This window comes from Arachis hypogaea, chromosome 9 (genome assembly GCF_003086295.3).
Source record: "Arachis hypogaea cultivar Tifrunner chromosome 9, arahy.Tifrunner.gnm2.J5K5, whole genome shotgun sequence".
Classification (NCBI taxonomy): Eukaryota; Viridiplantae; Streptophyta; class Magnoliopsida; order Fabales; family Fabaceae; genus Arachis; species Arachis hypogaea.
Window position 1 is genome coordinate 30475314 of NC_092044.1, and position 72089 is coordinate 30547402.

General features: G+C 33.5%; 4 protein-coding genes across 39 annotated transcripts; 2 read left to right on the top strand and 2 right to left on the bottom strand.

The window, feature by feature from the left end:
• Nucleotides 1-5122: 5122 nt before the first annotated feature.
• LOC112710800 (uncharacterized) lies at nt 5123-7357 on the bottom strand. Its single transcript, XM_025763207.2, has 3 exons — nt 6892-7357; nt 6636-6726; nt 5123-5564 (listed from the first exon to the last, which is right to left on the bottom strand). Exons 1-3 carry the CDS (start codon nt 6959-6961, stop codon nt 5462-5464), a joined length of 264 nt encoding a protein of 87 aa, XP_025618992.1. The 5' UTR covers nt 6962-7357; the 3' UTR covers nt 5123-5461.
• Nucleotides 7358-7677: 320 nt separating this feature from the next.
• LOC112709060 (protein FAR1-RELATED SEQUENCE 5-like) lies at nt 7678-10491 on the top strand. Of its 2 annotated transcripts, XM_072201884.1 has the most exons (4): nt 7678-8976; nt 9718-10146; nt 10257-10319; nt 10424-10491. In XM_072201884.1, the coding sequence occupies exons 1-4, from the start codon at nt 8047-8049 to the stop codon at nt 10481-10483; spliced, it is 1482 nt and encodes a 493-aa protein (XP_072057985.1). In that variant the 5' UTR covers nt 7678-8046; the 3' UTR covers nt 10484-10491. The 2 variants fall into 2 exon arrangements, with proteins under 2 accessions (XP_072057985.1, XP_072057984.1); XM_072201883.1 differs by having other exon boundaries at nt 7678-10146.
• Nucleotides 10492-28866: 18375 nt separating this feature from the next.
• LOC112710801 (serine/arginine-rich splicing factor SR30) lies at nt 28867-36478 on the top strand. Of its 35 annotated transcripts, XR_011865627.1 has the most exons (18): nt 28931-28985; nt 29131-29181; nt 29337-29441; nt 29996-30061; nt 30159-30233; nt 30326-30434; nt 30607-30653; nt 30761-30818; nt 31490-31539; nt 31634-31690; nt 31967-32112; nt 32194-32241; nt 33505-34909; nt 34998-35147; nt 35282-35332; nt 35457-35490; nt 36029-36088; nt 36210-36478. XR_011865627.1 is itself a non-coding variant. In XM_072202863.1 (15 exons), the coding sequence occupies exons 3-14, from the start codon at nt 29355-29357 to the stop codon at nt 36068-36070; spliced, it is 819 nt and encodes a 272-aa protein (XP_072058964.1). In that variant the 5' UTR covers nt 28931-28985; nt 29131-29181; nt 29337-29354; the 3' UTR covers nt 36071-36088; nt 36210-36478. The 35 variants fall into 35 exon arrangements, 2 of the variants coding, with proteins under 2 accessions (XP_025618993.1, XP_072058964.1); XR_011865640.1 differs by lacking the exon at nt 29131-29181 and having other exon boundaries at nt 28867-28985; nt 34682-34909; nt 34992-35169; XR_011865641.1 differs by lacking the exon at nt 29131-29181 and having other exon boundaries at nt 28867-28985; nt 34682-34909; nt 34992-35147.
• A 1847-nt stretch (nt 36479-38325) lies between these two features.
• Nucleotides 38326-47771, bottom strand: LOC112710803 (E3 ubiquitin-protein ligase IPI1). Its single transcript, XM_025763213.3, has 6 exons — nt 47457-47771; nt 41104-41273; nt 40221-40279; nt 40104-40129; nt 39621-40011; nt 38326-39294 (listed from the first exon to the last, which is right to left on the bottom strand). Exons 1-6 carry the CDS (start codon nt 47632-47634, stop codon nt 38862-38864), a joined length of 1257 nt encoding a protein of 418 aa, XP_025618998.1. The 5' UTR covers nt 47635-47771; the 3' UTR covers nt 38326-38861.
• Nucleotides 47772-72089: the final 24318 nt, after the last annotated feature.

Genomic DNA, 72089 nt, shown 5'->3' on the forward strand with positions numbered 1-72089 from the left:
AGAGCGCGTTGAACATTTTCACTGAGAGGATGGGAGGTAGCCATTGACAACGGTGAAACCCTACATACAGCTTGCCATGGAAAGGAGTAAGAAGGATTGGATAAAGACAGTAGGAAAGTAGAAATGACGGAAGGGACAAAGCATCTCCATACACTTATCTGAAATTCTCACCAATGAATTACATAAGTATCTCTATCTTTATTTTATGCTTTATTCATAAATCATTCATAACCATTTGAATCTGCCTGACTGAGATTTACAAGATGACCATAGCTTGCTTCATACCAACAATCTCCGTGGGATCGACCCTTACTCGCGTAAGGTTTATTACTTGGACGACCCAGTGCACTTGCTGGTTAGTTGTGCGAAGTTGTGATAAAGAGTTGAGATTGCAATTGAGCGTACCATGTTGGTGGCGCCATTGATGATCACAATTTCGTGCACCACCTATGACGAATGAATCGTACTTCACATCATTGCGCAACACAGAAATTGGGATTCTGTAGAATAACTTCTCCACCCATTTCACGCCATGCAGCCCAATTCTGGAGAATAGTATTCTGAAATTCAGTAAAACTCGTCGAAGATTTGAGGAAAACACTCAGCGGGTCCTTATCAGTAAATTTAATTCCCGATCGCATTTTCTTCTTAATGGACTCTCTATAGTGCACCAGAACTAAAAAATCTCATCACTAGCTATTGTGAGTCCCACTATGGTGAAAAATTCATGTTCAACTCGTATTTATATAAGTTAGGACTCTACTAAATCGAATTAATCCCTTTCGAATTATACATATAGAATATTTTATAGTAAATCGAATTTAGAGGCTTCGATTTACCATAAGCCACTAATGACTGTAAATCGACTTTAATGGATTCGATTTAGCTGGTCCATATAAGTCGAAACTTATAGATTTGATTTAATAGAGGATAACATAATTCGAATTCTTTGAATTCGATTTGTTTTTGAATCACAATTTCAAGTAATTCAAATCATATAGATTCGATTTACTATTTACAACCCTAATTTGAATTCAATGAATTCGATTTATATAGAAATATACAAGAAGACATCCACGTAATGTTTTTGCATTTAGGAGATTCAGATAATTTTGAGATTGGTTTGGTTTATAAAGGCGAATTACCCTAATTTTGATGATTAGAGCATAGATCATATGTTAAGTAGGATAAAAGTGAAATATGATAATATTGGATAAATCTAAAATCTATAAATATGTTATTATTAATTGTCATAAATTAAATTATAAATTAATTAATGGGACATATGATTTATGCTCTAATCACCAAAATTATGAAAGAAAATAATATTAAATAATGATAATGAATAAAATTAGTGTCATTTATACAAGGACTCAAAACAAATAAATTAAATTGAAAGTATAATTATTGATTTAGTATCTAATTTTTTGTGTATACATAATATTTTTATTAAAAATATGAATACTAACAGTACAAGAATACCAAAAATCTCTAACATAAGGAGTACAAAAAAAACCAAAAATTTTATAATAATAAAATCTCAAAAATATTAAAAATATATATAAAAAAATAAAATCTAAGAGTAAATCGAATTGATAAGCATCGATTGAGTGTGTCTTTCAAGTAAATCGAATCTAACTGATTCAATTTACTATTCCAAACGCATGAAAATGTCATATTGGTGTATTTTTTTTTACGTTAAACTCTGACGATGAAAAATATACGAAGGATTATATTGGCGCATTTTTTTAATTTAAAGGCTAAATTGTAATAATTAAAAAAATTAATGACTAAATCAGTGTAACTTATCAATTTCAAAAATTAAAATATGACTTAATTCCTCTTCGGCCCATAGAATTTGCTCGTCGTTCTTTCATCTCAAAGAAAAACAGCACCATACACAAGGCCTTAGTTTTGTAATAATTTTTGTCTTTGCAACAAGTGCTTCAGGATTTGAAACTTGGCTAAGAGTAATAAATAATGAGCAATGCTAGGGGGACAGCAACTTTTGTAATTGTTAGCCATCAACTAACCATCAATGATGATTTGATGGTGTGAGATTGGTATGAGATTTCATCCAATAGCTCACCTTTATCTGCTGGTTACATGCTGGCCAAAATTCAATAGAATTGCTGGCCCCCTAGACTTTCTCATAAAGAATAATGGATGAAAATCATTAATATTAAGTGTGTGAATGTATAGTTTAAATAAGTGTTATGATATTGTAATGCCTAAAATTTAAAATTATTCAACCCACCACCGTAACTAAAAAAGGATAAAATTATTCAACCCACCACCTTGACCAAAAAAGGAAAGAGGAAGAGCACCCAGTCAACTAAAAAAAAGTATTAAAATATTTTAAAAATATTTCTTATGATAATAAATTTAAAAATATTTTTATCAACAATTTGATAATTAGACGATATTTTTGTGGTTTATTCTAATAGAAGTGATAGATCGATATGATTTGGTCGAGAGAGAATATGAGATTCTTGTTGACAAGGAAATCACCTTCCTCAAAGGTACAAGTAATCTTCATGATTGAATTTCCTGTGTGTTATTCCATAGGTTTGATAACATATAAATATTGTGGATTAGGAATGCTGAAGCCAAATATACAACACCTGTGTTAACGTCTGCCAAAGTGCAACGGTGCAAAATCTATTAGAGTATCACTTATAAAATTAGAAAGCATTAATAATGCAGCAATGATCAGTATCAACTTACATTTCTCTGGTTTTGATGGTCTCATAAAATTTGAACTATTAAATAATTTTAATAACGAAATATATTTGTAAAAATTTTTAGTAACAGTCAAATAATAATTTTTTTTATTTATTAATTAGTCTTTCATATATTATTTAATTTTAAAATTTATTTTATATTTTATAAATTATTATTTTATTAGTCATCATTTATTTTATTTTTGTAACTCTATCACTAACAATTTGATATTCTATCTTTAATCTCCTAATTTTATTTTGAATTTAAAACCCTAATTTTATCTTTTTCAATCTTAAGATTAATAATTTCATAACTTATCATCAATCTCTTTTCGAATTATCCAATTATATAATTGTAATTGTTTTATGTGTTTTTTGTAGTAAGAGAAATCACAATTTGTAAAAAAATAATCGATTTTTCTATTCAAATAATCGATTGATTAGTGAATAGAAAATTTTTTTTTTATAACTTGCAGAAAAATAATTTAGTTTTCCATTCAAATATCAATTAATTAGTGAATAAAATCATTTTCCTTTTACAACAATCCACTAGCAAAAGTTTAGTTTTTTTTTAGTCAATCAATTTTATTATATATTTAATTGATTGAAGAATCCAATTAATTAGTTGAATTATCTAATTGATTAGCTAAAGAAAATAATTAATTAGATATCTTTAGAATTTATTTTTTTAATATATAAAAACACTCATTTGAATTAGGGGTATTCGCGGTGCAGTTTAGATCGATTTTGAGTTAAAAACTCATCTAATCCGAATAATAATTTTACTTGTGGTGCGGTTTGGAATGGATTGGATTTGTGATTTGTAAATTAAAAAAATTATATATATATATATATATATATATATATATATATATATAACAAGTCTCGACATCAAATTTTAAATAACCAATAATGACAATAAATCTCAACAATATCTTAAAAACCAGCAATAATATAACAAAAAAATAAAATTATAAGTTAATTAAAATAAATAAATAAATCATATTTTGAACATAAAATATTTATTAAATAATAATAATACATGAATAGTATAAAAATATATAACAAATTGAACATATTATAAGTATAATTGTAAATATAATAATAACATTACAACATATTATGCGGGTTACATTGGATTTGATCGGTTATAAAAAGTAGATCCGAAATCCCATCTAATCTAGCGGTTTGCAAAAAATAGAATTTAATCAAATCCAATGGGAGAGGTGATAGGAGATTGTGGATTTTGGGATGGGTTTGAGTGGATATGAAATTTTCAGTGGCCACGAGAATTGTTCCAATGGGAGCCGGAACTTGTCAACCTTTCATGCAAGGCTACAGCCGGTGAAGTTGGCAGATGGCCAAGAGGATACTATAGTGTGAAAATTTGATTGTAAAGGGCATTTTCTACCAAATCGGTTGTGCATGTCCTACAATCGGAGATTCTGTCCGCTGAGATAACGAGCTACAGTTTTACAAGTTCAGTCTGGAGAGGAGCGGTACCTCCGAGAATTGAGCTTTTTGGATGGTTTGTACTTATTGGTAGAATTAATACTAAGGAGAGGTTGAGTAGATTAGGCGTTACTCTGCCAACTGATAATCTCTGTGTACTTTGCAACCAAGAGGTAGAATCGGTCAAGCATTTATTTTTTCTCTGTGATCTATCATGGCAGGTGTAGTGCAGATAGTTGCGATCTTTTGGTGAAGATTGGGTTATTCCTGGTACCATAAGGAAACTGTATGAGAGTTGGACTGGTTGGCATAAGCAAAAGAAAGAGTAGAAAAGGTGGCTGTAATAAGGAAGCATGTGTTGAGCCGAGCTACAATGAATGGACCAATAGTGATCCTTTTGGTTGTTGATGACAATGCCATAAATAACAAAAATGTTATGTATGTCCATGTAGTACTTGTTGTTTGGTTTATTTGCTCTACTTTACAGTGTTGAGCTTTCTTTACTTAAAAAAAAGAATTTAATCAAATCCAAATTTATGCGATTTTAGTTTGAATTGAATTGAAAAAGTGATTTAATTTAAATCTGCTTAATTTTCAACACCCTAATTCGAATGTATTCATAACAAACACGCTTCTCCGATTCATGATTCACGTTATTTCTTCCCGTAACAGTTCAATTCAAAAAGATAACAAAGATTGATTCTATTTACAAATAACAGTTAAATTTGAAAAATCAAATTAGTTAAAGTTGTTTCTACATCGGATTCATGTTCGTACTCATAAAACATTCTATTTCTTTTCTATTTCAAATTGTTAATAATAGAATTTTAAAGATAAAATACATAATGAATAGTAAAATAATTTATAAAATAAAAAATAAAATTTAAAATTATATAATATATAAAAAGCTAATTAATAAATAAAATTAAAAGATAACTATTTGACAATTATTTAAAAACTTAAAATATATTATTTTATTAGTAGAATCATTTAATAGTAGTCTAAACGATGAGGAACTATATAATCCTTTGCCAACTTAAAGGAAAAGCTAAACAAGTTCATCTAGAACACAACTGAACTGAATCATTCCGGCAACTTACATTCACTCTGTGTTTGTCTGCCACAGGCAACAAAGAATTTCAATGTTGTGTGTGTTTCATTTTATGAAAGAATATTCCACAAGATAATAAGATATGTTTATTCCCTGGTTTAAAATAATCCCCACACAGACCAGAGAAAAATGTGCTGGGGAGAGAGACAATTAAGGGGAAAATCTTGCTGTCCATTCATCGTCGTTGCTCTGCAGCCTTATCGCTCATCTTATGATCATAGTACTCCACTACTGCTGCACCGGCTAACGCAGCCAGCGTAAGAGCCTGTGCATGCAACCTGAAACACAGTTTGAGAAAGAAAATTAGCAAAAGAACATTAGTTGGAATGTTATGCAGGGTGTTCCATTAAAAAAAAAAAAAAAAACCAGAACAATAATCCTTCAAATATGCACACATTGTGCTGAAATAACAGGAGAAAAGTTATAACACAAAGGTATCACATAAAACCAACTTCTATTAAAATTACCAGTATGTAAATATATGAAGCCTAAGTAAAACAAAAATAAATAAGACAACAAAGAATATAATTAAGAAATTAACCAAACAATACAGCAGAATTCCCAACAATCAAGACCCTTTATCGACCAATAAAAACTCATTGCCACATGAGATTATATAGAAACAAGAATGGATTTTTAACACTAGTAGCTATTTTGATTATTAACTTCATGAAATATGTTAAAAGGGTTTATATGTCTAACTCTTAAGGGAAGTGGCAAATATAAAACAAGTTTCAAGAAGCATAGGCATGCTCAAGTGTATTGGTGAAACATGGGCATTAAGAATTTAACATATATCTAACTGTTAAGCCAAATTTAGTTACTTTCATTCATTCATATATATGTTAAAGAATTATTGCAGCTCATTGCTCCGTCCACAAAACAATTTCTTTTAGTTAAAGAAGTTTTAAGAGATTAAAAGGGACCAAGTTGCAAAGTGGGACAAGTTAAAAGTGAGAACACTCAGCAGAAAACCTCAATGAAACAAACCAAGGAGCAATGAAACCAATGATTAACCCAAACGCAGGATTCATTTATCATAATAAGGCTACTCATGGCCCAAAAAAAAAAAAAAAAAAAAAAACATGAACGCAGCTCCAATATGAACACATGATCAATCATAAAGCTCATATATTCAGCGCGTAGCTAACATACTCATCTTTCATAATGAAATCAAGAAACAGCTCCTCGGAGAATAAATATGAGAAACTGGATTGCATTAAATGCAAAAGAATAAAAGCAAGCTACTTGAAAGGGCAAACAAATTAAGATAATTTATCTCTATCTCATTTGAATTTTCTCAAAAAAAAAAAAATCGCAAACACAACATGAGATATTATATAACTTGCCTGGCGTGAATGATCTTAACACTGGTTTTCATGTTAGGTCGAGACCAATTGTACGCAATTGAACCCGAGATGCCGCTAAGCCACAAACACCCTGATTCCAATAACAATCGCAACAATTCAAATCAGAAATAAATTAGGTATCCTTCAAATCAAAATTTATCAACAAAATCACAATCCAAATATCACGCGCAAACAACAAAAAAGATGTTTCAGAAGAATCTAATCTAATCTGAAATTAAAAAGATGATAAACTGACCAACAGTACGGAGCTTGTGCTCGACGACCCACTTCCTTACAGATTCAAATTGGGTCTTAGCATCAGCCATTGCAGCGACTCAGAGAGAGAGAGAGAGAGAGAGAGAAAGAAAGAGAGAAATTTGGGGAAAATAGCAAGGATTTAGAGAAGGAAGAGGAATCAGGAGAGGGAACCGAACAAAAAAGGATTAGGCAATTTTATGGATTTAAGGGTTTCAAGAAAGTTTGATTTATATACGATTTTAGGGAGAGAATAGAAATAGAAAATAGAAAATAGAAAATATAAAGTACGTTGCAAAAACGAAGTCGTAATGGAATTTGAAAACCTGTGATGCCAAAATTGGTTGGCTGGGGCTGGGGTGGGCAGGCAGCCGCCAGTGGCATGTTATATTTCATGTTGGGTATATTAAGTATTAACATGTGGCAATATTAATTTTAATAATTTGTAACTCGCCCATTGTTTTCACGAACGAAAACCATCTTGATTTTAGAGTTTAGACACTTCACAGACCATCCAAGTTGGGGAGTGGATGGGAACGGATCCTCTCTGGTGGAAGAAAAAATTGACACTATCCAGTGGAAGATCCCAACCTTTAATAAAATCAACGGTCCTAATTATAATTATAATTATAATTTTATTTTATTTTTTTAGTACTCTCACGTTCCAGCTTCTTTTATTTTTATTATCTTTCCGCGCTTCTTTTCACCATCTTCTCTGAAAAATTAAACTTTTTAACTTCTATTATATTCTTCTTTTCAAGTAGTTTATTTTTAATAATATCTTGTGATGCTAATAGAAGGCCATTACAGACTCATTTTAAAGATAACAATTCTTCTCTTTTAACATTGAGGTTTTGTGCTTTTATTCTTATTCTCATTTTTTTTTATCTAATTCTCTTACTCAAGTCTTCTTTTCCAATTATGTGATAATACGTTTAGTTTGATATTAATTTTTTTTCAAGCTATAAATTTTCTGATTGAAAATTAACAAATTGTGCTATATGAGTACTTTTGTTTTTTAATGTTCATGTTCTTGTAATTGAATCTTTAAATTAGTTTTTCTGTTAACAATTAAAAAAACGTACTTTTTAAATATTTTTTCTTTTCATTCTTGTTTTTATTTTAGGATGTGCAACGATTTTTGAATGCCCAAAATATGGATGTAGAATTTGATTGGCTACCTAAATTGGGCAAAACTTTTAACACTGTGGAAGAGGCATGGCAATTTTGGATTGATTATGGTGGGAGGATGGGATTTGGTGTCCGCAAGCAATATTCTAACAAAAATGCAGATGGAAAAATTCTAAGTCTTAGATTCGTCTGTGCCAAAGAAGGTGTTCGTAAATCAGACAAAAGAGATTCTTTGACGGTCATTCCTAGACTTGAAACAAGGACTAATTGTGGTGTAAAATTAGGAATCAGATATATTAAAGGCATTGAAAAATATGAGATTCATGATTTTTTCAGTGAGCATAATCATCCTTTGCATCTTTCACATACAACTCACATGTTAACATGTCAACGGAAAATATCTCAGGTTCAAACTCAAGAAATTGAAATGGCAGATGACTCCGGAATCACACAACGGGCTTCATTTGAATTGATGAGCAGACAAGTTGGTGGAAGAGAAAATATTGGTTATACACGTTTAGACCAAAAAAATTATCTTCGTACCAAAAGAATGAAAAGCATGGCATACGGGGAGGCAGGCAGCTTGTTAGCATATTTTCAACAAGAATCTCTAGAAAATCCATCATTCAGTCATGCTATTCAATTAGATTTAGAAGAACAAATAACGAATATTTTTTGGGCTGATGCAAAAATGATCATGGATTATGAATATTTTGGTGATGTGGTTACTCTTGACACTACATATAGTACTAATAATGCTTGTAGGCCTTTGGCTGTATTTGCAGGATTTAATCACTTTAGAGGGGTAGTGATATTTGGAGCTGCACTTCTTTATGACGAGAGTTCAGATTCATTTGAATGGCTGTTTAGAGTGTTTTTGAAGACACACAAAAACAAGAAGCCTCGAACTATTTTCACAGATCAAGCTGCTGCAATGGCTAATGGTTTGGCTAAGGTAATGCCTAAAACATATCATGCTTTATGTTCTTGGCATTTGATGCAAAATGGCATAAAACATCTTGGTAATTTGATGAAGAATGGTTCTTATTTTCTGCAAGACTTTAAAGCATGTATGTATGAATATGTAGATGAAACTAATTTCAAAGAAGCATGGGATAAATTATTAGATGACTATGATCTTAAGGAAAATAAGTGGTTGATGAACTTGTATAAATTAAAGGAGAAGTGGGCAAGATGCTATATGAACAATGCATTTACTATTGGCATGCGGAGTACACAGCTTAGTGAAAGTTTGAATGCAGATCTCAAAAATTGTATGAAACCAAACCTAAACATCATTCAATTTTTCAATCACTTTGAAAGAGTTGTCAATGATAAGAGATACAATGAGCTACAAGGAGAATTTCAATCCAGACAGAAGTTACCCAGGTTGAAGATGGTAAGTTCACCACTATTGCAACAAGTTTCTGAAGTATATACCTTGCCATTGTTTAATCTTTTTCAAGAGGAGTATGACAAATATTCTGCAGCTTGCATAAGAGAAGTAAATGATAGAGGCTTTGTTTATGAATATGTGGTTGCATTGTGCAATGAGAATAAAGAGTTTAAAGTAACATTTGATCCTTCTTTGAGCTCAATTTCATGTAATTGTAGAAAGTTTGAGACTTTTGGCATTTTGTGTTGTCATGCAATCAAAGTTTTAGATGTTAAAGATATTAAATTACTGCCTGAACAGTATATTTTGAAGAGGTGGACAAGAGGAGCAATGAGGAGATTAGTAAAAGATATGCATGGAAGAATAGTTGAAGAAGATACTTGTCTTACTAGCACACAATGGTTTAAGCAAACCTGTCCTAAGTTAGTAAGAACAGTCACACAAGCCTCTGATTGTAAAGAAGCACGTGTCTTTGTGGAAAAAGCTGTGGAGGAGTTAAGTAAAAAGGTTGATGATATCTGCAAACTAAATTTGGGATTAGAAATCAACGATACTGATTCTTCCCTCCCAATTCAATGTACAAACCTTCAACTCTTGGAAGTCAGAGGTTTGAAAAGAAGAAATGGCGTGAGAAATTTTAGAAGGCGTCCAAAAAGTTGGGTTGAAAAACAACCCAAAAATAAGAAGAATCAATTTAGCAACACTTCACAACAACAAAAACAAGACAAGGTAGAATTATAAATTACGTAGTAAAATAGAGTAGGTGATATGAGTACAATGTTGAGTACTTTAAATTTCTATGTTTTTTTATAAATTGTTTTCTTTATCATGTTATACAGGTCATTAAGCTTAATGGTTCAATATCTCAATTAGATGAGCATGGTTTTAATAGGCTATTAATGGTAAGTTTTCTTAATTATTTGTAAAATGATATTTATATATTGTTTAACATGATGAATTTTTTTTATTGGTGTTTAACATTACTATGATTATCTATAACTAATAGGAACCGTTGGATGTATTTCTTCAACCAAATACATTTGTGAACCATCAAGAAAGTTTATAAAATTTAAGGTAATTTTTAGTTATAAAATATCTCAATAAATAATTACTTAGATTATTGTAAACAAATTAGCATAGTAATACTTTATTTACTTATTTCACTTAATAACGATTTTATATTTTTTTTTTTGTAGAATCTTGGATGCATACTAACAGAGCTTTTTAATGCCAAATATGCCAAATATGCTTGGATTACTATTGATTTTGGAAGATATTTGACTGAATTATTGAAATAGAGTTGTAATAGATCTCACAAAAACAGAATAGTGTAAAAGAGAAGAAGAACCTATCATTTATAATTTGTTTTTTGGGATATATTTCTTAACATTTCATATTGTAATTTTACTATTTTGATTGATTTGCCTGATTGGATTTTCGCTAACTCATTTGTTCTGGCAATAATCTACAAAATTGACAATTATATGCAGAATTTGAAAATTACAGAACTCAGATCCTGTCATACTAATTAAAAGCAGTGGATATTTTGCATAACAAAATAATATAATCAAAATGATTAAGGTCTAAATAATGAAAACAGGGTACTACTTGAATGGCCAACATTACAGATAAGTAAATCCTCAAATTTTTTATAAATTAAATTCTTAAATCATAAGATGATTGTAAGAATAATAAAATTGTTTATCTTCTGCAAAACTTACAACACATATCATTCAGAACTTCATTGCTCTTTTTTACTAACTTACAAAACATATCATTTAGAACTTCACTGCTCTCCTTTATTTATTTTAAAGTGACACCAAATGCCTAATTCAAAAAACAGAATATTAAAAATAATTTTGTTTGGAAAAAAAAGACAACATTTTTAGAAGCAAACACAAATAAGAAAAAAAATCAAACGAATTGAGTAAAATTGTGTAGAATAGCAAACACAAACTATTGCAATTTAAAGAAAAATAAAACTAATTTTTTTATTTTGTCACCCACATCGGTAATAAGACCATTTATATCTCAAATGACCAACCACACAAATTCAAACTAATTATTATCAATAAAAATTATTAATTTAGGAATTTAGTGATTGACAGAGAAAAAGAAGAACGTGAAAAGGTATTCAAATCTTAAATTGTACTCGCAAAATTGTTGAAGCAGGAAAAAAAGATGACGAATGAAGGTTCTTCTTCTTGTTGTGTTACTGCTGGGGAAGAGAATAGAACGAGTGGACTGTGAAAGTGAAGATAAGAAGAAGAGTTTATAAAATTTGAGAAGAGAGAGTTTTTTCTTGGTGCTATTACTGCGAGAAAAGAATAGACTCGTGAAAAGTGAAATTGAAGAGAAGAAGGGTTTGCAAAATTTGGGAAAGTAATAGTCATAATTATAGTTATAATTAGGACCGTTGATTTTATTAAAGGTTGGGATCTTCCACTGGACAGTGTCAATTTTTTTCTCCACGGGAGAGGATCCGTTCCCGGAGTGGATCCTCTCAAGGGGTCAAGCCTAAGTAATTTTTGGTTCACAAAACCTTAGGTGGTCAACACGGATAAAGCAAACCGGCGGATTCTCTGATTGACCCTCCCAAGTTTGAAAAATTATGTTATATCAATTTCAATTGTTAAGCGAGTTGTGTTATATCAATTAAAAAAATTATGATTATACTTATTTTTATGTAGTTTCTTTTAAGTTTAATTCTTTTATTAATCCATATAATTTTACCATATTTATAATTAAATTTTTATATTTTTTAATTCAGTCTTTATATTATTTTCAATTTTATAATTATTTATCAATATAAAAAATATTAGAATTAATAGAATATTTTTTTAAAAATTAAAAATATTTATAATTAAAAATGTAATTAGATCTTTTATCATATATATTTTTTAGAAGAATAAATTTAATATTTTTTATACAAAAATACCTAATTATAAAATTAAAAATAATATAAAAATTTAATTAAAAAATATAAAAAACTTAATTATAAATTTAATAAAATTATAAAGACTAATAGAATAATTAAATTTTTTTATAGTATAATATAATTTTTATTTTTTATCAATTATTTTTAACGTTAAAAGAGATATATGTAAAAGTGTTGTATATAATATTTTTCATATATATGATGTGTTATATACACAATTTAATTTTTAAATGGGAGAAATATTGTTGTAGTACTGCATGAATGCGCTTTTTAATATTGATATTGGACTCATGCTAGTGTATGAGAATGATATGGGGGTGGGAGGTGTCTAACAAAAATGTGGGTTCAGGGGAGTAGGAACTCGGACCCTCCGAGTTCAGCAAGCAAAACCCACGGTCCGATTTCTTTGCGTTGTAGCTGTTTGGAGTGGAACTCGGACCCTCCGAGTTGGCAAGGATAACGCACCGTTCGATTTTCGTATTACCCAATCGCACGGTCCGAATTGCGTGAAAGGAGGAACACGCGTCGTATCCCCGCTGATCCACAAACGGTGCTCCTAGAAAACACACAAAGAAGCCACTCTCTCACCATCCGAAGACACTCACTCACCTTTCACTCTCACAGTCTCCTTCTTCTTCCTTTCTCTGGGTTTTGCATAGTGGAGGAGGAGCATCAACAATGCCAAAAAAATACAAAATCAAAGATATTGATCGATCTGAGTTTCATATTATTCATTATCTCAGTGATCCTGATTATGTAAGTATTTTTTTATTTTTTTAAATTTTATAATTTTCATTATATTTATATTTATTAATATTTTAAATTTTATTATTATGATTCTTATTAGAGATACTGCTGAAGAATAGAAATAGAATGATTAAGACTAATTTATAAATTTTTTTGGTTAGATTAATTTAAAAATTTTTAACAGATTATTAAAAATATTTATGATGATTAGAGAATTTTTTATGATTATATTGTTGTTAGCCATGGAGTTGAAGAACATAAATAGAAAGATTATGATTATTTTATGAATTTTTGTTGGGTTTGTTTAAATTAATATTACAGATTATTAAATATATAAATTATGATTAGAAAATTTTTTAATATTATGTTGTTGTTAGCGGTGGAGTTGAACAAAAAAAATAGAATGATTATGACGAATTTTTTAATATTAGTTATATTTTTTTAAAATTTTTTTACTGAATAGAATATTAGTTAAAAATATCATGATAAGAAAATCTTTTATGATTATGTTGTTGTTATGTTTTGTTTTTTCGACTCTAATATGTAGTAGATTATGTAATTTTTTTTAATTTTATTTTTAGTATATTATATGTAAGTCAATCTTATTTAAATGCGTTTTTAAATAGTTAATATAACTGTTATTGATTTTGGTTAAATGTTAATTTTATTGATAGTACAATAAAGTTGTAATGCTGAATGATTAGTAGCGTTATTTTAATTAATCCATGTTATAATTATTTGATTGAGAAAATTGAAATATTTTTAATTGTAGTAATTATTATTAGGAAGCTAATTATTACCGTTATTAGAGTATGAATGATGGCATATACTCATTGTTAATATTTTTTTACACAGTGGAAAAAAATGTTTAACAAAAGAATAATTAACATTAGATTTTATTGTAGATGTTGTAATATTGTTGAGAATATTGATTAGGAATATATGTGTTTGTAATGAGTTTCATTTGCAGTTATGAATAATTTTTAGGATTAATTAAATAATTTTAGAAGTTAGAAGAATTAGTTGTATAAGGATTCAATAAATTGATTGATGATGGTAAGTTAGTAATTGTTAATTATCTGACTGGTAAGTTATGTTTTTTTGTAGAAATCAAGAATGTCGATGGCTCCTTGTGACACATGGCCTCAAACTAGACAATAGCTGATGGCTCCTTGTGACACATGGCCTCAAACCATATTGGCAACGCTTCATAAGATGCCTTCCAACCACCAAATATTTTTTCAACTGCCTTTTGCTTAGCCAACCATGCTTTCCGGTAACTGACGGTGTAATTGAATTTCGATTGGACTTCTGCTATAACCGATTTTACCTTTAAGGATGGGTCAGCCTCAACCAGTGGCTTTATTGCTTCTGCAATTGTGATAGAATCCAGCTTCGAATGATCCTGTGAAATGGTAGCTCTTGTACATGTGTGACTACCATTATACCTCCTTATAACCTAACAGTACTTCCTGCTGATCAAGCTTACCCTAATAAGCCAATCACATCCTGACCCATACTGTGTACACTTGGCATAAAATGTCAACGACTCAGACTCAAACAACCTGTAGTATACGCTTCGTCGTATGCTATAGTCCTTTACCGCCTTAATAACAGCTTCTCTTGAACTGAACTCCATACCTACGCAAAATTCACCGTCTTCTACAATAGGAATTTCTGCTGGAACAACAAGCACAACAAAAATTTCATTAACACGTACATATTTAAAAAATGATTGTAAAGGTTAATCAAATTTGACTGAATCCAGTACACTATAACTCCAAACCTAACAACATGTTATGATGTCACTCCAGACAATTAAATAACAGCAGCAGCATATTTAAAAACCATACCGAATTTGCCGGTTCGACCGGCATACAAAAACGAACCGAACCGGTCAACCTGGTTTGACCGGCAAACCAATAAACCGGACCGGTTTGTTTGAACCGTAACAAGGATAGAACCAGTGCAAAATATTATTACAAAGTCATGCAATCGGTAATAATCATACTATGGACAATTTAATTATTATTTTTCAATTAATACCTCTAGCATATAAAAGTAAAAAAAAAATATCAAATAGAGCTAACCTTGCTTTCTCATAACTCAATCAGTGTCTAACTAAAATAGGACTAACACCACGTTTACGTACCTGCAGTCATATATTCTGGAAATTTTGGAACATGCATGGCTTCCAGGTCTAAAACTCGCATGAAGGATGGCTCCTCAAACGGAACTTTGTTCGCGAGTGCATTTGCCACTTCTGTCACATCTGGGGCCATGGTTCCGTCACCTTGATCTTCATCTCCATTTGGAGCAACAAATTCATAGTTGCTTTCGAACTCTTCTTCACTATCACTATTATAATCTTCCCGTAGAATATTGCGGTCAGCCTCAGATTGTTCAAACTCAACATACAACTCAATGAACGAGATCTAAGACCGATTTTCAATATACATTGAAAACATCCCCTGCATGCTCGCTTCATCCGTCACATATTTGGTTTGATACTGGACGAATCCGCCAAGCACCGGAATGGGATATCTGTATAGTATACACGATATCTTTCTTGCCCTCTCAGAATCAATCTTTTCACATATTACACCTTTCAGCTCTTCAAATGAGATAATAAAAGGAATGACAATATCTAGCGGATTTTCACAAATAAATTTAACTCCTTCAGTCGTTTGTAACAAAATCTGACCAAAATAGTATATTTTAAGTAATACTCTATCACTCATTTTTCCTCACTCACCACAAAAAAGACAACATTAATTCTAACTACCAGACTTCCAGAGTTAAAACTGAACCAGAAAGAAGAAAGAAGAAGCTGCTCGAAGGAGGAAGATGGCACAAGGCTCCCACCAGTTCACCTCACGCTTTTATATCATCATCTATACTGAAATCGGACCCTTCGACTAGGTTAAACAATAAAATAAAATAAAAACTTGGTCCACGAACTCGGACCATCTGAGTTCCCTCAAGCTCTCACAAAAACGGAGGGCCCGAGTTCATTATTCCCAAACTCATAGCCTCGTCAGCGAACTCGGACCCTGCGATATGCATGCAAAATTCTTCCTTGTGATATCGTTGGGTCCGACTTCATGCATACGAATTTTTATCTCTCACCCAAACAAATCAGATCCTTCGATTTGTTACTAAAAATTTAAATTCAAAGAAAACGCAGGGTCTGATTTCCTTCTGCCTACACTGACAAAAAATCTGTCCCACAAATATGTCTGTTTCACCCCTAAACCATATCGGAGCAAAGCACACACATGCCCCCCATTTCCAAAAAATTGAGCCGCATGAATGTGGATGATACAGGCAGAGATGATGTATGCCAAATGAGACTATATAAACCTGACTTCTTTTTATTTACATAGAAAAAATTATTTATCAATTTAAATTAATATACAAAAATTTATTAATTCATATATGTACCCCGACGGATCATCATCCTCCACGTCCGGCGGCCCCCTCCTAGCCTCCCGCACGCCCGGTGGATCAGCACCTATGCCAGGCGTATATGTATTTCTGAAAGGAGAATTTTTGGGTTTTTTTTTTGTCTAATTTTCTCTAATACAAAAGCTAATTACAATTCTCAGAAAGTAATAATTAAGGCCTAAACTTAATTATTTATATTATTAAAAGTTTTAACTACATCTAAAACATTGAAAATTCTAAAAAATTTATTCTTTCTAGAAACATAAGAGATTTCTAAAAACATAAGAAATTTGGTTGTTAGAATTTAATTTGAGTTATTGTTTTGAATTTAAAATTAAAATCGATAAGTAGTTATTTTATCTCTTCGGAGATAAGATTAGGATAGAGTTAAGTTTTAAAATAATCCTTAAACTTGCACTCGAATCTCAAAGTAATCCCTGAAATTAATAATTACTCGAATTCGTTCTCGAACTTATACTCTGAGACTCATAATCGTCCCCAAATTTGTACTCCGAGACTCATAATAGTCCCTCAAGCATTTTTCGTTCACCAAAATATTAAAACGACGTCGTTTTGAATAAAAAAATTAAAAAAAAAAGAAAAAAGAAACATGGCATAAAACCCCCAATCTCAAAAAAAAAGAACGCGTAGCATACCCAACCCCCACCCCCCGCTCCCACTTCCCAATATGTTTGTTCCTTCCCTATCCCTAACCCCTTTTCCTCTCCCAACCTTTCCCTTTTCCTTTTTTATCTCCAACCCGTCCCTTTTTCCTTCTCCAACCATTCCCCTTTCCCTTTTTCTTCTGCTTCCTCAACGCCCTTCTCCTTCCCTTTCCTCTTCTACTCCCCCAACCTGAGATTCTTTCCCTTACCTTTCTCCTTTCTAATCTGATGTCTTCTCTTTTTCCAACCATACTTTCACACTCATAAGAGCTCTTCTCAACCTTCGCCGACGCTGTCTTTCGCAGGCTTCTGTTTCACTGCTACCGCTGCTTGCCAGCTTCTACCTCCGCTCGATCTCCCTTTTCTCTCCTCTAGCATTATTCTTTCTTTTAGTCATGGTAATTTCTTGTTCTTTAATTTTTTTTAGTTATTCAATCATCGTTCTTTAATGTTCTGGTGATTGTTGCTGTTGATCCTATTTTAATATAACAACAATGGTTAATTTTAATTGTTTTTCATTCTGTAATTATAACTGATTTTTTTATTGTTGCTATTTTTTGTGCTTGTTGCTGTTTAAGTGGATTCATGCATGTTATTTAAGTTGATTGAACTTTTCTGATTAATGCTGATTTTTTGTGATATTTTGTGATGTTGATTTTTATTTTTGTGACCTTTTGAAGAAGAAGAAGAAAAACAGAGTTGAAGAAGAAGAAGAAGAAAAGTTGAAGAAGAAGAAAAAGGGATTTTTTTTCTAATATAAAACGGCGCGTACGCATTTTTTTTATTTTTTGTTCAAAATGACGTCGCATTCTTTTTTCTTTTTCTTTTCTTAAATTTTTTTTTTGTTCAAAACGACGTCGTTTTAAGGTTCTGATTAACGGAAAATACTTGAAGGACTATTATGAGTCTCGAAGTACAAGTTCGGGGACTATTATGAATCCCGAAGTACAAGTTTGAGGACGAATTTGAGTAATTATTAACTTCAGGGATTACTTTGAAGCTTGAGTATAAGTTCAGGGACTACTTTGAGACTTAACTCGATTAGGATAGTTTGAATTTGAATTCTAGAATTTAGGATATAAATAAGTGAACTTTGTTCACAGAGAAGAAGATTTAGTTCCTCCACTTAGTTTCATTTCATTGTTTTTTTTTTCGTTTTTTATGGGTAATCAATCTTCTGTCAAAGGGTTAGAAGCTCTGTTTCTTTTCTTTTATGTTTTCTTGCATTGATCTATTTCATGATTAAGTTATTTGTTCTTCATTCGGATTAGTATCATCGAAAGGTATGCTAATTCCTTTTGAATTCTTTTATTATAATTAAAAAGTTTGATATTTAAATTAAAGTTTGAAAACTCTTTCACATGACTCTTTGAATTCGGCTAAGAATGTAGTTCAATTAGTGTACGACACATGCATGATTTTCAATCACTCTAATTTTGAATAAGTGACATAATTCGGATTAGAACAACTTTTGAAAATTGTGCTTTCTTCTAAGGTTTAACTGGATAGGACTAACTTGAATACGTGACATATAATTCGACCTAAGGATTATTTTTAAATTTTATTAGAATCTAAATCAATTTTTGTGCTAAATCTATTTAATTAATTAGCTGATAACTAATTGATTTATTGAGAAACTGAGGAACCAAAGAATTCAGATTTGTCGTGAAAGATCATTGCATACATTAAGACAAGTAAAGAAGATTTGATTTCTCTAAGTTCATAAACATCTCTGAAACTCTTGACTCTCACCATCACTGTCTTTTCTCAAATCAACATTCAAATTCTCTGTCCGTAAGCATTCAAGCATTCAAGTTTTAAAGTTCTCAGCAAGACTCAATCTTACCCTCTTTAATCCAGGTTCTTTTAATCTAATTAGGTATTTAATATGATATTTTCTTGCTTAATCCTTTAATCCTTGTGGGAACGATATCTACTCACCGGGGTATTACTTGAGCGATCCGGTACACTTGTCGGTATTTGTGAGCTTCAATTTTCGCTCATCAGGAGTGGACTAAATTATGTTTCATTGCATGATCTGTTGTGTGTCTCATGTTGATAGGATATCCCTGTGATATGTGTTGATTGTCCTTGTTTATTCATTTTGAGAATGTTCACACTTAACTTGAAGTATTAAGACTGATCACCTTAATAATGTTTGTTTTGTGTGAACAAGACCACGATGAGTTCACAGAGGCGGAACGCTCGGGGAGCAACTCCCGATGACGACTAGACGATGGAAGAAAAATCTTTATGGACATAATGAACACTATGGCTAAAGTTGTGCGTGAGGCAGCAGTTGCTACTGCTAGGACAATTGATTGTCTGGGAGTGAGGAATGGGAACAGGAATGGAAAGAATAATGTGAATGGGATGCTGAGTTGGTGCATCCTGATAGACCTATGACCCTTGTTGCTTTTCTGAAAGTGAACCTGCTAAAGTTCAAGGGGACTATTGTTGCAATTGAAGCTAACAACTGATTCCAAAGAATTGAACAATCGTTGTGAGTGCAACATGTTTTGGAAGAACAGCATGTGAAGTTTGCAACTTACATGCTAGAAAGAAAGGTTGAGTACTGGTGGCAAGAGATACAGCGACTACTGCAACAAGATGAAGGTGAGATTCCTTGGTAAGTTTTTAAGAAAGAATTCTATAAGAAATATTTTTCTAGGACAGTGAGTGATGCCAAAGAGATCGAACTAATGTAGTTGAGGTAGGAAAGTATGTCGGTTGTTGAATACTCGGAAACTTGATGACTTGTGTAATTTCTCCAAGTTTTGTCAAGGGAACCCAACAGACTTTGAGGAATGAAAGTGTCTGAAGTCTGAAGAGAGACTCTGAGAAGAACTGATAAACTCTGTTGTCCTGTTAGACATAAGGAACTTTGCTGAATTAGTGAATAAAAGTCAATTGGTAAAAGAATGTTTGAAGAAACTGGCGATAAATCGAGCAAATTGTAGGGGGGCCTCAAGAATAGACTTTATTTAGGATCTAGCCCCTCAAGGTCACAACTTTAAATCCATTTATCAATTTCAATGCCAAAATAAAAATCAATAGGATGGTGACTTCATTGCTTGTAATAATAGCAACAACAATAACTATAATCTGGGACAGGAAGGAGGTCGACCTCAGCAAACTCAATGTATTTTGGTATGCTCAAGGTGTGGAAAATAACATGGTTGCAGGCTTTATCAATACGGTACAAAAGCATGTTATTACTACAAAAAAGAAGGGCATCTGGTAAGACACTGCCGAAAGAAGATGCTAGATGAGTCTTCTGGTTCCCAACACCAAGGAAGAGTGTTTACTATGATTATTAGTAATACCAACGGACCTAGTTATTTCATTCGAGGTGAATACTACACTATGAATTTATTTGTGATGGATGTTACGACAACTTCTTATGCGTACGTTAAATTTTGAGAGTAAAATTTTTGTTACGGAGGGTAGAATGTAACGACCTAGTTTTCAGTGAAACGGAATTTTTCTGAAAGTTAAGTGAAGCAGGCACCTCTACTGCACAGACACTACATCATCAAGCACCTCGCCATGTCATTAGCTATTAAACTAGCGAAAAATTGCATTTTCAAACCACTTCAATTAGAAATTTCGAAAATTCGAATATACGGTTAGACTCCGTTTAACAAGCCGATTTTAAATACGTAGAAAAAATAAATAATAATATTTTATGAAAATAATATTTTATTATGTTAATATTTTATTATGATAATAATATAATAACCGAATATAAAATCTACTGGCACTCTCTAATAAATTTACTTATGCTAATGCTTTATCATAGATCTTATATCCTCATGATTATCATGTTATTAATGTCATTTATACTAGTAGTTCATATATTTATCTCAAGATGTATTATTATTACTTGTGCTCTAATCAAGGTTCTAAAAATCGGTTCAAACCGTGAACCGGTGAGCAAGACGGTTCGGTTAGAAGCCATAACAGCTAAATTCAAAAATCGGTATTAAACCGTCAAACAAGCTGAGAACCGGTCGGTCAAACTGAACTGGAACCCGTCCGGTTTTCAAAAATCTTCGCCAAATGGCACCGTTTCGTTCATTGTGGGAAATCCTAACTCTGCGAACATGAACTTCTTCCCTAAAATCCAAACGAAGTACTCTGCCACGCCTGCTTCCTGTCCAACTCACGCGACACTTCTCCTCCTTCCTCTCTAACTCGAGCTCCTCCCTCACTCTCACACCTGCTCCGTCCAGCCACCTCGTCAAAGCCACCGCCTTGCTCGAAGCCGGTCGTCTCCACCGTTGTTCAAACTTAGAAGCCACCGTCGCCGCTGTAACATATCTCGCCTTATTCCTCCATCGCGCAGCCACTGTCCCGCCCTGCCGCCTCTGTTTCACCGCGTCAGCTCCACTGTCGTGCTCCTTGTCCCGCTCTGTGCTCTGTCTCGAAGGATCTAGTCTGTTCGTTAATTGATTGAGCAGGTATGTACATTCATCTTCCCCCTTGACTAAGCCCGATCGAGTTGGATTTTCACAACGATACTATAACCTCTGCTCCCTTTAGAAGTTTTTTATTTTGTTAACTGTAATTGTTGTTTTAAACTTTTAATTGGTTAGTTAATCTATGATTTTTCATCTTTCTTCTTTAATTATTGTTATCATTAGTCATTACTGTAATTTAGAATTATTGATGGTCTTGAATATTGATTCTGATATGCTATGGTTCTATTAATTGATTGATTTAGTTCTGGTAATTGTTGATTTGAACTTTGGTGAAGTTTTTCAGTTACCTAACTTGTTGGAATTGAACTTGAGCAACAACAAACTAGAAGGAAGCATCCCCTTTGACTTTAATTCATCAGAGCTCTCTACTCTCTTGATCTTAGTGGGAATTTGTTGAATGGAATAATACCAAGAGTGCTTGGACAATTGAAGTAGTTGCAGTGGTTAAATCTCTCTCACAACAATTTTTTTGGCACAATTCAATCTAATTTTAATGGCAGGTCAAGCTTAACTTTTGTCAAAATATCATACAACCAGTTAGATGGGCCTCTTCCAAATAACAGAGTCTTTCTTCATGCTTTAATTGAATCAGGGGCGGAGCCACATATAACAAAAGGGGGGCAATGGCCCCTCCCAAATTTTAATTTTCCTTATAAATTGTGTACAAATTTTATTTTAGCCCCCCCTTAAAAATTTTATTTTACTCTTTTTTTATTACAAGATTAATTTTTGACCCCTCCCTCAACTTCAACCTAGCTTCGCCCCTGAATTGAATCATTGAAAACTAACAAAGGCTTGTGTGGTAATGTCACTGGCTTGGTGCCATCCCCAAGCAGTGTTAGCGGCAAAAAGTCACAAGGTCATATTATTGGTTTTGCTTCTTATCTTTGGAGTATTAGCACTAACACTTTGTGTGACTGGTGTTTCAAAAAAATGCAACCAGAAGAACAATTTTCCATATGGAGTCATGATGGAAAAATAGCATTTGAAATCATCATTAAAGCTGCTAATAATTTTGATGACAAATATCTCATTAGCATTGGAGGGCAAGGATCCATTTACAATGCTGAGTTGTCTTTAGGTATGGTTGTTGCTGTGAAAAAAACTTTACATGGAATTAGATGTAGAGGATAAGTTCAATTGGAAGGCATTTGAAAATGGGATCAAAGCATTGACACATCATAAAACTGTATGGTTTTTGCCAGCATTAACGATTCTTCTTTTTGGTATATAAATTATAATTATGTTTTAGTATTTATATTTTATTTATTATTTATTATAAAATGGTTATTTCAGTTGAATCACGGTTGAATTGGTTGAACTAATAAACCAGTAAATCAGTAGTTAGAGTGGTTTGATTACTGTTCGGTTTTCAGAACTTTCGTTCTAATACATCTAGCTTTAGGAATGATCTCCTAAAAGATATTTTAACTAACAAACTAGGTGACTAAACACCTTAATGCTACAACCTCCTCTTCATTTGACATCACCAGCTTCCTTCTTCTTTCTCGTTGGCTAAAATTCATGAAAGAAAACCACAAAAACTTTCATGAACACTTAGCCTTCAAACTCAGTTTTCTTGAAATCTAAAACTCCTGCAAAAAATCTAAATCGATTAAAGTGTTCTTCTCTTTTTTCTCTTTACATCCATACCAATTTTCATAGAGTAAATCAAGGATTGTGGTTATTCTCTCCTCATAAAAGTTTTGGCCATGAAGAACCATGTTTAACTTGTTGTGTTTGATATTTTCTCTTTAGATCTCTTGTCTAGGTGCCTTGTGGACTAAGTAATCTTCAATTTCAGCAAGAGATAGGTGAGGGAATTCTTTCTAATATATGTTAGGAGATAAAGACAAAGAACTTGAACATTTGTTTTACTCAAGAGGTACGTATTAATTAAGGTTAACTGAGATATACTAAAAGCATATTAACAAATAGAGCACCGCTAGGGAAACAATGAGATATGTATACAATATATACAATGGGCTGTTTATTAGGTCCAATTAATATTAATAGAAAGAATTAATCAATTAATAACCCTAATCCAATTTTGGTTGTTTAGTTTAACATACCGCCTAATTTCTCATATTTACAATTTTTTCCCAAATCACTCAACCCCTTTGTTTCGGCGTTTTTTCCCTAACCCTCACACCCAAACCCTCCCAATCTTTGAACACACCACTAACGGCACAAACCCAAACCCTCCCAATCTTTGCACACACCCAAACCCTTGTGCAACCGAGGAAGGGCACCCATCAACCCAGTAATCCTCATCGTTGGCATCAAGGACGGTGCCCTTTTGGTCCTGAACATCCCGCCGTCTCTGCATCGGAGCCGCTGTGTGCGACGTCGCTGACCAGGAACGCAATCAAGGAGCGCTCACCCACGAAGCGAGCAGCATCAGAGTTACCATCGCGTGGGCGCTTTCTTCTCCTATCAACGGAGCAGGGGACCCGGGAAAAAACACCTACCTGCTCATCAACACACCGTTCACCGGAAACATAAAGAACATCATCTCTAGAAGAATCATAACCATCGAATGTAAGTGAGTTTTGTTGTTCATTTTTGGATTGGTAATCGCTGTTGCATGTTTGAAATTAAATATATTTTGCTGATTAAATCACTGATGACCCTTGGTGAAAAAGTAGTGGTTGCTGTTTATTATCGCAGAGACTGTCGAGTATGTAGCTAGTTTATGATCTTGATATGCTTGTTTTTTTAATTTTGGCGCGGGAGAGGTCGGAAGAGTGTGGGATCGTGTTTATAAGCAGTCAAATTTAAATCCTTTTTGTCCCTTTCCGTGTGGACCATGTGCATGCAACGTGACGTATCCAGACTGACCATTGTTGAAAATGGGTTGATATTTGTTGGATGGTTACTTTAATAGTATGTTGGATGGTCACTTTAATAGTATGTTGGATGGTCACTTTTAAGTTTGCAAGTAGCAATTTATATATACTAATGTTGCAAAAGAACTTTAGGAATTAATAGACCATATATCAGCAGATTTTTCATAAATGTGTATTCCATACATAATTTCTAACAATCTTATGCAATAGTTCATAGTTTCTGCAAATGCATTTACATAAAAGTGATCTATTTTTAATTGATAAAAACATGATTTGAAATTTTGAGTTCTTTAAATCTGATGATTAAAGCAAGATATTAACCATAATTCAACTGATTATCATGATTATATGTTGGAAGAGAACCTGTTATTTAACCATTCGTATATGCTTCTTTGGCCATTTGTGGCCTTGTTTTTACATTATAAAAGATGATATTTTTTTACATAAAATAAACTATTTTGCATAAATACCTAACTCACTCTTGGTTAATAGGAACTTTCTAGTTTTATACAGAAGAACTAGTGCTTCTTTATGCTAGTACATGCACCTACATGCATAGATACCTAACTCATTCTTTATTAAGACTAATAGGATTTTGCACTATTTTGTTAACTACTTTACTCTAATCTCTGAAGATATTATACCTCCATGTAAATATGAACATCTAACTCTTATATAAATAAGCATCTATGGTGAACAATTCAACGAACCATTCTCACGTTATTAGGCTGCTGACCGTCGACAACAAAATGTTCTGGAGCTTCTTCTGGTGGTTTCGATGGATTGTGGTCAGGAATGAATGATGGAACATGACACAGAGATTGCATGATCTTACACGCCATTTACGAACTACCAAGTGGTGATGGACGTATCAAAGGAGAGACAATATTAACTCCTTAATCTTGCACGATGAATAAACCGAATAGACCACTGGCTGGTTGGGCAGGTGGACTTGATGCGGTGCCGCCGGAAGGAGCCACACGCTGGGAATGTGCTTCTGGGTGTTCACCGGTACGGACTTCGACGTCTCCGGGAGCGACTTCCAGTGATAACACACGAGCCAGTGAGAAGATGAGATAGTAACGTCGGCGAGAAGGGTTATGTTCTTGGTTGTGTCGGCGACGTTCATAGAGAATAGATCATGGTTTGTGTTTTGGTTTAACTGAATCCTAATTTTTTGAACCATTCAAATTAACAAATCTTCATAATTAATGATTGTAACTATAATTCAGTATTAATTTCAATTAAACCCTGAGTACACATAATCTAATTTTAATTTCAATTAAACCCTCCATTGTATGCATTGTATAATAAGAGTATTGGTTCCTCGTATTTTTCCTGACAAATATCAATTATAGGAAGAAAGAGTTCAAGTTTTCTGAAATATATGAAAAGATGAACAATTAATTGCATTAATGGAGCCAATAGACAATAAAATAACTACTTTTTATTAATTAATATGAAAATTGCATCAAATATACATAATTTTTATTTCTATGTTAATAATCATATATTTTCTAATAGGTTCCTTCTTGAAATTTATTTTATTAGTTGGAAAGATACAATTAAAGTAAACAAAATTCAATTTTAAAAAATGATTAAAAAAAATGTTGATCCAAAAAATAAAAGAGAATATAATCATTGTAATGGAAGTGTTATAAATATATGCCTATTATCTATCTCATATTTTCTATTATATAAACAAAAAAAATTTTGACCAAAAAGATTATAGATTGATCTTAAGATATCAACGGAAATTATGTGCACATGCTCAATTAAGTTGTGAAAAACAAATTTATACTAGTGATAGTAAAATAAACTTTTTTTTCTTTTTTTCAGCAACAAACTTATAAAAGCGAAATCAACTCATGCTAATAAAAAACAACATTGCATGTGCTTATTATTAGATTAAAAAAGCGCACAAAAAGAAGTAATATTAATTAGAAATAGATTTGAGAATATAGAGGGAGATTAATGACTTCTTTTATTATACATGTGTAGAAAATTTAATGCAAAATAAAAAATTTTAATTCTACAAGTTTTATTAATTTTTTCTCTTAAATCGTCATTCAAATTTAATAAAATTGACATTGGCATATAGTAAATTTATTGGTTCGTAAATTTTATAGTTTCTCAAATGCTCAAGATTTATTGATAAGGTGATGTAAGAGGAATCATGAAGAATTTTTACTCAGTATAAATTTAAAAATTATTTTAGGTCTATTTTAATTTTTTTTATAGTTAAATTTACAGTTAAGTACGGTTTTGGTCTTTAACGTAGGAGACGAAAAAAATTTTTATTCCTGACTTTTTTTTCTATAAAATGGTTTCGAATGTTTAACTTAGTTTTAAAACTGTCATTCAGACCAAAATTTCCCTTCCCTTTCTTCCCTATTCTTTCTCCTTCTTCTCCAAAATTAAGTAGAAACATAAGTCGAATCAAAACCAGACGCAAAAGCAGAAACAACAACAATGAAACAATATAATAAACATTAAAAAATAGATAATAGATCAACAAATCTGTATAATAAAACAATGAAACAATGTAATCAAACAAAAGCAGAAGTAGGAGCAGGAACAGAAGTAGGAACAGAACAACAACAACAACAACAACAATAAAACAATGTAATTAACCAGAAGTAGAAGCAACAATAACCAGAAGCAGAAGCAACAATAACCAGAAGTCAACAACATAATAAAAGCAGAAGTAGAAGAAGATTAGAAGCAGAAGCAGAAGAAGAATGGAAGCAGAAGTAGAAGTAGAAGCCGGTGAGCCACCCGAACCACCCTCCTTCTCTTTTCTTCTTCCTCTCCTCTTTTCTCTTCTCCTCTGTTCACTGTCCCTTGGCCGATCCGCCATCACAGTGCCGCCACCCTTTTCTTCTTCTCTCTTTGCGCTACCCTAGCGCTACCGTCACAATGCGAAGCCCTCTTCTTTCCATCGGCTCACCTCTAGTTCGCGCCATCGTATTTGAGCTCCACCATCACTGTCGGCCTCTCCTCCACTCACCATCATAAAACCACAGAAACCTTCCCCTGTTCTTGCCTCGAACCAGAACCCACTGCCATCGAGCATCTCCGTCGAGTCCAGAAGAGCAGCGGTGAGGTCCAGCGACTGAACGACGAGGAGCAGCGGCATCGACGAGGAGCAGCGACGGTGGCCCTTCCCCTTCCCTTCCCTCTCTTCTTCCCTAAAGCAACTCCCTTCCCCAGCATGAATCCCTTCCCCCTTTCCCCCTTATTCAATGTTTTCTTTTTTTTTTTTTTAAGTTAGAGGTATTTTTGGAATAAAAATTAAAATTTGATAAAAAAAGATAATTTTAAATCAAATTAGAACTTTCGGGACTATTTTATAGGCGAAAAAAGGCCGAAGAAGAAAAAAATTTTCGACCCCTACGTTAGGGACTAAAATCATACTTAATCCTTAAATTTATAAATTCTAAAAAAGACATAATTATTTTTTTCACTTTTTGTAGACAAAATGAAAGATTCTTTAAATACAGATAGATATTTTAATACCACTTGACAAAAATTTATAAACAAAAATAATATACATATATTTGAATATAATTCATCTTTTGTAAATAATTTTGACAGAAAAAATATTAAAATTGATTTGTATATTAATTTTTTTGAGAATTAAAATATTTATTTTTAAAAATTTTAGGGATTAATTGGAATAATACTCTATCTAAAACTAAATTAAAAACTAATTTATTTGTTGGAATAAAATTTTAAAAATTAACCTGTGTACTAATTTTTTTTAAAAATTAAAATATTTACTTTTAAAATTGGTAAGAATCGAATTGGATAATTAATCTTGCCACTTTTTTAATTTTGACATGGAGTAAATAATGGTGTATGGCATAGTTATGGGGATATAGAGTGTTTTAATGGATGATAATTGGGTCAAGCAAATCGGACGGTCCGATGGGAGGGAGAGTAATCGAACGGTCTAATTACAATAATCGGAAGGTTCGATTTGTATACTCTGAATTTTTTAAATTTTTTAATCACAAATCAGAGGGTCCGATTTATGTACTCTAAATTTTTTCAATTTTTTAAACATAAATCGGATGGTTCGATTTGTATACTCCCACAATTTTAAAAAACACAAAAAATTACAATATTAAAATATATCACTCATTTTACTTCCATATCAAATTTTTTTAGCCTAATCTAACTTCTATATTGGAAAACTACCGGTCAGTGTCATCTGCGGAAGACACGTATGAAAATTCATTGGCCTTGAACGGCGTAGATTTCATGGTTGAGTTCTTGGGAACCATGGAAGGCCATGCACGTGTCGTCTCAACACTTGTCCACTTCTCCGTGCTCTGATTTTGCTCAATAAATATATTCTCTCTATCTGTCTCTGTTTCTCTCTCACTTTAACCCTCACCTTCTATAAGCTTCTCTCAGCTTCTTCTCATTTCAGGTACGCTTCTTTGTCTTCTCTCTCGAATCCTCAACACTGTTCATTACCATTTCCTTCATCCGTGTCCAATTCTTCTTTAAGATTCCTAATACACAGGATTTCATTCTAGTTAGTGCATTTTTTTTTTCGGAAACCATATGTTAAGGTTTAAACTACGTTAAGCGGATTATTGTCTGGGAAGGCTCGGAGTGAAAAGGTCTTGATTGTTATTTTAAACACTCTTAATTTCATTTCATTTTCCCTGATCAGTACTTTATCAACTTATGATTGTTATTATTGTGATGATGATTAGTGTTAATTATTAGTTTGTTTGGAGATTTATGACGAAAAATGACTAAGTGAGTTAAACAGTGCTTCGGGCGAAGAAAAATGGCTAGACGGTCTAGTCGCACAATTTATGTTGGCAATCTTCCTGGCGATGTTCGCTTGAGGGAAGTAGAGGATCTTTTCTACAAGGTACTTTTATTTATTTATTGTTATCTATTATTGTTTTTATTATATGTCCAAAAACATATATAAATTCAGGTTATCTTCACGGTTATGTTAAATAATTTTGAAAGTCTTTAAACATTGATTGTCACTTTTTGTTTAGTTTAGCATTTGGATGAGATATGGTTTCATTTCCAGAGTATACTTTGGGGGATAAAAAAAAGGCTGAATTAAGCAGTGAAGAATCCTTAATTCTATCAATTATTATGCATTGTATTCGTGGAATGGATCATCTCAATTGGAGATTCCACTTGACTATATCAAGTCGTGGTTTCCACCATTGATGGCAAGATTGATCCTTATATAAAACTTACAAGAGAATCTAATCAATAGTGAAGATCTATATTTGACTTGGTCAATTGAAATTTTCAGTTGAGCTTTGAAGTCTCATTCCAATTTTTTTTTCTTCCAGCCATGGTAATGGGGAACACGAAATTTGTTTTGGAATGTCATTGTAGACAAGTACATCTGGAATTTGTTGCTGATGATCCTTAATTGTGTTGTTTTTCCTCTAATTGCAGTTTGGTCCTATTGTTGACATTGATCTGAAGATTCCTCCGAGACCACCAGGTTATGCCTTTGTGGAGGTGTGTCTGAATTTCATGTTGTAAGGATATGAGGGAGTATTTTCCTCAGGGTCTAGGTCACTTTTTTACATTGTGTATTGAACATTATATATTGCAGTTTGAGGATATCCGTGATGCTGAAGATGCCATTTACTATAGAGATGGTTACAACTTTGACGGTTTTCGCTTACGGGTTAGTGCATTTTTGCTTACTTTTCTTGTCCTTTGGACCTGGAACAATATCTTCAATTATTATGAAGTTTTGACCTTTATTTGTTACTGTAGGTTGAACTTGCACATGGTGGACGGGGTCATACATCATCAGTAGACCGCTATAGTAGCTATAGTGGTAGTAGCAGTAGCCGCGGAGTTTCCAGGCGTTCCGATTATCGTGGTATGCATTATTTCTTCATTGAATTTTTTATAGCTATGTATCTCTCTATACTAGTTTATTCTTATTTTTTTCTTTCTTTATTTCTATTTTTCCATAGAAAGAAACTCTTCTTTTGTTGACTTTTTCTCTTTTTCTTCCTTTTTTGGTTGTTTTTTATTTTGTGTTTGTGTAGTTCTTGTCACAGGATTACCCCCTTCTGCTTCATGGCAAGACCTGAAAGTATGGACTGATTCTTCACTACAAACACTTGAGATACGCTAGAGTTTTCGCGTGCAGGGGATTGATGGTATTTTTAATGTTTGCTTATTGTCGTTTTACATGGTTAGGATCATATGCGAAGAGCTGGTGATGTGTGTTTTTCTCAAGTCTTCCGTGAGCGTGGTGGTAAGCGTATTAAAATAGAAATTGGCTTAAGTTTCGTTTCATTTGATTTCAAAATGGTTAATGCTGATTGCTGAGGGGTGCTCAGTGCACAGCACACACATATCCACTGCCTAGATGTTAAGTTCAAGTAGAATGAGGAAATTCCTTTATGCCCTGCATTTTTTTCCTTGCAAAATTAATGAGGAAGGGTAATGATACAGGAAGATTTAGATCTTAGGCATTGAGAGGTGAGATATAAAGTTGTCTTTGGTAAAACAAGTATTCGGGTTATTCAAGAAGTTGTTGGGATTGTTAGTTGGATGGGCTCGTAAGGGCTAAATAGTCACCATAATAATATTGAATCAGGCTATACTTTATAACTGCATATTAGTTTGTATACAACAATAATCTGTCGTCTGAGATTTCTCCAAGCATCATATCAATCTTTATTTGAACAGAATAAGCTAGCCCAGTGATATTGGCTGTTTGAGTTGGTTATGTTTTCTAGTAATTTCAAATGGTGATATTGATGTAGGTGGCTGGGTGAATAACTTATTTTAGGGGAAAGTCAGTGTAGGAAAAATTGCCAATTGTCTCTTTATTGCAACTCTGAGATTAACTTCCTAGGCTTTTTTGAGCTAGTCTTTTTGTTCCTATTTTCACATGATTTATTAATGTTGGTATACTTGTAGGTATGACTGGGATAGTGGATTATACAAATTATGATGACATGAAATATGCTGTAAGTGTTGTAAACCCTTGTCATGTAATATTTTTCATGAGCTGGATTTTTCATGATATTAATATTTTTAACTATTAATGGTACTTCCTTACAGATAAGGAAGCTTGATGACTCGGAATTCAGAAATGCCTTTTCTCGGTCATACATACGGGTGGGTGGATATTATATTTTGTTACATCCTGCATTCTATTTATGTTTTTGGAATTTACTTTTTTATTTATTTATTTTTGGGTATATTTTGTAGTTTCTTTTGATACGGTCACAGTCTGGTCAGTTCAGATTTCTATGAATCCTGGATAACAATGATTTATTTGAATGCATTTGTGATTATGAATGAGAAAATACCTGTTATTTAGTTATTCTACACATGCTCCAAGAGGGAAAAAAAAGACTTGGTTATATGAAGCAAAATTGCTATTTGTTCCAGGTCAGGGAATATGATCGCCGGAGTTATTCTAGAAGCCCCAGTCGTGATTCAAGGAGGAGCTATTCGAGAAGCCTCAGCCGCAGTCCATATGTGTCGCGAAGTCGAAGCTATAGTCGAAGTCCTAGCTATAGTGACAGGAGCAGAAGGTTCATGTTGGTTGCATTGGTGAAGAATAATAAGTATAATTTCGGTAATTCAAAGAATTGACAAATTTTTCATTTTTGCAGTTGGTCTCCAAAACCAAAGCATTCTCGGCGTTCGTTATCTCGCTCAAGGTCAGTTTCTACCTAGCCTTATTCTGTGTGCAGTTTAGTGCTTTCTGGTATGATTTTGTGAGATATGTATGCATCTGTCTAATGGATAAGTTTTAATCTCCTTATTAGTCTATGTGTGTGTAATCATTAGAATGACTAAGCCATTTTTCTTAGAATATGTAAATTTAATGGCACTTAAAATTATTGTTATCATCTGGGAACTGAGATTGTAGAACGTGTTCTATGTCTATGGTGATTCAAAATTCTAGATGATGCATAAAAATTCAATGGTGAAAATCTTTTTGCCTTTCCCATCTGGCTTATATTTTAGAGTAAAGTGACAAATAAATCCTTGGGATTTACACTTCGGACAGATTTGTCCTTAAAGGAAAAAAAGTACCAATAAAGTCTTCCAGAATAGCAGATGTGGACACACTATCTTCAAATTAACCCCTATGATTAGAGTAGAAGGTCTTAATTTGAACTAACTTGTTCACGTTTATTATCCTGGAGGATTTTTTTGGGTACTTTTTTTTTCTTTTGGGACTAATTTGTTTGAAATGTAAATTTTTCAGGAGTTTATTTGTCAGTTTACTCTATATTTTGTTTGGGGATCAGGGATGAAATGAGGCGACATACATCAATGTCGGGCTACACCGCCAAAATCGTAGAAAATTTTTATAAGTTAGACAGGAATACATGTACCTGCCCCCAAAGCCACTCATACTAATTTTATTTTATCTCGAGACAAAAATATTTATTGAGTTTGATTTTACTAAATTAGATCCTCTTTAAGAACAAAATAAAAACCAACAGTATAAAAGAGTCTTGCACTCCAATTATATAGTTCAATTTATATGATTCTTAAGTAATATATGATTTGAGATCTTAAAATTCTTTTAATTTTGAAGTCTATCAAATTACACTAGCAAGAGCACCCTTTTATTAGCAAATGAACACCCAGAACTTTTTATGCTATGGAAATTCTAACAAGCTTGTTCTATAATCAAATAGGAATTGAATGATTGAATAATTTTTTGTTAATATACCCTTGAGGGAGAGACATTTGATAATTGTGTTAATAATAGAAAGCAGCATATGAAAATAAGAAACTCAATTTTGAAATTTAGTACATATATTATGTGAGCCTTCTCATTGTACTTGTATATTTATTTTGTAGCAAAATAGGTGAATTGAGGAGTTAAATTAAAATAGTGACTAGACACGCTTAGATTGTTTTAATGAGCTTCTTCACTTCTCACTTTATATTTATTATCATTTTAGAGGATCAAAATCTCCTACTTTTGTTCCCGTTGACTAAATTCTCTGGATCTGTTACTGCTGGTGAATCTGTTGGGAGATATCCAAATAATAAGACAGGTGGAGTGGCAGACACCATATTCTGCATACTCCAGATATCATGCACTATCAGGAATGTAAAATTGCTTCTGGTTAATTATGTGATATTTATTAATGCTTTTCATCCAAGATTGTTTTCCCCTAAAATTTTGTATATGTTATCGTTGATTCATGTTTAAATACATCTTTATTCATGTAAAACAAGTGAACTAGTGCCAACTTTTTGCCAAAGCCAGTAATGCCAGCAATCTCTACTATGTTGGACAAGCAAAACCCCAGTCAAGCTTTTAGATTAGGTGCACATTATCTCTATTGTCTGTTAGTAGATGTGAAAGCCTTGTTGATACAAGCAAAGAGTTTTGTCATATTGTCTTCAAGTTCTCACTTAGATTACTGTGTTTGGAGTAGTAGAGATAGTGGATTATAATTATCAAGTAATCAGTTTACCTGGAGCAGCTTGTGTGGTGATTTGGTAATACCAACCTATTTTGAGGCCCAGATGATAGAGAAATTATTGTTGTTAGTCAATTGAGTGACAATGATAACTGTTGGCTGATTTCAAGTAGGGTTTGTTTACCTCATTAATTATTTTTTAGCCCAAAATGTACTCTGCAATTTTTAGGAGTTTCTCGTCGCTTCTTACACCTCTTTATATAGATGATTTTGGTGTAATAGTTTGATTCATTAGACAAGGTTCTTGATTATGTGGAATTTGTGCTATTTGACTTTTCAAATGCGTTGTGTCTAGAATTCTAGGTGGAGATGGAAACTCTTTTAAGCCTCTGCTGTTATATGGATATGACATCATCCCTTTATTTCACATTTAATTAAGACCTTCAATTTTCAATGACCTTGAGAGATGTCATTCATTTTATTTCATGGATGGTTTGCACGTTTATGTTGCGTTTCTAGAAATTCCTATTTGTGTCTCAAAAGTCAAACTGAATGCATGTTTCTGTTTCCCTATTTTTGCAACTTAAAGGGAGTGTCTTCTTTCCTTGAAGTTTTCTTGTGTTTTCAAAGAAAACTTTTTGGTATGTTCTGTCTACTTTGCTGTTCTCACAAAGCCAAATTTTGTGTTTACTTTGTTGTTCTCATATAGCGAATTGCTGTGCGCTAGAAGTATCAGCAATTAAGCATAATTCCTCATACGTGGAAAGGTGGATGGGGCATTGGTAAAGTGGATTGTCAGCTTTTGCCAATAATTTACTCGATGTTCATTAGGCTTGGCTCTTGTTTTCTAGATGTGGCCTTTTCTGGTGACCTGGGAACTTCGTGTTAGGACCTGAGGGTATGTGGTGCTCAAAACGCCTGCAACTTTTGGTCCAAGGTAATATTGTTTAATTGATGAGCACCTGTGAAACACCTTAATGCTGCGACTAACGGTAACAGTGATGATATATTGATTTAAGGCACAGTCTGCAATTGTTGGCTGGATGCCTATAGATGGATGAGTTGCAATCTAAAAGGTGGATTACCATGAACCAAGTGCTATTGTTACCGACCATTTCAAACCAGCAGAGTTACAATTCGTAAATTACAACATAGTCTCTGGTTTAAGTTCTGGGGTCAGCCATATTCATCTGCTAGGTTTCCTTTTATTGTCCTGTGTTGGGTTTGTTTTGGTTAAAATGTTGGGTATAATTGGTTGAAGGTATCGTGCTGCTGACAATAGATTGTTTGGCAATTGTTGAGACTATAGACGTGCGATGAATTGGGTTCTTATTCACTTGGATCCCGCGCAAGATTTGTGGTAGATTGATTTCTTCCTTGTGGTTTGGTAACCTTGATGTGGAATATTGGTCTCGTGGATGGAACTTCTTCTGTGGATCATTCTGCATACTGATTTGAGTTTTGTTCGTTCTAAAATTTTGCAGATCTGTCTCAAGATCCAGATCTCCTTATTCATCTGTAAGTGCTATCTAGCCAGTATTACTCTTTTATTTAGAAAAGCAGAGCAAAGTCTAGGTTATTTTTATGTTTTCTTTAGATTTGCATGGCTGCAAGCGTGCGGCAAGGGCCCCCCCGCCCCCCCCCCCCCCTCTTCCCAAAAAAAAAAGCAATATCGTATTTGATCTATGTCACAATAAAGCTTGAAAAAAAGACAAAAAAGGTGGGTGAAATGGAAGGTAGACAAATGCCAAGAGGTAGAGGAAGAGCTAAAAAGGACCATATGTGATGTGGTCAAAAGAAATCTGTGTGAAGGACCCCATTAGAAATATGATACATGGTAGGATGTAATGCAGTAATGGTGTCATTCGATCCATATAGTCGATCCCACATAGTGGGATAAGCCTTTGTTGATGATGATGTTACTTTTAATTTTTTTTTCAAGCAATAACAAAGAAGTAAACAAGGCTGTTAGGAATTGAATGTGCTGGAAACTTAATGTAAAGATGAACTCATTCTGCAATATCAATTTAATGCCATGGTTTTATGTATTATGCAGCCTCGACCTTACAGTCGAAGCCAAAGTCCAAGGAGCATGTAATAGTCTCACCCGACCCCAGTAAGTTTATTGCCCCCAACTTGTAATCATTTGATGTGGCTTGTTTAAGAAAGTGTTATATGTACATATCTGGAACTCTTTCTTAATATTATTGATTTCTGACAATAGATCCCATTGATAGGTGAGATCTGATGAATGCAGCCATTCTGTTGAGTTTGCTTTGGAGACTTGCCATTGACTCTGTATTTTCTATACTACAATTTTAATCTGACAAGTGAGACCTAGGATACATACCATTGTAGCTCTATCTTATTATGTACTTGAATTTTAAAGTTGTCATGAGGAGTTTATATCTGGTAGATTATAGCAAATTGATATGAAATATTAAACTATGGATGGGGTATGTATGTTACATTCTGTCCGATATTAGATTTGGTTAGTTGTTGCCTATTGACGGTGTTCGTGCTCGATTTTCTCTTATAAGCTCTAACGAGTCTGATCTTCACGTAAATTGTTTGCAGAATTGTATTTATATTTTGACTATTAAATTTTATTTAGAATATATGCTGCTGCTCTTTTTATCTTATTTTAAATCTTTGGTAGGAAACACTCAATTTTATCAACAATAATGTTTACCATATTTTTCTGAGTTGATGTACTGACAGTGGAAAGTATTTTATATCATACAATCATCTGTTTTTTTGAATGACTATTTATATGGTTAATATGAAAAGTTATTTTTACTGATATGATGTTACATAATTGGATGTACGTGTACAATTATTTTACTCTGACAATGTATCACAATTAATTTTTTTTTATTATTCATGGTTTTACAAAGGGTTTTAACTCTCTTGCCTTTGTTTTTCACCCAATTGGTTTCTTGGAGACGCTGACATGTTATCCATCACATTCATAGATTTCTTTTGTTTTTAAAATCCATAATTAAACTGCGGAGTAGTTTAATTAGTATATTGTATAAAATTATATTGTCAATGAAGTATATCTAGGATTAATCGTGGAGTAGATTTTAAACAAATTTTTTTTGTTAATTTTGTTATTAGTTGACTTGACAACATAATAGAGTCCGCCAAATCAAATTTATAACATATGACAATCATCCCTTATATCTCTTATAGTTAAAAAATTCTTAAACATCTTTGGTATTCCGACCCTAAAACAATATCTTTGACATTAACTTTTCAAATTTTACTTTGGCTTTATTCATGCTAAAAGGAATTTGATTTTGATCCCTAATTAAGCAACCATGTTATCATTAAAAAATTATGAATGCAGATATATGTAGCAGAAGTAAAAATAGAATAGAAATAGTGTGTGTTTGGATTACAGTTTGCAAACCAGAGTTTGCATAAAATTGATTTTGTAAAATTGATTTTGATGATAAGTTAGTTTGGGTTAATGTGATTTATGTTTGGTAATCTTTATATAAAAATTGATTATAGTAAAATAAATGTTGTTTGGATTATACTACTCAAAATCACTTTGAGATAAAAAAATTACTAAAATAGACATCAATTTTATATACTTGCAAAATCAGAATATTATAAAAAATAATATAAAAAATATTTATCATATAAATAAAATAAATACAATAAAAAATAAAAATATAAAAGAGAGTACTATAAATTTTATAATGTTATACAAAAAGAAAATATTCTATAATTTTTTTTAGTATCGTCAGTACTCTTTAATTTAGTATTATTTTAGACTATAAATTTTTATTATTTATGACTCTATTGTTACTTATAATTAATTTTTTATTTTTGTCCTTTTTATAGGATGATAATTTATATTATTCAAAATTTTGATAATAAATGTAGTATATAATAATTACAATTACAATTACAAATTTTACAAATTCAGAATAAAAAATAAAAAAATTAATACAAAACAAAAATAGAATACATCAAAAAATAGAAAAAAATTATACAAATAAGAAATAATAAAAATTCTATAAAACCAACAACATATATCATATGAACAAAAAAAATACCATAAAATGTAAATAAAATTCATATGAATAAAATCAAATAAAAATAAAAAAATTTTAATTTGTTAGTGATTGAAATAAATCTAATGATTTTGATGAAAAAAATGGAACTAAACAATTATGAAGAAGTAGGAAAAACTACAAAGGATGACTGTGAAGATAATAGTTACTAGTATCATTCTTATAGAAGAAAATGAAGGGTAGGGTTGATAAAAAAAAATATTTTAGCTTCTCTTAAACATGAAACGGTAAAACGTGAAACGCAGAAGCTACAACTAAACGTGGGTTCAGAGGCAAAATCAATTTTGCGTTCACAATGATAAAAATTGCCAAACATTAAAGTGAAACCTTTTAAGAAACGAGCTTTTCTCCTCCCCAACGTGTTTGTCAAACACACCCTAATCCTCTGTGATGATAATTGGTGTGTTTTGTAACACATAGCACTAAAAAAAAAATCAAACATTTCCTAGACCCTCCCGTGAACTTCAAGGTTACCCTGGTTCAGTCACTAGCACTGCACAACAATTTGATCACTGCCACGCAGCAGATATAAAATTACTCAAATTCTCAAAAATAAAACATCCCACGAGAAACATAACATAGTTGACCATTACAGTCTTACAGATACAACGGTGAACGGTAGGTGGGTAGCTACTTCCATCAAACTTCATTTATCCCTTACCAACTGATAATGTTCTTTCTACTCACTATTTCCTCCAGATAACACCTGATTTTTCTGACTATCTTATTTCCATCACGCTGCCACGTAGTAACCAGGAAAACTATCTAATGGATGCTTGGTTGACAGTGAAGAGGAATGTATCATCGATTATGGGAATGCATTCTTTCGGATGCACGCCTTAATCGATAGTTGCTAGAGCGTTCTGACCTACCAACAGTTTGGTGGTATTGTCTCCAGCCTGAATCTCTATCAACAATGCTTAAAGAAGATATGTGCTCTCGTTCCCAAGCATGGTAGCGACTTGGGAGACATGCATCTTCTGGAAAACTACTACGACCTGAAGAACTTGATGGGACAAAAAAGAAACCGCTTTGGTCCGGTGATGTGGAAAATGGTGCAATTTGAGGTGATCCACTATGATTACCAGATCTTCGGGATCCAGAAGGAACGTGTGTTCGCATTGGTGATTGATAGTAAGCTTGAAGCGCTTGAACACTATCACGGGATCGAGCGTTGCTACCAGGATAAGGAGGTAGCATTGAGGAAGTAACTGAGCTCACAGAACCTGAAGAACTGCAGAAAAAAAGCAGCAAATATAATCATTATTTATTGTATATACTAAAATTTGTTTAATATCATGAATATAAGAATATAGTTTGGCTCTAGTAAATTATGCTATATATTTGAATAAATTTCAAGAATTTTCGTGCTCTTATTTGATAAAAATAAATATTTAGATACTGTCATAAAAAAATTTAAAAATTCACGTGCAATTGTTTTCGTATGAAACTATTTATTTCTACTCTTTTCAGAATATACTAAACCAACTTTAAACTATTTCAGAAATTCAACTGAGAAAAAGACTAGGAATACATAGACGCCAAGTCTAAAGTAGTTACCTGTGACCCCCAGGAGGATGCATATAAGAACTTGATCTTGGTACCTCTGAGCCACCCCTGGATGGCCTTTGAGTCCGAGGAGATATCGACCGGCGATCACCGGCAACTAGACGACTACTGTATGTAGAGAAAGGAGGGGAATGTTGTTCCCAACTATGATAATGAAGATCCAAAGTAGGATACGTGTAGGAAGTGGGCATGTCACTATGCACAGATGAACCATTCCAATGACTGAAGGTGGAAATCTCTGAAACATTTCCACCTGAGTTGGAGGAAGATGGATGTATTGCTCCAAAATATGCAACATATGGGCAAGGATGATTAACAGAATTTACAACTGTGTTATGATGCTCAGCATATACAGCATGTTGTCCTTCCAGTATATCATGATCTGCATCTCATTATTATTCCGTTAAACATGGCATATTCAGTGTCAAATCTAGAGGCGTTCTAAAATAAAGAAAACTGGAAAAGGGATATTACATGCACTTGATGAAAATTCTCCGTCCCTGCAAGACAAAAAAAAAAAAAAAAAAACAGAACAATTAGTAATTTGAATAAAGAATAGTTTGTAGGTATATCTTATTATGTTAGGCTTACTCGAAAGATGATGGAAGTCTCGCCAAGTTGCCAAATGGGCACCAATGAACTCCAAAGGACTGCAAAGATATTCAGAGAATCACCCAAAAGGAAAATTTAGTAAAATTATTACCTGAACTTCCATCCATATAATGAAGTAAATATTATACACTGAAAGATATTAATGTAGGTTTTTGAAAGAGACAAACTTTCAAGGACCGATACATTTTATTAACAGTCATAAACATTATTTTCATACTATTTAAATTTAAGATTTAAGAATTAGGATTTAAAATTTAGTCTTTCATATTTAGAGTGGGTTAAATAATGATAAAAAGTAATAAATTTTATCAATTATATAACATTGTTTCTTGGGCAAATTTTTTTGGATATTATAAAACGAGGACTGTAATATGATGATATTACACTAATTTGATGTAATGCACTGATATGGAAATTGTCATTGTCACAAAAAATCGTGATTAACGATTTTAGAAAGGGACATAAAATAAAGCAAAATGTGACTAACGGCCAAAAATTTTTTTTGAAATTTCTGACACCATAAATTTGATAGTTCTAGATTTAGACATTGATCCTACTCGTTGATCAATAATCTAACTGTTCCTGATTTTTTTTCCACCTTCTCTCTTTACCGAAATCGTTATTAAGCATTTCTTTCAAATCGATTTTACTAATTTTTATAAACACCGTTGTAAATCCCATATCTATGAATTACACAGCCAAAGTCTCATTTTTTCGCATTACACAAACTTAATTGGCATATCAAAATAAAAATCCTGCTTCTACGTGTAAGTTTTCTTTTCACCTTGTCTATAATTTTTTTTCCCCTTTCTCAAGTGATAAACTCAAATGGAAAAAAACATGAATCAAACAAAACAATTACCATTTCAGAGTAGCTAAGGTCATAAAGGTCCTCATCATGAGTCCAATCATCCATACTGTAATCATGATATGACCGGCCACCATTAGCATAAAGCCATTGACCTTTCTCAATCTTTCGACAATTAGGGCATTGCATTGTTCCTTTCATATTGAATGCTGAACCAATACAATCTGAATGATAAAAAGATAGTATCCATAAGCATAAGATAAGAGGCCATGCCAATAGAGCTATTAGCTTTTACATAAGAAAATTAAAACAAGAAGTATTGACCTTAAACATACATGATATTAATCCTATAGGTTACAAAACTAGTATATACTCCAAATTTTACATTTTCCCGTCACATATTCCCAACATTGAATAGCTTCGTTAACATATATAGCTTAGGTAAATGGAGAATTTTTAAAGGTCATATAGGTCCAAGTTGTAATGATGACTAGTTGATATATAAACTTAAAAGTTAAAAACTATATTTTTTGTCCAACTAACACATTTGTAATTAGAGTGAATTATCAAATTCGTTCTTGAAATGTCACCCGATCATTAAATTAATTCAGGAAAGATTTTTTTAATCAAATTTTTTTTAAAAATTTTAAGTTAATCACCTTAGTTCTTTTGTTGTTTTTGTTACTGACGGCGTCAAAATTTATTGACGTGACATATTAAGTGATACTGATCATTACATACACTTAATAATTAATTTTAATTGGTTGTTAATATAATAAATCTATGCAATTAGATTAAATCAATTCCATATTGAAGAGAACTTTAAAGCATTAAAATTCATCAATTTAAAAATAATTTAATCTAATTTGATAAACTTATTATATTTAGTAGTCAATTATTATTATCAAATATGTATGACAAATTCTGACGCTATGAATAATGAGAGTGATAGAAGGACTAATAAGATCAATTTAAAAATTTTAAAAGATAAATTTAATTAAATTTTTTTTTCAAAAATCAATTTAAAAAATGAATAATTTTTCATAGACAGATTTGACTATTTATTCTTTGTAATTGTCTTAAAAAATATCCCGTTAAATTTCATTAATTTTGCGGCTATCATGTCTCATGGAAGTACTTTCTTGATATTTATGGAGCTTCGGTCACTAGTTTAGTTTTGTTTGTTTTCTTTTCGGCCTCTCGGACCTCCTATGTTCAGTAATACGAAAAAAAGCAGTTAAGGCCATGGGTTGTAAACCCAAGATGCCCACTTGCACTTAGGTTTGGATAAAAATAAAAATTTATTACTAATCCAAAAATAAATGATATTAGTGCGATTATTTGAAAGTGAAGATTCATATTCAATTTATTTTTATATAAAATTAATAGTTAATAATTATTAGATAATTTAATAAATTTAATTAAATTATCATCTAATAATTTTTAATTATTAATTTAAAAAAATAAATAAATAACTGTACGTGAATTTTTATATTATTTGAAACGGTAGGAAATGCAACACTCGATCACTGATGTGATCTTTTTCGTAATCCAACAACAATCATGCAAAAGGAGTTTATAGAACATGTGATTGACATCATAGATGGTAGCGAACATTGTCTCATTGCACAACCTATGTATACAATCTTAATTGGACAACATTATTCACATATCAAGGCCTCAAACAAGTATCCATCCATACATGAAAGCCATAAGTGGCCACAAGTTTATTTGTCGGATTGGAAGATATTATAAAAAACTAAAAAAAAAAAAAATTAATGAATTGCATTGTGTTTTATTATCTAAATCTAGGAAGTGGGAGTGAGAATACATTGATATGAAAATATGATAAATTTAAAATTTTTGTTATTACCTCTTTGGTGCCGGTGTTGCAAAGGAAGATGATGAAAAGAAATGGAACATAGTTTTTTTGCGCGTTGTGGGCGCTATGGAATACAAGAAATGGGGTCATTTTCAATAACAAAAAGGTATGCTCTAATAAATGTTTAACTAGAAGTAAAGTTAAATTACCATTTGTGAGATTCAAATTTTATGAATTATAATTAAGGAAAGGGAGAGACTGATGATTAGTGATTATTTTAGGTTTGTAATAATGTAGGAAATATTTGAGACAATAAAGATGTAAAACATAGAATTCAATCGAGTTGTTTAAAGTGATAGAATAGTTTAATTTTATATGCAATGAAAAAAATATTTTTAAAATTTAAGGATGAACTATATTATTATTAGACCGACTATGTTATATAAAATAAAATATTAGACGATAAAAAGTGAGCATAGGCATAAGTTCAGTGTGATATAAATGAGGATGCTTAGATGGATACATAGCCAAATGTATATGAACAAAATAAGAAACAAAGATATATAAAAAAGAAAAACTTAGCATAGTGCATATTATTAAAAAGACGGTAAAATTTCACCTCAGAAAATTTGAACTTATAGACAAATGATGAAAGATAAAGAGCCAAAAAGACTATATACGAAATAATCAAAAAAATTTATATATAAACTATCTTACTATAAACATAATACATTATATGATTTAATGGCATTATTTGATCTATTTACTCACCCACTTAGTGTCAGTCATGTTATCGTGAGTATGGAATGATGTTGTTGAAGTTGAAGTGGAGGGCGCAATCGAATCTATGTGTCATAAGCTTTATGAGCCTCTATTTTATGTTTGAGTTGTAGGGGTGAGCACGGGTCGGTTTGGTTCGGGTTTAAGATAAAATTAGAATCGAACCGATTAAAAAATAATTGGTTTGGTTTGGTTCGGATTTGTGTTTTTTTGTGTTTGTACCCGAACCAAACCAAACCGATTAAGAGCGGATTGGTTCGGTTCGGGTAGCGGGTATCCGATGACTTTGAAATTCATAAAAAAAAATCAAATTGGCAAATTTTTATCTTAAAAATTCAAGAAATACAATAAACATATAACATCAACAGAAATAATGCAAACATATTAAATACCAAATACATTAAAAACTAAACTCATCAAAATCCAAACATATTAATAGTAAATAATCTTGTCTAATGAAAATATAAAAGTGCAATAAAAATATTAGAAGTTAAATACAAAAGTCTAGTGAATAATCTTTGAAAGAAACTAAAACCAAAACACATTAAAATCTAAACCTTAGTGAGATAGGATTAGGGTTATGAGATAGAAAACACATAAAAAGTCATATATATATATATATATATATAATTATATAATTATGATCGGGTATACGGGTTGGTTCGGGTTTCGCGCCCCCAAAACCGATACCCGAACCAATCATCAGCAAATGTCATTGGTTTGGTTCGAGTTGGACCCGATTACCCGTCGGTTCCAGAACCAATTTGATTGGTTTGGTTCGGGTTCGGGTGGGTAATTGGGTACCCGCTACCCGTGCTCACCCCTATTGAGTTGAATATTCATATTGGTTTTTGAAATTATATTGTATCTGGTTCCTAAAGTTTTAATTTATTTAATTTGGACTTCTAATTTAACATTCATGACTCATATTAGTCCTTGACCTTTTTTTTTGTCATAGAATTATTAATATCATGCTGAAATGAACTGACGATTACCACACTGGACTTTCTAATGAGTAACGACTATTTGATGTGTCAATTAAAATTTCTTTATCTTAATTTTTTCCTCATGAAATTTTTAAAACTATAATCATAACTTCACTTAAGAATTTCTTAGGAAACAAATTGAGATAAAAAGTTTCAATTATCACATGAGATAACTGTTAGGACAGTTCAACATGGCCGACATTAGTTCATCTCAACATGTCGTTAACGATTCTGTGACAAAAACATGATTAGAAATTAACGTGAGTGGCGAATGCAAAGTTGAGAGATAAATTGAATAGATTGGAAATTTGAGGACCAGATTAAGATGCAAATGTAACTTTTGGGACCAATCTAAATACTAATCGTGTTTTTTATGTTGTTGTAATTGTTGTAATTTCTTGAAGGATTAAATATGATTTTGGTCCCTAAGATTTAGGTCAAAAATTTTATTTGTCCCAACTTTTTTTGCAATCGAATTCGTCCCTAAGGTCTAACTTAGTTTTAAAATCGTCATTTCTCTAATTTTTGGGCAAAAATACCCTCTTTCTTATTTACACTCACCATCATCAGATCCCAAATTCACCGCCCCCTCTCCCCCTTTCCTAACTTCTTCCAATTCACCTCCCTGCTCTTCTCCCCAGTCTCGTCTGACCTCGCCGGTTGCACCTCCCTCTCCCTCCTTGCCAATCTAACCTCCTGCCTTTTCTCTGTCCTACGCCTCTCCGCCTTCGCCCTTCCCCCCTTCAGCAACCTTCCACAACTACAACCTTGCCACTATCATCTACTCCCTCTACGATGCCCACCGTTTTGATGAAACCCACAACACCTTCTCCTTCTTCATTTCCTCCGGCTTCTTCCCTTACCACTGCACTTTCAACGTTCTCCTCTCCCGCCTCCTCCCTTTTGAACCCCGCACCAAACTTGGACTTGTGCCCTTTCTTTGATCTAAGCTAACTACGACTTCATTTCTTTCATTATCACCATTCACCGCTTAATGAATTTTTTTATAGGTTTGGTTAACCCCCAATAGCAATAACAACAATACAACATTCATATTTTCTTTTTTGAAACAAAGAAAGAAAGAAAAATTAGGCAGAAATAGAGGAAGAAAGAGGAGAAAGGGAGAGTTGGGCAATGGCGGGGGGAAGGGGGGAATCCATCGCCACTACCATTGATTGATTCACTGGAAGCTCAGCAACAGATTTTTTATCGTTGTCCCTTCTCGATCGGAGCTCGTAGGGAGCGCGTGAAGGATTAGGAGAAGCAGAGCAGGAGCGAGAGGGAAAGGGCAAGAAGTCAGGGGATTGAAATGGTGATAGGGTGAGATGAAGGTGGGATGACATCGTTTTGAGGAGATTGTGATAGGTGGGGTGAGGGTATAATTGTTCGAAGGACAATTTTAAAAGCAAAATAGATGTTAGGGATGAATTCGAATACAAAAAAATATTGAAGACAAATAAAATTTTTAGCCTAAATTTTAGGGACCAAAATCATACTTAACTCTTTTTTAAACTATAATTGGACCATAACCTCGTTTGAGGTTTTAGCTCTACAACTGTAGTTGCTTCAACGAGAAACAAAAGAAAAAGTTCTTGCTCAATTTGAAACTTATTGTCCCCATCATAATCATAATTATACCCTCTTTTATGTATCTTGTTCTTGTCTTCATGACATTATTGGCCCTAATAATGTGCTTTTTAAGTTTTTTGCTAAAAAATGATAAACAACACAATCTGCATGTATTTATAGACTGTGTTTATTTATAGGAACGGGACACTGAAACAGGAATACAGAGATATAAATCGTGTTTGACAGATAAAATATGGACAAAAATATTATATTTAGAGACATTAAATTAGTATATTTTATATCCATCATGACAGAAAAGATCCAAAGACACTAAAAAATGACACAACTTATTTTTTATTTTTTTATTATTTTTGTTAATTTTTCATAATTATATCTTTTATTATTATATTTTTCTTTTCAAATTTGTTTGAATGAGAAAAATAAATTAAATTTTTATAATTTATTTTTATTTATTATTAAACAAAATACAAGAATACAAAATTTTATATTTATGTTCTCTCTATCTTATTCTAAGTGTTTTATTTTATTCTATTCTTAGAAATAAACACACCCTAATGACACAACACACATGCAAGAATTCATCCCATTAAACAATAAGTCTAACAAATCTGAACGAAAATATCCAATTATATTTAATGCTTCCAAAGAGAAAGACATTTATAGAAAAGTTGTCTTGTTTAGCCTAGCCATGATCATATAATCAAAACACATCCACAGTAAAAGGTAAGAGGGTCCTACAACCTAAAAAATCATCTCACTTTAGAGAGATTTTAATCCTTCTAAAGTACACATTTTTTACTTTTTATTTTAATTTTTTGAGAACCATTCATTTTACTTTTTATCATTTTTTTTCAAATTATATCTTTTTTCTTTAACTAGCTTTTAGTAATCAATTAATATAGAGGCAGCATTACTCCGTTCCTTAATGTGTATATAAGAATTACACCTGAGTTTTAAAAGGATAGCGACTAGCTCCTACGAGCGTATCATTAATAATCAAAGTCATGCATAGGCATAGTTGATATTTCTTATTCTACATCAAAATTGCATTATATATCTATAATTTTAGATCTCAATTTTTCTAGCTAAAACTCCAAAAAATCCCTTCAAATTCAAAACCATGCCATGAGGAAATGAAATGCAAGCTCCATTATTCTAATGCAACATATATATCATTCCAAATGGTGAATTGAAACCATATGCATATATTTAGAAATGAATTAACTCACCAAGATGAAATTGATGGCCACATTTAAGCTTAGCCAACGATCGATCCCCATTATCGATAACAGCGTCAAGGCAAATTGAACATGAGACAGAATCAAACGAATTAGCTCCACCACCGCCACCCTCTCCTCCATCGTCAACCACCTTGCTTTCTTCGTCATATTTCATCCCAAGACCCATTTCTCCACAAACAAATAATTAAAAAAATCCGAAAATCGTAGCAAATGAAACGAAGCAAGGAAAGCGCAAACAATGTTTTGTTTTGTTTATTTATTAATGCGTCTTTCTTTCTTCTTTTTTTCTTTTTTATCTTTTTCCTTCTAATTTTTTCTCTTTTTCTCTGTTTTGTTATCGTGTTTCTAAGTTGCGTTTACGACGTGCAGTTTGGCGTTGGACACGGGAGAGAGAGCTACGGAGGCGAGAAATTAAAGGTGTGTTTCTCGTGTTGTATTGTGTGAGATTTAAAAGTCTTTGATTTCAGGATGAGGAGCACAATGGACAGACACGAATGAGAGAGAAAGATCGATGCAAGAAAGAGAGAGATTATGGTGCCTTACATTCGAATAAGAGAAAGTTAGCCAACACTTTTAATAAAAGGGAAGACTCACATAAAGATGCTCAAAATAACTTTTCTTTTAGTCGCTGACGTGTCACTGTATAATTGACTGTTTATTAAGAATCGGTTAATAAAATTTGTCTAAACCAGGTGCTTTAACTCCTGGTTTGACCCGTTCGATTTAAATAAACCGACTCGAATAATTTTTTTTATTAAAACTACGTCGTTTCACCGTCCTCTTCTCTTTCTCAGCATTACTGTCACAGCAGCTCTCTCATCGCTCACTGTGCATCTGTGCCGCACTCAAGTTCTCTCCCTTTCTCGGCATTGGTCTCTCTCACTGTCTCTGACAAACTCGTCGTCGCTCTCCTACGGTCTCCGGTCTCGCGCTCCTTCCCTGTCTTGTCACCGCCTCGCAGTCAGTCTCGCGCCGTCGTTGCGCTCGTCGTTGCCAGAGACGGAAGCAGCAGGTCCCGGGACTTCTTCCTCGTCTTCAGCAACTCTCGTTGTCAGCTTCCTCCCCATCGTCAGCTTCCTTCGCACAACCTGGTCCCAATTTGGTAAGTTCCAACAAATTTCCCTGTTCTTTCCTTTTCTGTTTTGTTGCTATCTTTGCTTTTTTTTACTGACAATATCAATGAATTATTCTCTTTGTTACTGAAAATAATCACATTGATTATGAACCTTGAATAATTTGTTGATGAAAATTCAGTGAACTAGTTTTTTGTTGACTTTAATCATTGAGATAAATTTTTTATTGATCTGAATTTTGAATTTGTTGCTGTTCTACTCAAATAATTACTTAGTTACATCTTTTCGTTGTTGAAAATAATCACTGAGTTGAATTTGTTAATTTACTGAGTTGAATTTGTTAAATAATTTGTTGATGAAAATTCATTGTGCAAGTTTTTTTTGTTGCTGAAAAATCATTGAGATGAATTTGGTAGTGATAACATTCACTGAATTTTGATTTTCTTGCTGTTCTACTCAAATAATTACTTAGCTAAATCCTTTTGTTGCTGAAAATTATTACTGAGTTGAATTTTGGGAAAGCGATCTTGCACTGGACAATCTAGCACAAAAAGTTCAAGAATCCCTCTCCCTTGAAAGAAGGCATAAATTTTGGGAAACCCAACCTGTCGGGCAGTTTCAAGGATGTAGGGGACACCAATTTGCCTGAAGGCCCTATTGAAGCTCCAACTCCCTTGTCAGAGGTCAAACAAGACCCCCTTGCTTCAACTGATGAATGCTGCTCTCATTGTAGCAAAACAGAAGAACTATAGTGTCACCAATGCATTGGATGTCACGCAGAATGAAACCTTTTTGAAAGAACTAAAATTTGGACTAGGTGATGGGAAGCTTCATTATTATCTTTACAACTACCGAATAAGGAATGGGTTGAAGCCATCAGAACTTGGCCTTGTGCTTCTGTAGCTTAAAGTTCTCAGAAAATTTATTGTAATTTATGGATTTGAATTACAATGGTTTTGTTGATAGACTTTGTATTATGGTTGCACATGATGCTAGACTTTAAATTTTGCCTGACCATCTGAAGAAAACAAACCTGTTTGACACTGAATTTTCATGGTTATGAATTTTATACTGACTTATGTCTTTGTGAGCGGTAGGGACCTATCTGCTTTAGTTCATGCCTCTCATCTCCATCTATATTTGTTTCCCTGCCTTTACTCAACTGATTTATTTTCTTTAACTTTTCAATTGTGATGACAGGTTTATTGTCTTAGTTGGCTTTGAATATTTCCATAACAGATTAAATATGCTTTAGGCGTATGCAAATATTTCTTGTGTTTTACATGAAGTCTCATTAATTTTGATAATAAAAGAAAAGTAAGGCCGATGACTAAGTACCAAAAGAAAAGGATTTGTTTTACTTAAGGAAAAGAAAGTGTTAATGTAAAGTAATCCTACCCAAACAACCAGTATGTACCTTTCCCTTACTACTTCTTCGATGCCTAGTGCATTTTCTAATCACTTTCAATTTTAGGCAACCAACATAGTAAAAGTCATTTTGTGTCAGTGCTTCAAGTAAATAAAGCAATTATAGATAAACTTATTTTCCAAGGCCATTTTACTTGAATACTCTAGAGTTTTATATTTAGAATACAATTATCTATAGTTAGTTCAATAATCACTCTTGCTTTCATCTTGCGTGTGTAAAGGTGCAAAGCTTCTTTCCTACAAATAAAAGAACAGACAAAGGGGGCTAAGGGGCTAAGATGAAGTCCAATGCAGTAACTGAAGTAATATTTAGCTCATTTATCAGATAAATGGATTCAAAATGAAGAAACACTAATTCATAAATAAATTTTGTTACATAATTCAGATTGTGAGACTATTCCTATTGCACTGATGAATCATTCTTTTTGCTTTAATACTTTGAAACCAAAATATCATAACATGTCACAAATTAAACACAAAAAAAATTGATGATGGAATAAATCAGAGGTACAAATTTAGAAATACAAACTAGAAACAAAGTGCTACTCCATGCTTTCCTACAGTTAAAGAATATAGGAACTGCAACCTACCTTCTTCATGCACTACATCATGATAGACACAAGTTTATAACAAGAAGGGGACCATCTTCCATCTTACACCAACTTAATGGTGAAATATTAACTTTTTTTCCACTAACCACCAATGCCTGCTGTGGTTCCATTTCCTCTGTTCTTACCACCACTAAGGCCTGCTCTGTTTCCATTTTCTCAGCTCTTACCACCATAATAGTTGGTGGTTCCTTTTCCTTTTCCTTTTCCTACTTGGTTCAAATATAATAACAACATTAGTACTGGTGTTTCTTAAAAGAATCAACTAAAAAAATAAAATATAACATAATTAAAATAAAAATATTAAAATGAGTCAATGCAACACTAAATCATATGAATTGCTGCAAGTTCTTTTTTAATATCTACATTGCATATACAAAACTTCAAGATACAAATATGCATGACAAGGATAAATTCAAATTTAACAATGACACAAGATTAGTTGTTTACACAGTAGCTCATTAATTTTGTAATTCAAATTCAATGGCATAAGAGGCACACACACTGAGCCATTTTGTTTAATCATCCTTAACTCTATTTGAAATTAACACAAATAATAGTGCTTCTTCAGCAATAACACCCACAATCATCTCATTATCATCATCATTAATCACTAAAACTAATTAGCACCCTCAATAACATTCTCGCTATAATAATGGTTCCAATCTTCTTCATCAGCATTCCTTGGTCTTCAATTACCACACTCCATCAAGGTCAGAGGACACACACACTAAATAAAATCATAGAAGACTACCGAATGAAAGAGCCGCGAACGCCAAAGAGTCTGACGAGCGAGCTGCAACTAAGACTAGCAAAGATGCTTCTGCAGCGCCGATGAAGACCGGGCTGGAGGCGGCATCATTCAGGCTGCAACGAGAGAAGGCGACGATTCTACTTCATCCCTTAGATGCGGGAAGACGACGATTTTGTGGTGAAACTGTGAGGGCGAAAGACGGTGGCAGTAAGAGCGGAGGAGCGTGGTGGTGGGAGAAAAAACCATAAAAAACCGGTTTATAACCAGATAAAAAGAACCGCTAAAGATGGACCGTATTTTAATTTGATCAATACTACATGTCAAATATTAATTGGCAAAATGAGTGTGTCTTTAAAAAAAGTTGTTTATTGTGTCTTTATGTGAGTGGTGTCTTTTAATAAAAGTCTTTATTTAATTATTAAAAATATGTAATTTTATATTATTAGATATAATTTTATATTATTAAAAATATTAATAATAATTCATTAATGACTATAAATCACAAAATATGTTAACTCTTTAATACTATTATTTAAATATTTTTGAATGAAAATATGATGCTTTTTCTTTAAAAATATGATGCTTTTTTAGTTTTTTTGGAAAATTATTTTTTTGCTAATGAATTACCATCATTGGATTTAATTATTTGTGCATTTCTAAATATCTCAATAAAGTTAATTTCATTTTTTTGAATAAATTTATTATTGTTTTAAACATTTATGTTATGCAGAGATTTAGTAATTGAAATTTATAAAACACTTTGACCATTATAAATATTCAAGATAGTTTGAAATTTATATTATGAGAACAAAACTGACTCTTCTCACGAGTATCAATTTTACGTATATCAAATTTTTACTTTGTCAATAAAAAAGAAATTTTGTAGAATAAAAAATATGCATAAGAGAATAAACGAATTTTACTTAATAAAATAAAGTTAAAAATACTTCACAAAATTTTGAAGTATTTACAAATACAGAAAAATTCCACAAAAATTAAGAATAAAGATTACAAGTTACAACAGAAAAAAATTTGATAAAATAAAACTAAAAAAGAAATGACTTTGCAGAAAATAAGGAGCACATAATTATAATAAATATAAAGAAGGGGAAATGACGCATATAAACCAAGTAGAGGGTGGTTTTATACAATTCTACCAAAGATAAAAACTTTACAAAGTTTTATCAAGAATACTTTTCTATATAGTTCGAATTAGAGCCATTCGAATTACACATACATAGTAATTCGAATCATACTAATTCGAATTACACACACTAACACACACTAATTTGAATCACGTTGATTCGAATTACACACACTCATTAACACACACTAATTCGAATTACCCAGATTCGAATTATACATACGCACTAACACACATTAATTCGAAATAGCGCCATTTGAACTAGCCATTTTGTCGTGCCCATAGTAATTCGAAACAGGCTATTTCAAATTACTCCATGTTTTTCCTATATAAGGAGTTCGAAGTAACCTCATTCAAACCACTATTCCAAATTCATGCCCCACCAAATTCCAGAGAAAACAACCCAGTACGACTGATAAACCCCTATTTCATGGTTTATCTTGTGCTCAATTGAGTGGTTTTTATCAACTCTTTACCCACTTATTCATATGATTTGCATGTTTTACATTTTCCTTCCTGATTCTGTGCTATGATTCAAAACTTGCTTCTTTGGTCTTAATTTTGCTATGTTTAATCCTCTCTTATTACCATTCGATGCCTTGATATGTGTGTTAAGTGATTTCAGAGATTACAAGGCAGGAATGACTTAGAGGATGGAAAGGAAGCATGCAAAACTGGAAGGAATACAAGGAATTGAACGAACTGCTAAAGCTGTCCAGCCTGACCTCTTGGTACTAAATCAACCATAACTTGAGCTACAAAGGTCCAAATGACGCAGTTCCAGTTGCGTTGAAAATCTAACATCTGGGGCTTCACAACAATATCTAATTTGCCATAGCTGCCCCGAAGTTAGGCGACACGAACATGTGGATGACGCGCCCGCGTCGCATCTGCGAATTTCAATCCACGCAAACGCGTGGACGACGCCTCCGCGTCACTTTCTTGCAACCTATACGTACCAAAAAACACTGAGAACGATTTCTGGGCTGTTTCTGACCTAATTTTCGGCCCAGAAAGCACATATTAGAGGCTATAAAGTGGGGGAATCCATTCATTCATCATATACTTCATACAACATACATTCATACATAGTTTTAGGATTTAGATATAGTTTTTAGAAAGAGAGGCTCTCTCCTCTCTCTTAGGATTCGGATTAGGATTCCTCTTAAAGGGTTTAGGAATATTTTCATCTTCTTTATCTCAGGTTCAATGTTCTTTTTATCTATTTTCTCTTTTATTTGTTTATGAACTTTTCATGTTAGGATTTTCTTAAATAATATAATTTGAGGTATTTCAGACTCATGATTGCTTTCTTCTATTTATTATATAAATAATTTAGATTTTTTCCTTTTGGCTTTGGTTGATTAATTGGTGACTCTTGAGTTGTCAAACTCATCATGATTGATAATTGTTACCTTTGCTGATTAATTTAGATTCCTATAACTCTAGTCTTTCCTTAAGGAGTTGACTAGGACTTTAGGTGTTAAATTGATTTGTCCACTTGACTTACCTTCATAGTTAGAGGTTGACTTAGTGGTAGCAAAAATATAATTCTCATCACTATTGATAAGGATAACTAGGATAGGACTTCCAGTTTTCATGCCTTGCCAAGAGTTTTCTCATTATTAATTTATTTCCTGCAATTTATTTCTCTTGTTCAAACCTTTTTAAAACCCAAAAATATTGTTTCCATAACCAATAATAAAACACACTTCCCTGCAATTCCTTGAGAAGACGACCCGAGGTTTGAATACTTCAGTTATTTATTTTTATTGGGTTTTGTTACTTGTGACAACCAAACGTTTGTAAGAAAGGGATTCTTGTCGGTCTAGAAGCTATACTTACAACAGGAATTTATTTGTGAAAATTCTAGACCGCGCGAGAGTTTCGTTCGTCAAAATGACGCCGTTGCCGGGGAATTGCAAACATGTGCCTTATTATTGGTTATTGTAAATATTTTTCAAAAAAAATTTCAGATTTTTATTTTAAAATTTTTATCTTATCTTATCTTATTTTTCAAAATTCAAATCTTTTTTCAAAAATTATATTGTTTTCAAAATCTTATCTTATCCTTTTTCAAAAATCATATCTTTTTCAAAATCTTATCTTATCTTTTTTTTTCAAAAATAATATCTTTTTCAAAATATTTTTTTTGTTAGTTTTTGTTTTTATTTTCTTCTACTACTATGAACTCTCACCCCTCCGGCTTCAAGTTTGATTCCAATGTTGTTGTTAGGAATGAGAACTATAATGAGAACGGGCATCAAGGTTGGAAGAATCAAAGAGGGGAGGAGCCACAAGGATTTGATCAACCCTCATGGCAACAACCACCTCCAAGGCACTATCAACAACCATTCTATGATGCGCACCAAGACAATGGTTATGGTGGACCCCCTTGTAATTACCAACAAGGCCCACCATATGATTATGAACCGCCTCCTCAACACAACTCTGGACCACCATACTCACAATTCCCTTACTACCAAACAACCTCATATAATCCTAACCCTCAACCACCATACCAACCACCTTATGAGCCATATGAACCATATATAAAACCACCCCAATTCCAACCCAATTACTCCCAAGAACCACCACATCAATATTCACCATCTCCATATCCATCAATCCAAGAGCACTATGATCCTACTTATGATAGTCGAGCACAACAAGAATCAAGGGATCGTCTCAAGGAAACAGTGGAAAAACTTCATGCAACCCTTCGCCAACTGGATCAAGCGATAATTCGATTACCTTCCTGACGTTCGGACATTCAAGGAACCCCCATGGCTTCAGGTGGAGAATCTACTGAAGAGTGTGGCGTGAAGGAGAAGTTGGAAACTCCAATGGATAGTGAGCAGCACGATTTTGTATTGGAACAATTGGAAGAAGCTACGCTTGCCATTGAAGAGGAAGAAGTGGTTGCAGACTTAGGAGATGCTGAACCTCCATGGGATAGTCAAGTTATAGAGCCTCCTTCCCAGACATTTGAAATTGATATTGAGGAGAGTGCACAACCTCCAAGGCATCTCATGATTGAAGACTTTGAAAGGGATGATCAAGAGATGGAATCGATCATTGATGAATTCTTATCTAGATTTGAATCCTCTCCCATTCGACTTGACATGAAGACGAAAGAAGAAGAAGCACAACCTCCCATGCCCTTGGTGAACAATGAAGAAGAGATTAAATTGGAAGAAAGATACCAAGAGGAAGAGGTTGATATTGAAGAAGCTTGCAAAAAGGTGGTAGTTGTCAAAGAAGAACACAAAGGAGTGGAGCTTGCAAGTTCATTAGAAACCCCTCCTCCTAAGTTGCCATCATCCTCCACAACATTCAAGTGGGTAAAATTCATATCCCTTAGCTTTCTAATTCCACTTGAATATGGGCTACTAGAGACAGATGGTCAACTTGAGCTCTTTGTGGCATTAAGAGTAAGAGGAAAATGGTTAGTGGTATGAATTGTCCTGCAAGGTTCATTATGGTTGAAAGCTTTAAGTTTAAATGCAAAGGTTGGTATAGAGCTCAATTGAATAGGTCTAGGAAGTTGTTTGGATGCTTCAGTGAGAATTCTAAAGCTGAACCACCCGGATGGAATCATGATAATCAACTTGAAGACAGGTGTAGAAACAAGATTTGGGATCCCGAGGGATATTGGATTTGCAAACATTGGTGGAGATTCTTGAATGAGTTCAAGCACAAGCCGCTATAACAGGGAGCTCACCAAATGTCCAACTTAAGGACTTTAACTAAAAGTGCTAGGTGGGAGACAACCTACCATGGTATGATCGTCCCTTTTTTTTCAGTTTTAATTCTAGTCTATTTTGTTTGTTTTTGAGTTTTGATTGAACCTGGAATCATGCATAGCATTCATATTAAGCATTGCATTCTGCATACTGCATTATAAAAAAAATCACGCATGCGACGCGTAAGCGTCGCTGACGCGTCCGCGTCACACGTGCATTCGGAAGAAAAGAAAATTGAACAGAGAGTCACGCGACAGCGTGGCTGGAGGCGTGCCTTTGGCACAAATTGATCCACGCGACCGTGTCGCAGACGCGTTTGCGTCATGTGGAAAAAATGCCTCCCACACGTCCGTGTCACCCACGCGAACGCGTGCCCTGTAAATCGACGTTTAAGGGTGTATGGCCGAAAGTTGAGCTGGATTTGGGCTGGACTCATGCTAGCAGCACAAGCCCTACCACGCAAACGCGTGCCCTATGCGTCCGCGTCGTTCTTTAAACAAGGCCATCCACGCGATCGCGTCCACCACGCGATCGCGTGACCCAAAGTTTTGGCAAAATGAGCTTGTCACCAGAGAGTTGCGCGGCCGCGAGGCTGCACTCTCGCTGAAGGCACGAATCACTTCACGCGAATGCGTGACCTACGCGTTCGCGTCACTTCATCGAAATGCTATCCACGCGACCACGTGTCCCATGCGCTTGCGTCGCCTGCGCTGCACAGCTTATCCAAATCAGCCAAATATCTTATCTTTTCTTCCCCAAATCCTAATTCTTCTTTCCCTTCTTATTTTTTTCTTCCTCCTTTCTTACTTTCTTTTTCTTTTCCATTGGTGTTAAAATTCTCTTTTTCAACTATTGTATCTTTTCTTGAATTATTCTGGTGCTTCATGACTTGTTTTATTCTGATTGGGTATTATTCTTAAGTCAATGCTAATTTTTATAATACTGATATTCCTTTTGCATTGATATGCACTTACACTTTCTTGTATTACCCACACTCTCTTCTCCATTGTTGCAACTTTTGCACTATTGATATGCCATTTGCTTCCACTATTTTCTCACTTGCATGTTGTAGCTACCATGTAATTGAGACCTTTATTATTTTGTATTAAGACCCATATTTTATTTATGTTCTTATCTTTATTTTTGGGTTACTTTCCTTCCTTTTTCTCTTCTTTCAGGATGGCCACCACGAAGAGAGAGAAAAAGCTTCTTAATGGGGAGACAGGCAAGTCAATCTGCACAATCTATAGAGAAAGACATCAGTTGAAGCAGCCCGTCCACTTGTACATCTTAGCATGCACCGAGGACGGTGCAATCTTTAAGTGTGGGCAGGTCGATACCGATCTCCATGGGTTAGTTATTCTCTTCTCAACACTAATATTCCATTTTCTTTGTTTGTTCATTGTTGCATTGCATAATAGATTGTATGTGTAGTTGATTGTTTGCATTTAAGTACTACTTAGTTGAAAAATAATAAGTTTCTTCTTAAGATCCTATTTTTGAAAAATTTCACTAATTTAAATTAAAAAAAATTAAAATTTTTTATGTGTTAAATTTGTTTGGAAGTTGTAATTAGAACATGGTTTTTGAGCTAAAGAACACACAACCCGTGAAAACTTTGAGCCTAAATACATGGTTACATTATTTAAACCATATTATTTTTTTTCTTGAGTGTTTTCTTCTCTATAATTGCAATCCTTGCTTTGTTCCATTCTATATGTCTACTATTTAGTGTATTTATATGCTTGCATATGATTGAGGCCATCATTTGTTTAGCTCACTTATCCCAAATAAGCCTACCCTTTAAATTAGCTTTGTTAGCCACTTCGAGCTTTTTAATCCCCATTTGTTTAATATTTTACCATATCACTAGCCTTAAGCAGAAAAACAAATTAAATATCCCAATTGAATCTTTGGTTAGCTTAAGATAGAGGTTATGCATCAACTAAGTGTGGAGAAACTGTGGGAACATGGGTTAATAAGGGAATGTATCATGTTTCTAATTTTGAATATTGGGAAATTTGGGTACCTACTCATGTAAAACAGAAAATAAAAAAATTCCATATGCATTGATATGTTATTTTAGTTTTTATGTCTCTATAAAAAAAAGAGAGAAAAAAAGAAAAAAGAGAAAAAAATATATATAATATAAATAAATAAATAAGGGGACAAAATTACTTCAATGTTAAGTTAATAAAAGATCAATGCATATGTGACACAAATTAAAAGAAAAGTTGATACATGAGTATGTGATATAAAAGTGGGAATTATGGGTAGCTAGGCATGATTTTAGAAGTTATATAGAATGTATGTATGTTAGGTGATAGCTCAGGTTACTCAAAGATTCAATTTATAGCTCACTTAGCCATACATATATCCTCATCCTTGCCTTGGCCCCATTACAACCTTGAAAAGACCTCATGATGTGTGCATGGGTATACTAAATATTTGTTAATTAGTTAGATGAAGAATAAAGTTTAGAAAGGACGATTAGGGAAGAGTAGAGCGATTGACCCTAGACACTTGAGTGATTAGAGTGATATACACTACCAGTGAGGGTTCAATGCTTGATTCTATGTTCCCTGCTTTCATAAGCTATCTTCTTACAAGTTTACTTGCTTTTTATTGTACGATTTGAATTAGTAGAATTTGGTTCATATTTGTCTTGGAGAACTTATTTACTTTTAAGCAAGTAGGTAGAAACATTTTACATGTAATTGCATTCATATAGATAAGTTGCATTGCATACTCTCTATCATTCCTCTTCACTTCTTTATAGCTTCTCTTGAGCTTAGCATGAGGACATGCTAATGTTTAAGTGTGGGGAGGTTGATAAACCCCTATTTTATGTTTTATCTTGTGCTCAATTGAGTGGTTTTTATCAACTCTTTACCCACTTATTCATATGATTTGCATGTTTTACATTTTCCTTCCTGATTCTGTGCTATGATTGAAAACATGCTTCTTTGGTCTTAATTTTGCTATGTTTAATCTTCTCTTATTACCATTCGATGCCTTGATATGTGTGTTAAGTGATTTCAGAGATTACAGGGCAGGAATGGCTTAGAGGATGGAAAGGAAGCATGCAAAACTGGAAGGAATACAAGGAACTGAAGGAACTGCTAAACCTGTCCAGCCTGACTGCTAGGTATAAAATCGACCATAACTTGAGCTACAGAGGTCCAAATGATGCGGTTGCAGTTGCGTTGGAAAGCTAACATCCGGGGCTTCGCAACGATATATAATTTGTCATAGCTGCTCTGAAGTTAGACGATGCAAACGCGTGGATGACGCGCCCGCATTGCATCTGTGAATTTCAATCCACACAAACGCGTGGACGACGCCTCCGTGTCACTTTTCCGTGACCTGTACGTACCAAAAATCGCTGAGGACAATTTTTGGGCTGTTTCTGACCCAGTTTTCGGCCCAAAAAGCACAGTTAGAGGCTATAAAGTGGGAGAATCCATTCATTCATCATATGCTTCATACAACATACATTTATACATAGTTTTAGGATTTAGATGTAGTTTTTAGAGAGAGAGGCTCTCTCCTCTCTCTTAGGATTAGGATTAGGATTCCTCTTAAAGGGTTTAGGAATATTTTCATCTTCTTTATCTCAGGTTCAATGTTCTTTTTATCTATTTTCTCTTTTATTTGTTTATGAAATTTTCATATTAGGATTTTCTTAAATAATATAATTTGAGGTATTTCAAACTCATGATTGCTTTCTTCTATTTATTATATAAATAATTTAGATTTCCCCTTTTGGCTTTGGTTGATTAATTGGTGACTCTTGAGTTGTCAAACTCATCGTGATTGATAATTATTACCTTTGCTGATTAATTTAGATTCCTATAACTCTAGTCTTTCCTTAAGGAGTTGACTAAGATTTTAGGTGTTAAATTGATTTGTCCACTTGACTTACCTTCATAGTTAGAGGTTGACTTAGTGGTAGCAAAAATATAATTCTCATCACCATTGATAAGGATAACTAGGATAGGACTTCCAGTTTTCATGCCTTGCCAAGAGTTTTCTCATTATTAATTTATTTCCTGCAATTTATTTCTCTTGTTCAAACCTTTTTAAAACCCAAAAATACTATTTTTCATAACCAATAATAAAACACACTTCCCTGCAATTCCTTGAGAAGAAGACCCGAGGTTTGAATACTTCGGTTATTTATTTTTATTGGGTTTTGTTACTTGTGACAACCAAACGTTTGTAAGAAAGGGATTCTTGTCGGTCTAGAAGCTATACTTACAACGGAAATTTATTTGTGAAAATTCTAGACCGCGCGAGAGTTTCGTTCGTCAACAACCCCAACAAAGGCTTGAGTAGAATATTTAGCCGATGGGGGATAATCCAGACTGACTTTATCGTTTGGATGGAGTAGCCCATATAGCTGATGTCATCAATGAAGAGGTTAGTGCGAACTTGTTCTTTTAAAATAGAAGTGAATAAGTTATTTTTTTAATATATTTTTACCTTTGGTGTGTTAGAATGATAGTCATTATGTACCGTTGCTAAGTTAGATAGTATTGCCATACAAGTTGTTTTGTTAGTGGTTTTGGAAGTGAATGATGTTAGTGGTTATATTAGTGATTTTGTTAGTGGTTTTGTTAGTGAATGATGTTAGGGGTTTTGTTAGTGGCTTTAATAGTGAATGATGTTAGTGGTTTTGTTAGTAAATGATGTTAGTGGTTTTGTTAGTGAATGATATTAGTGGTTTTGTTAATGAAGGATGTTAGTGGTTTTGTTAGTCGCTTGAGATCGACGTCATGAGACAAGTATGAGGTCCGTTGTACCGTTTAACCTCCCAAATACCTTTGCGCTACCGGAGACTTAGCCTAATCAACCATGTGCACCCGTTCCCAAATTCAAAACACTTCCCAACGTACCTACGATAATCGGACTCCACCACTTTGTACTGTACCCCACGTCGGATACTATACGTCTTCACGCTTAACACATCCTCCTCTTTATCCTGAAACTACTGACCAACCTGAAACTCTGTAAGACCTCTAGTACCCTGGGTATCTCTAGCACCAAATCCAGTGGGTTCCGCAGGAACCCCCTCCTGTCTCATGGCATTCAAGTCCAAAGATGAAAAGTGCGAAGGGTACTGCTGAGTCCCAAAGCCAGAACCACCGCCAGCCCCAGCTGGATTACTCGGTGCAATGTCATCGCCGCTGTCATCAGCAATGAGGTCAGGCTCCACATCATCATCGTCATCATCATCCAGCAATGCATCACCGATCCCAGCCGGTGCCCGACACTGTAAAAAAATCGACACTCTCTCCATGATACCAACCTCTCCGCCACAACTGCAGTTGAGATCAACGGCGAACGACAGGGACACGACAGGCTCGTCTCATGGTGCATTCACAGGCACGGACGAAGATGCACCAACGGGTCTTGAGCTAGAACCGGCTAGCGTGCCTAGAGTTTGGGTATTCCGGTTCGAACCTCCTGAGCTAGATACCATATCAACCAACTTTGCCAATAGCTCAGGTGTCCTGACCTCGGGAAACTGCCGACGACAATAGAACAGAACCTGCAAATCCTCGTCACTCCCTATAATGAAAGAACCGTACTTCACATCATCTTTAAGCACTGAGATCGGAATGCAAGAGAATAACTTTTGAACCTGTTTCATGCCTTGCAGCCCAAGTTTTTGTATTATAGAATTCAAGAAGTGATTGAATCTCATTGTAGGTCTCATAAAAATACTCAGAGGATCTTTATCAGTGAACTTCACACCAGAGCGTGTTTTTCTCTTAATCGACCCTCTATAATGCACCAACACTACAAAGTTCTCCTCACTAGCCATTTTGTTTCACTCAAATGAACTCAATTCACGTTCACACCATATTTATACACGTCTGGAGCTTCCTAATTCGAATCAGCTAGATTCAAACTATAATTTGAATTGCTCACTATATAATTCAAATCAGAGTGATTCGAACTGCCTATGCATAATTCGAATCAGAGTGATTCAAACTGCCCCATGCATGATTCAAATAAGTACAATTCAAACTAGCAAGCATGCATACTCCCTCATAATTCGAACAACATTGATTTGAATTACTACGCTTTTTAATTCGAGTGAGATTGATTCGAATTACATAGAGACATGCTTTTGGTTGATCCATGTCTCATTTTTCAGTTTGGCTTAATCATCTAATATCTTATCCAAACTGGCTTAATACTGCCATTTTCCCTATAAAGAATATGTGGAAGGAAACCTACACAGAAAACTAGATTAGATAAATCGCAGAAAGTCACTAGGATATGTGAGAGAATAAGTGTGTTTTTGAGTGAAATTTCCAATCTTTTGTTTATCATTTGTCACTTTATTTATAGACATCTTCAACCAATCAAATATTGTCATGTGTCGATCTTCATATACTCTGGATAGTAACTGTTCCTACCAATCACAAACTTGATAACCATTCTGCTAGCTTCGTTCTCGACCTCTTTGATCGACTTACTTCTTATCGACGCTAAGCATTGAACTCCCTTAATCGATTCCCTATCCTCGACACAACTAATGTCGACCAAAAAATTGCCCCCTATGATCATCATTATCATGTCTTTTAACAGACTTTAGGTCAGACCAGGCTGAATAATAGGTTAGGCTGAATAACAAGTCAGGTTTAGTACTTTAAAAAAAGTCTATAGCAAGCTGCAAGACAGGCTCAAGCCAATTAACTACATGACAGACCAGGCCTGTTAAAAACAAAGCCTGACCTGGCCTAACCTGTTTGCACCCCTAATTCCATCTTCCAAGTTACGCTTGTAAAAGTCCAAGCATTCACTTTTCTTACACTTTTTGTATTTCTACACTTCATCTTCTCCAACAGACTCACCCTTTTCTTGCCTTAAGCGTCTTCATCTCTCTAGTACCTTATGCAGTCATGGTTGCCTTCGTGCTCCAAGCTTCCAACTTTTATATATATATGTGTTTCAACATACTTTTGGCACACTATAAGAAAGTTTTAAAATAGTGACTGATTTTAGCGATCTACAAAATCGATTGCTATTAGTAACTGATTTTACAACCAATCAAAATTTTCTAAGACAAAAAAAAATTAGTCGCTAAAAAAGAAATTAGTGACTGACTAAGCAATCGATAACAAAGTTGTCCTAGTTGGTTGCTAAAATCGGTCGCTACTTTTTAACATAGCGACCGAATTAGCAACCAAAACAAAATACTTAGGCTTTGAGGTCCGTTGGTTGCTATTTTTAATTTAGTGACTGATTTTGCAACCAACATGAAAATAGCCTAAAAAATAGTCGGTCACTAAATTGGTCGCTAGGAAATTGATCGCAAAATCAGTTGCTAAGAATTAAGATAACGACCGATTTAGCAACCAACTATAAAATCCAGGTTATAAAGTAGTTAGTCACTAAATCGGTTGTTATTTTTATTGATTAGTGACTGATTTAACGACGAACAAAATATTTGGACAAACTTAATTGATTACTAAATCAGTCACTACATGGTTGGTTGCTAAATCAGTTGTTAATTAAATAGTTAGCAACCGAATATAAATAATATTATAAATTAATCGATCGCTATTTCTTCCTCTTCTTTTCCAAAGTCTCTGTTTCTACCCTAAACCCTGTTGTTCCCAAAGTCTCTATTTCTACCATTTGCTGGCATATTTTAGGTTTTTTGAAACTTTTGATTTCTTAAATATTTTTCTGCTTTCGATTTCTTCATTTCTTCTCTTCCATTTCTGGCGAAAGGTGTGAGCTACTTCTTTTTCCTGGAGATCGCATCTTGTGTTTTTTTTTGTAGTATGTGTTGCTACTAATTTTTAATAATTGTTTATCGTATCATAATTTTTAATAATTTGGATCTTCCAAACTCAACTTTGGCTTGTACCTACGACCTGAATGCTTGTTAGTTGTAGGCGTATGATTTTTGAGAATCAGATTGGATTTTATTTTAGTTGATTGTGTTTATTTCATATGTTAGTTTGCTTCCTATATTTTCATCTTCATGATGCTAGAATCGGAGTTTCATGATTTATCCAACGATGCCGATTACACCGCTTCACTTCACAATTTTTCGATTCCAATTCAATTGTATTTCAATTGGGGTTGTACAATTCAATTGGCTTCACTATCAAATTGATTTTTTATTTGTGTCATTCTAATCACAAATTTAACTGTGTTTTGATAAATTTTTTATAATTACCTAAATCAGTCCCCGAGGAATTTTAAAACGGATATTTTAGTGCCCAAAGAAAATTAATACACAAATTAATCTTCTAAGATTTGTTCCGGGGGACAAATTAGTTCCCAGTCCAGTTTCTGGCGTGACTCATCAAGGGAGACTGATGAGTTGGCACATTCAGACACACACGTGGCACTTAAGTGTCCACGTGTGCGAGAAGGACAAAATAATCTTTGCACATTGGTGAAGAATGATGTCGTTTTGATATCCTCTCCCAAACTTCTCGTTGCAAATAAATTTGAAATTCTTCATTGCTGAAACTGTGTAATCATAAGGTCCATTGTAAACCCTATTTCAGCTGCAATGGCGAGAAGCAAAGGAAGCTCTTCTTTATGGAGTCACCGAGGAGGAAGACATGGTGGATCTAGTGGTAGTGGTCTCAAACACGCTGATAAACCACTATTTTATGGTTTATATTGTGTATAATTATGTGATTTTGTCATGATCCTTACCCACTTATTCATTAATTTAGCATGCATTTATATTTCCTTCCTGGAATTATTACATGGTTGAAAACTGCTTCCTAGAGACTTTTTATTATGCATTTTAGTTCTCCTTTATCCCATTCGATGCCGTGATCTATGTGTTAAGTGTTTCAGGCTTTATAGGGCATGGATGAGTTGGAGATTGGAAGGGAAGCTAGCAAAAATGGAAGGAAGACAAGAAATTGAGGAGACAACCAGTGAGAAGTGACGCGGCCGCATGGCTCATGCGACCGCGCGGAAAGGAAAAGCACAAGTATCGCGGAGGCGTGGACGACGTGAACGCGTGGCATGGAAAAACACAAATGACGCGTCCGCATGGACGACGCGATCGCGTGACATGCGCGATCTGCATAATCTGCAGATTTCGCTGGGGGCAATTTTGGGCCCTGTTTTAACCCAGTTCTCGGCCCAGAACAGCAGACTAGAGCCAGAGGACATGCATAAACGAAGAACAACATTCATTCTACACAATTTTGAGTTTTTAGATCTAGTTTTACTCCTCCTCTAGGTTTTCTCTCTACACAATTGATACTCTTAGGATATTATTTTTCTACTATTTTTGCATTGGGATATTGAGAAGAGTCATTACCTCATCAAGACTTCGTCATTCTAGTTCGTTTTCTTTACTTGGCTTTACTCTTCCATGTCCTTTGCTTTGTTAATTTTACCATTGGAATATTATAAGGATTATTCTTATTTTAATTGGATTATTTTTAAATTCTATTTACAATGTCTTTCTTTAATTTCTTCTCATATGTTATGAATTTTGGATTCACAATGAGCGAGTAGTTCCCTAACTTGATGGGGAGTTGATTGAAAGGAACCAATTGAGTTGCAAGGCTTGAAAGAAAGATTGTAATTGGGTTTACTGTTGGATTGCCTTCTAGTCACTAACACCAATCCCTTTTAATTAAGTGGGTTGCAATTTGTGATGAGACGTAGCATTCCAACTTGTTTGACTTTCCTTTGCCTAGTAAAGGATAACAAAACAGAATAACTTTTAATTATCAATTAATCTTGAGAGTATTTCAACTATAATAGGGATTCTAACTAATCAACTCCCAGTTAAGGCTTTTATTTACATTATTCAAATTCATCAATTTAATTTCCTGTTATTCAACTCAAACCTTTTTGAAAACATCTGATTAATAAAATAGCACACCTTTCTGCAACTCGTTGGGAGACGACCTGGGATTCATACTCCCAGTACTTAAAATTTGAATTTCTGTGACATATTTCTAAATTGATAAGTGGATTTCCGGTGAGTTAAGAGCTATACTTGCAACGTACACATTTTAATAATTTTTAATTCACCAATTTTCGCTGCATCAATTTTTGGCGCCGTTGCCGGGAAGTTGCAACAGTGTGTTAATTTATTGATTGGTATTTATTTCTGTTGCAATTTTTTTCTTTTCATTCTATCACTATGAACTGCACATTTCTTTTGTTAAATGACGCGTTCGCTTCCTGATCCAAGCTTGCCAGCATTTGACCCTGAAATTGAAAGAACTCTTTCGCATATAAGGCGAGCTAGGCGTAGGCGACTGATAAACCACTATTTTATGGTTTATCTTGTGCTCAATTAAGTGGTTTTTATCAACTCTTTACTCACTTATTCATACAATTCGCATGTTTTACATTTCCTTCCTGATTTTGTGCTATGATTGAAAACATGCTTCTTTGATCTTATATTTGCTTATTATTAATCCTCTCTTATTACCATTAGATACCTTGATATGTGTGTTAAGTATTTTCAGATATTATTGGACAGGAATGGCTTGGATGATGGAAAGGAAGCATGCAAAAGTGGAAGGAATACAAGAAGTTGAAGGAACTGCAAAGCTGTCCAGCCTGACCTCTTCACACTCAAATGGTCATAACTTTTTCTACAGAGGTTCAAATGATGCGGTTTCACGTGCGTTGGAAAGCTAACGTCTGGGGCTTCGATTTGATATATAATTTGTCATAGTGACCGTACAGATAGGTGACGCGAACGCGTCATCCACGTGGACATGTTGCATCTACGAAAATCAGCGTGGCAGATTTTGCAAACAGCGAATCCTGGGCTATTTCCGGCCCAGTTTCAAGCCCAGAAAACACAGATTGAAGGCTGCAAAGTAGAAGAATGAGGGGAGACTTCAGATGCTCTCATAATTCACTTTTCATATTTTTTGATATAATTTTTAGTGAGAGAGGTTCTCTCCTCTCTCTTAGGATTAGGATTTAGGACTTCTCTTAGTATTAGGAGTAACTCTCAATCCCAGGTTCTTTAGTTTTATTTATTTTTCAATGTTCCATGTTTAGATTGATTTTCTTGATTAATGTTATTTGAGATATTTCAGATTGATGACTGCTGTCTTTTATTTATATAAATAATTTGGATTTTCATGTTGCCCAATTGGCTTATGAATGTCTTCGATGTTAGATTTTACTACTTTGAATAAATTGAAGGTATTCCAGATATTTATGATTTTAATTTAGCTTTTTACATTCTTGGCTGTGGTTGATTAATTGGTGACCCTAAGGTTATCAGCTCCATTGTTGATTGAAAATTGGATTTCTTCATTTCATTAATTCATATTCCAATAACTCTAGCCTTTCCCAAGGAAAGACTAGGACTTGAGGATTCGAATTAATTCATCCACTTAACTTACTTTCATAGTTAGAGGTTAACAAAGTGGGAGAAAAATCCAATTCTCATCACAATTGATAAAGATAACTAGGATAGGACTTCCAGTTCTTATACCTTGCCAAGAGATTTTATTAGTATTATTTTGTTTTACTTGTCATATAACATATTCCCACCTTACTTCCAAAACCCCAATTTTACCTTTTTCATAGCCAATAATAAGAACATACCTCCCTGCAATTCCTTGAGAAGACGACCCGAGGTTTAAATACTTGGTTATCAATTTTAAAGGGGTTTGTTACTTGTGACAACCAAAACGTTTGTACGAAGGGATTTCTGTCGGTTTAGAGACTATATCTACAACGCGACTGTTTTTATGAAATTCTTTACTGGCAAAAATCCCAACGTCAGCGACTCCTCTTTGAGGACGAACCTGAACCGTCATTTAAGGAAGAAACAACCCCCCTTTCTACTGATCCAGTTCATTTACGTGCAGGTGACATGGCAGCACCCAGAAGATTCACCATCCAGGAGGAAGGAGCCCCTGATTTTATGCTCCAACTATTCCAGGCGCACCACCCAGCAGTAGCTGTAGATTTTGAAATAAAATCTTCACTACTCCAACTATTCTCAGGGATTTCCAGACCGCTTGCTCTACCGTTAAGCGTGATGGAGCTGATGAAATCTCTATTCTATTAAAAGCTTTTCCATTTTCTCTGGAAGGAAAGGCAAGAGAGTGGTACTACACTCAGCCCAGAGAAACTATCTCCAACTAGGATACACTTAGGAGAGAATTTCTGGATAAATTTTTTCCAGCTGAAGTTGCTTTTAAGCTAAGGAAGGACATGTCTATGATCATCCAGGACGAATCTGAGACCCTCTATGAATACTTGGAACGCTTCAATACACTTCGAAATGCATGTCCCCATGATGAGCGGATAATTTATACGCTTTTTGGCATTGTTTTTAGGTAGTTTTTAGTAAGTTCAAGCTACTTTTAGGGATGTTTTCATTACTTTTTATGTTAAATTCACATTTCTGGACTTTACTATGAGTTTGTGTGTTTTTCTGTGATTTCAGGTAATTTCTGGCTGAAATTGAGGGACTTGAGCAAAACTCTGAAAAAGGCTGACAAAAAGACTGCTGATGCTGTTGGAATCTGACCTCCCTGCACTCGAAATGGATTTTCTGGAGCTACAGAACTCCAATTGGCGCGCTCTCAACAGCGTTGGAAAGTAGACATTCAGAGCTTTCCAGCAATATATAATAGTCCATACTTTACTCGGAAATTGACGACGTAACTTGGCGTTGAACGCCAAGTACATGCTGCTGTCTGGAGTTAAACGCCAGAAACACGTCATGATCCGGAGTTGAATGCCCAAAACACGTTATAACTTGGAGTTCAACTCCAATAAATGCCTCAGCTCGTGGATAGATCAAGCTCAGCCCAAACATACACCAAGTGGGCCCCGGAAGTGGATTTATGCATCAATTACTTACTCATGTAAACCCTAGTAGCTAGTTTATTATAAATAGGACTTTTTACTAGTGTATTAGACATCTCTAGACGCCTAGTTCTTAGACCATGGGGGCTGGCCATTCGGCCATGCCTGAACCTTTCACTTATGTATTTTCAACAGTGGAGTTTTTGCACACCATAGATTAAGGGTGTGGAGCTCTGCTGTACCTCAAGTTTCAATACAATTACTATTACTTTCTATTCAATTTTCTTTTATTCTTATTCCAAGATATACGTTGCACAACACTTTGATGAATGTGATGATCCGTGACACTCATCATCATTCTCACCTACGAACGCGCGTGATGACAACCACTTCCGTTCTACTCTAGGCTGGGCGCATATCTCTTAGATTCCCCAACAGAATCTTCGTGGTATAAGCTAGATAGATGGCGGCATTCATGGGGATCCAAAAAGTCTAACATTGTCCGTGGTATTCCGAGTAGGATTCCGGTATTGAATGACTGTGACGAGCTTCAAACTCCTGATGGCTGGGCGTGATGACAAACGCAAAAGAATCAATGGATTCTACTCCAACCTGATTGAGAACCGACAGATGATTAGCCGTGCTGTGACAGAGCATTTGGACCATTTTCACTGAGAGGATGGAATGTAGCTATCAACAAGGGTGATGCCTCCAGACGATTAGCCGTGCAGTGACAGCGCATAGGACCATTTTCACGAGAGGATTAAAAGTAGTCATTGATGATGGTGATGCACTACATACAGCTTGCCATGGAAAGGAGTATGAAGGATTGGATGAATGTAATAAAAAAGGTAGAGATCCGAGAGGAGCACAGCATCTCCATATGCCTATCTGAAATTCTCACTATTGATTTACATAAGTATTTCTATCTTAGTTTATTTATCTTTATTTTCTATTTATTCCATTAATCAAATTTAAACCAATAATCCAATTATACTTGAATCCGCCTGACTGAGAATTTGCAAGGTGACCATAGCTTGCTTCATACCAACAATCTCTGTGGGATCGACCCTTACTCACGTAAGGTATTACTTGGATGACCCAGTACACTTGCTGGTTAAGTTGAACGGAGTTGTGTCCACACATAGCCAAGAGCCACAATAATGATTCCATACAACAACAAAGAATACTACATTGATGTGATCACAATTTCGTCCACCAAGTTTTTGGCGCCGTTGCCGGGGATTGTTCGAGTATGGACAACTGACGGTTCATCTTGTTGCTCAGATTAGGTAATTTTCTTTTCAAAAATCTTTTTCAAAATTTTTCTTTTCTTTTTCGTTTTTCCTAACTTTATTTTCGAAAAAAAATAATAAAAATCCAAAAAATTAGAAAATCATAAAAACCAAAAATATTTTGTGTTCTTGTTTGAGTCTTGAGTCAAATTTTAAGTTTGGTGTCAATTGCATGTTTTTAAAATTTATGCATTATTTTCGAAAATTCATGCATTCATAGTGTTCTTCATGATCTTCAAGTTGTTCTTGCCAAGTCTTCTTGTTTGATCTTGATGATTTCTTGTTTTGTGTTGTTTCTTGTTTTTCATGTGCATTTTTCATTTGTTAGAGTCTAGGCATTAAAGATTTCTAAGTTTGGTGTCTTGCATGTTTTCTTTGCATCAAAATTCTTTCAAAATTATGTTCTTGATGTTCATCATGATCTTCAAAGTGTTCTTGGTGTTCATCTTGACATTCATAGTGTTCTTGCATGCATTATGTGTTTGATCCAAAATTTTCATATTTTGGGTCATTTTTATGTTTTTCTCTCTCATCTTTAAAATTTCAAAAATCAAAAAATATTTTTCCTTATTTTTCTCATAATTTTCAAAAATTTGAGTTGACTTAGTCAAAAATTTTCAAAATTAGTTGTTTCTTACAAGTCAAGTCAAATTTTCAATTTTAAAAATCTTATCTTTTCCAAATTTTTTCAAAAATTATATCTTTTCATTTTTTTTTTCTATTTTTCGAAAATTTCAAAAATCTTTTTCAAAATTTATTTTCAAAATCTTTTCCTTATCTTTATATCAAATTTTCAAAAACTCGCTAACAATTAATGTGATTGATTCAAAAATTTGAAGTTTGTTACTTTCTTGTTAAGAAATGTTCAATCTTTAAGTTCTAGAATCTTATCTTGTAGTTTCTTGTTAGTGAAGTAAGTAATTTTAAATTTAAAAATTAAATCTTTTTATCTTTTATCTTATCTTTTTCAAAAATTTTATCTTTTTCAAAATTTGATTTCAAAATATTTTATCTAACTTCTTATCTTCTTATCTTTTTAAAATTTGATTTTAATATCTTTTTCAACTAACTCTTTGACTTTTTGTTTGTTTCTTATCTTTTTCAAAACTACCTAACTACTTTTTCCTCTCTAATTTTTGAAAATATCTCATCTCTTTTTCAAAAATTCTTTTTGTTTTAAATTTTAATTTTAATCTTATCTTATTTCTAATTTTCGAAAACTACTAACCCTTTTTTTTTTAAAATTATTTTCGAATTTTCTATCTCTTCTCTCTTATTCTATTTAATTATTTAATTACTAACACTTCTCTTCACCTCTATTCACCTAAAAAATCCGAATCCACTCTTCTTCATTCTTCTCCCCTTTCTTTTTCTACTAACATAAAGGAATCTCTATACTGTGACATAGAGGATTCCTCTTTCTTTTCTTGTTTTCTTCTCTTTCATATGAGTAGGAACAAGGAAAAAGGCACTCTTGTTGAAATTGATCCAGAACCTGAAAGGACCCTGAAGAGAAAATTAAGAGAAGCTAAGTTACAACAATCTAAAGGTAACCTTTCAGAAACATTAGAACAAGAGAAGGAGATGGCAGCCGAAAATAATAATAATGCAAGGAGAATGCTTGGTGACTTCACAAAGCCAACGTCCAAATTTGATGGAAGAAGCATCTCCATTCCTGCCATTGGAGCCAACAACTTTGAGCTGAAACCTCAGCTAGTTGCCTTAATGCAAAAAAACTGCAAGTTTTATGGACTTCCATCTGAAGATCC

Bases quoted from the DNA above. Each gene is read 5' to 3' on its own strand.
- LOC112710800 (XM_025763207.2), bottom strand. From the start codon at position 6,961: ATGGCTGATGCTAAGACCCAATTTGAATCTGTAAGGAAGTGGGTCGTC. The intron at 6,727-6,891 runs GTCAGTTTATCA...TATTGGAATCAG, and splicing joins GCACAAGCTCCGTACTGTTG to GGTGTTTGTGGCTTAGCGGC. The intron at 5,565-6,635 runs GCAAGTTATATA...ACTGTGTTTCAG, and splicing joins GTTAAGATCATTCACGCCAG to GTTGCATGCACAGGCTCTTA.
- LOC112709060 (XM_072201883.1), top strand. From the start codon at position 8,047: ATGGATGTAGAATTTGATTGGCTACCTAAATTGGGCAAAACTTTTAAC. The intron at 10,147-10,256 runs GTAGAATTATAA...CATGTTATACAG, and splicing joins AACAACAAAAACAAGACAAG to GTCATTAAGCTTAATGGTTC. The intron at 10,320-10,423 runs GTAAGTTTTCTT...TATAACTAATAG, and splicing joins GTTTTAATAGGCTATTAATG to GAACCGTTGGATGTATTTCT.
- LOC112710801 (XM_025763208.2), top strand. From the start codon at position 29,355: ATGGCTAGACGGTCTAGTCGCACAATTTATGTTGGCAATCTTCCTGGC. The intron at 30,435-30,606 runs GTATGCATTATT...GTGTTTGTGTAG, and splicing joins CAGGCGTTCCGATTATCGTG to TTCTTGTCACAGGATTACCC. The intron at 30,654-30,760 runs GTATGGACTGAT...TTACATGGTTAG, and splicing joins CTTCATGGCAAGACCTGAAA to GATCATATGCGAAGAGCTGG.
- LOC112710803 (XM_025763213.3), bottom strand. From the start codon at position 47,634: ATGGGTCTTGGGATGAAATATGACGAAGAAAGCAAGGTGGTTGACGAT. The intron at 41,274-47,456 runs GTGAGTTAATTC...TTTATCATTCAG, and splicing joins TGGCCATCAATTTCATCTTG to ATTGTATTGGTTCAGCATTC. The intron at 40,130-40,220 runs GTAAGCCTAACA...TTTGTCTTGCAG, and splicing joins AGACTTCCATCATCTTTCGA to GGACGGAGAATTTTCATCAA.